General features: G+C 44.7%; 1 protein-coding gene across 1 annotated transcript; it reads right to left on the bottom strand.

Moving 5' to 3' along the window:
• Positions 1-3,072: 3,072 nt before the first annotated feature.
• LOC137373182 (calcium-activated chloride channel regulator 1-like) lies at positions 3,073-41,304 on the bottom strand. Its single transcript, XM_068038037.1, has 14 exons — positions 41,140-41,304; positions 40,795-40,938; positions 35,882-36,032; positions 33,119-33,224; positions 22,133-22,298; positions 21,136-21,357; positions 17,638-17,862; positions 17,365-17,542; positions 10,527-10,633; positions 10,209-10,430; positions 9,097-9,358; positions 7,991-8,158; positions 7,090-7,317; positions 3,073-3,485 (listed from the first exon to the last, which is right to left on the bottom strand). The coding sequence occupies exons 1-14, from the start codon at positions 41,302-41,304 to the stop codon at positions 3,073-3,075; spliced, it is 2,757 nt and encodes a 918-aa protein (XP_067894138.1).
• Between the last annotated feature and the right edge of the window lie 21,785 nt (positions 41,305-63,089).

The raw sequence follows: 63,089 nt of genomic DNA, 5'->3' as shown, positions 1-63,089 counted from the left end.
GGCCATTCGGCCCTTCAAGTCTGCTCCACCATTTATTATGATCATGGCTGATCATCCAACTCAGTCGCCTTTTCCCGCTTTCTCCCCATACCCTTTGATCCCTTTAGACCCAAGAGCTATATCTTAAGTCCTTCTTGAAAACATACAATGTTTTGGCCTCAGCTGCTTTCTGTGGTAGCGAATTCTATAGGCTCACCACTCTCTGGGTGAAGAAACTTCTCCTCATCTCAGTCCTGAAAGGTTTACCTCATATCCTTAGACTATGACCCCTGATTCTGGACTCCACCACCATCATTCCTGCATCTACCCTGTCAAGTCCTGTTAGAATTTTATAGGTTTCTATGAGATCCTCCCTCATTCTTCTGAACTCCAACGAATATAATCCTAACCGACTCAAACTCTCCTCATACGTCAGTCCCACCATCCCAGGAATCGGTCTGGTAAACCTTCACTGCACACCCTCTATAGCAAGAACATCCTTCCTCAGATAAGGAGACCAAAACTGAACACAATATTCCAGGTGTGACCTCCCCAAGACCCTGTATAATTGCAGCAAGACATCCCTGCTTCTGTACTCGAATCCTCTCGCTGTGAAAGCCAACATACCATTTGCCTTTTTTACCACCTGTTGCACCTGCATGCTTACCTTCAGCGACTGGTGTACGAAAACACCCAGGTCTCACTGAATATTCCCCTCTCTCAATTTATAGCCATTCAGATAATAATCTACCTTCCTGTTTTTGCTACCAAAGTGGATAACCTCACATTTATCCACATTATACTGCATCTGCCATGTATTTGCCTACTCACTCAACTTGTCCAAATCACCCTGAATTGTGAACAACTGTGATTAACCCTATTTGATGACTTTGAGTTAATCTTGCCTCAGCAATAAGCTAGCATAAGCAGTCCAGGTGACGCATTTGCAACCTCCCGATGAGTCCTTTGCAAGTGAGCATGGAATTTCAATCTTATAAACTTTCTGTGTGAGGGACCCACTCCAAATAGTAACATAGTCACAGCGACCTGCTTTACACACTTCTGAAAGATGGTATCAGCCATCCAAAGAAAACAATGCTATGATTGCAGAAAGCATTTTTTATTAGTTTATGGGCAGAAATCAACAATACAAAATTCTTCCCTGTAAAGACACACAAAAGCTTACCCGGATCCAACAAACTTGGATGTTGATTGGCAAGAGACAAAGTTTAGGTTCACTGGAGTGTGCCTGGGGTTTAACCAGCTAAAACCATGCAGCCTATGACACAGCATTAGGAAACTTCTCTTTGTTTGACCTGCCAGAAACTACAGCTTCTGTTGGGGCATTGGCTTGCAGAGTTATCCAGAACCGAGCAGAGATAATGCTAGCCTTTTGGTGACTGGTCCATCCCATCAGATTGTATTAAGTTGGCTGGTCAATCGTCAATGGTGCCTTTGTAGTACTATTGATCAGTCTGACTCATGGTCGGATTATCAAGACGTCTGCCTCACATTGACTTGGTTCTACACTTTCATTGCAAGTGAAAACTACCCAAAGAGACCCCATTTACTTCTCCATCAACTCCACATTCCGAGCTTGACTACACTTCAAAAGTACTTTATTGGCTGAAGAGTGTTTTGGGACATCCTGAGGTCATGAAAGGTATTATACAACAGCCAATTCTTCCTTCATCCCTTCCTACCTGCTGCAGAGGATAATCAAATAGTTAGGAGGTGGATCTGTGCTGGGGCCTCAAATTTTTACAATTTATGTAAATGACTTGGATGAAGGGACTGAAGGTATGGTTGCTAAATTTGCTGATGACACAAAGATAGGTAGGAAAGTAACTTGTGAAGAGGACATAAGGAGGCCATGAAAGGGTATAGATAGGTCAAATGAGTGGGCAAAGACCTGGCAGATGGAGTATAATGTGGGAAAGTGGGAAATTGTTCAATTTGGCAGGAAGAATAAAATGAAAGCATATTATCTAAATGGTAAGAGATTGCAGAGCTCTGTAATGCAGAGGGATCTGGGTGTCCTAGTGCACAAATCGCAAAAGGTTAGTATGCAGGTACAGCACGTATTTAGGAAAGCTAATAGAATGTTATTGATTATCACAAGGGGAATTCAATACAAAAGTAGGGAGGTTATGCCTCAGCTGTACAAGGCACTGGTGAGACCACATCTGGAGTACTGTGTACAGTACTGGTCTCCTTATTTAAGGAAGGATGTAAATGCGTTGGAAGCAGTATAGAGAAGGTTTACTAGATTACTACCTAGAATGGGAGAGTTGTCTCATGAGGAAAGGTTGGACCAGCTCAGCTTGTATCCACTGGAATTTAGAAGAGTAAGAGGTGAGCTGATTGAAACATATAAGATCCTGAGGGGTCTTGACAGGGTGGATGTGTAAAGAATGTTTCGCTTTGTGGGAGAATCTAGAACTAGGGGTCACTGTTTAAAAATAAGGGGCTGCCCCTTTAAGACAGAGTTGAGGCGAATTTTTTTCTCTCAGAGGGTTGTGACTCTTTAGAACTCTCTTCCTCAAAAGGCAGTGGAAACAGAGTCTTTGAAAATTTTTAAGGCAGAGGTAGATAGATTCTTGATAAGCAAGGGGGTGGAAGGTTATCAGGGGTAGGTGGAAATGTGGAGTAATTAGTTCAGCCATGAACTTATTGAATGGTGGAGCAGACTTGAAGGGCTGAGTGGCCTACTCCAGTTCCTAATCCGTATGTTTGTATTTTCATATGAATTCTCCTGAAATCCTGGAAGAATGGTGTAAATTTTGTGTACCTACACCCTAAGGATTGCAGCAGTTCAAGATGGCAGCTCACCACCACCTTCTCAAGGGCATTAGGGAGGGGCAATAAATGCTGGCCTAGCCAGCGAAGCCTGCATTCTCTGAAAGAATAAAAAAAAGAAAAAGTCTTTTTCTGGGGTTTCCATGAATCTCCTGCTTAAGCTACAGCAGATGATGGGGAGAAATATTGTGGAAGTTCGTGGAAGTCGACATCTGTATAAAGTGTAATTTGAATGTGTTTGGATTTTAAGCCTCATTCATGGCCTGCTGCACATTGATTTCTACTGTAAGGATATTAGACATCAGCTATTAATTCTTCTTCATCTACGAGCATTGTCTTTTGACTTATTTTGTCCACAACGCAATTGGTGATCCCAGCAATCAAGCATACAATAATTGCAACAACAGCTATAATTAAAACCATCTCTGATATATTAATGCCATTTGGGTACACAATCAATGGAACAAAGACAGAAACCTTAGCTATATTTGACACTTGAGAGGGCTGACTGTTTTTATCATGTGCACGGAGAGCGAAGTAGATCATTGTCCCATTTTGCAGTTCTATATTTTCGGGAACAATTGCAACTGTTTCCCTGGAGCCATAAGGTCGTGGATTCAAGTTGGCCAAGTTAACCAGTGTAGCTGCTGAGAAAATGTCTCGTAGCTGGAGGAGGTTGTCACTCATTCTCATCTCATAGCGAGATGCTAAGAAAAGAAACAGAAAACATTAAAAATAAATGAATTCATTTACATATGATTGAAAGTGGCTGATCCTTTTCCCACTGTAGTAAATCACTATAGATTACACAGACAGAGCACTCACAAATAGACAAAGATTGACTTTTGGTGGAGAGGGCATTGATAACAATTGTCAAGACTATATTGATCCTCATAAATCAATTAGATGGCCAATGTGTTTTTTTTTAAAGCGTCAGTACAATTCAATTTATAGTACAAATCCATCAGTATAACATTTTTGTGAAAAATTGTCATTTAACTTAATTGCTTGTTGGAACTTGTATCTGCTGCAATAGACCTCTCTGTCTCTGCCTCTAAGAAGCTCCATAGAACCTACCTCTCTGGCCAAGCTTTTGGTCACCTGTCCTAATATCTTACTATGTGCCCCGTGTCAAATTATGCCTGATTACGCTCTTGTGAACCATCTTGGGATATTTTACTACGTTAAAGGTGCTATATAAAACAAGTTGTTGTTGGTGTATGTCATGCTCAACATCAGATGTTAATTTCAAAACTATGTGCACTCATTTCATTTTCTTTTATTACTCTTCAGTTTTTTCTCAGTCACATCCCAATGATAAGTGATATCTCCTGTTTCGTGTGTGTGTGTGTGCGTGTGTGCGTGTGTGTGTGTGTTCGCATATGTATGTGATTAGACAGCAGCTGATTCCAAATCACTTTCTGACCATTTGGTCATGAGTAGAAAAATTTGTGTACTAATGTAGATGCAAATGCATTAGCATTCAACTGACAGGTTCTTGCTAGAAGCATGGCCCATAAAACATCACCAAGGAATCAAAGCATATTAAAGTGCATTCCACAATTTTTGCCCATAGTTTAATAGCTCTAAGAGTTAATCTGAAATTCTCTTTATTTGGTACTAAGTGAAGAATCTCATTAGTAAGTCTGCAACCATTCAAACTCCGTATACATCGAATGTCAAGCTTTTACAGACAAGAATCATCTTGCAGGTCCAATTTGTTTGGCATGGTTTGCCAAGCTAGCCTAGCAAACACAAGAGTAATCCCAATATTAACAAGTTCAAATCTGTCTGAACTAAGATCTGTTTTCACTGTGAACTGAGCAACTTGGAATATTTTGCGAAGCAGACTACTTGAAAGAAAAGCCCGGTTTACTGACTAAACAACATCATGACCCATTCATAGCATTCTCGCCTCCAGATCAGAAGGTTGAGAATTCAAACCTCTATCCCAAATTTTGAGCTTATAGTCCAGGCTGACACTTTGAACTGCTACATTGTCAGAGTGGCTATCTTTCAATTGAGACAATAAAATAATTTTATTCAAATGAATAAAAACTATGCAGTGGTACTATTTGATGAAGGGAAATGGAGTTCCCTAGGTGTATTGATCAACATTTATCCCTCCACCAACATCACCTGAAGCATATTGACTGGTCAATTATTTCATGACTTAAGTGCAGTAACAGTACAAGTCACGGCCAGAATAGAAATTATTGCAAACTGTGGTAAGTAGTTGGGACTGATTTTATGCACATAATTTGCATTATACAATACTTCTCCTTTTGCTGGAGGGTACTGCCTGTGTGGAGTTTGCAAGTTCTCCCTATGTCTGCGTGGGTTTCCTCCGGGTGTTCCGGTTTCCTCCCACAGCCAAAAGACTTGCAGGTTGATAGGTAAATTGGCCATTATAAATTGCCCCTAGTATAGTTAGGTGGTAGGGGAATATAGGGACAGGTGAGGATGTGGTAGGAATATGGGATTAGTGTAGGATTAGTATAAATGGGTGGTTAATGGTCGGCACAGACACTGTGGGCCGAAGGGCCTGTTTCAGTGCTGTATCTCTAAATCTAAATCTAAATCTAAAAAAATAATCAATTTAGTATGATGTAATTATCTTCTACTTATTATATTTTGCTGGAGAAATAATCCTGCCGTACACAAGAGACGCTGGGCTGAATTTTTCAAGCGGGTTAGAAGTTCCACTGCCAGGACAGAAAGCAGGACCCAACACCATGCTGAGGAGCAGTGGAACCCAGGGGCGGCATTACCAACAGCACCAATTAAGAAGCCACTGTCGGGACGGCCACCCAATTGAGAATGGCAGCCCACCTCCCAGAGCTGCCAGCCCTCTGATTGGCAGCCTCCGCAGCGCCACTGGTGGACATGGCCACTGCTGAGGCTCCAGGATGAAGGAGAGGGCATGTCCATGGCAAGACGCCCTTGAAGCCAAGGTAAGTTTTGTTTTTAAGTATGCCGGAGTCAGGCAGGCAGGCTCCAACAATCGGGAGAGGGGGAAACTTTCCATTTGTGGCTCCATAACCGTAGGGGTGGCCATTGCCGCTGGGAGGGAGAGGGACCATGGAGCAGCCATAAAGGAGGCCCCACCACCTCCACCCTCCCCTGGGAACCCGCTTGGAGGCTGCCAGGGTTTACCTGGCCATCTCCTTATGTGGCAGTGGCCCCTCTCAACTCTGGTAAAATGCGGCAGGGGCAAGAGGTGGGGCTTATTTGGGCACTCAATTGCCACAATTAGCCACCTGGTGGGTGGCTGTGCTGCTGAGGTGCCTGCCGCTGGTAATATGCTGTGGCAGCAGGAAGACGTCGGGTTCCCCTCCCGTGCCTTCCAACACCATTTTACCAGCCCTCCCGTCTCCCCAGCCATCTCCAAACAGCTGGTAAAATCCAACCCTCTGTCTGCTGTGGTTTTGATGATGAGTTTGGAGACTCTGTTTATGAGTAAATTAAAACCTCAAGTCGAGCCCCGCCACCAACACATTGGCTGACACAGCGATTGGAATATTCACTATTATTTCGCCGCTGTTTGACATGCCATGCTGGCTCACTTCAGCTGCTGTGTTTGCTTACGTAACAGCAGTGACTGCACTTCAAAAGTCATGGACTACCTGGAAGTTACAAAATGGAAATAGGTCATTTAGCCCGACTCATCCATTTCGGCCAGCGGAGATACCACACACAGAAGAAAAGCATTGGCCTGCAGGAAGCAAGGGACCAAGAAATATTGGAGGCCAAGTCAAGCCTTGGTGGTATAGTATGGTATGTGAACAAATAGTCCTAATCACATTTACTCACTCTGTTCCCATATTCCTTCACCCTCATTTACTTCATCCACCTATTCAATCTAATCTTGAGTCTGGAAGTGAATTGCACAGCCTCACAGCTCTGAGGAACTGATAAGGTGCTGTATAAATTTCATTTCTGTTTTAAACATTTTTACATCATTGTCTCTTCCCCTTGGGGTCTAAATTTTTAAAAATCCTTCCTGTTTGATTTATATTTGTTTACTTTTCATGCCTGTACGGCCCTCTCCTGTCTTGCCCTTCTTCTCACATCATACATCCCTGGAAACAGAACAACAGGCAGCCAATGGCACATTCTACGCCAATACCATCCCATAGCACTAAGCTTTGCCTGGTCTTCAATATTCCTTGGTCCCTCTCATCCAGTGTGTCGGTGTTTTTGTTCTGTATGTGATATCTCCATTGGTCAGCAGAATTCATCAACTATCCATTCAATTCACCCCTACAAAGAAAAATTCCTTACAGATAACTTGAATTCAGCAACAATTACCTGCTCCCTGATCATAGTCTTCTCCTGGTGCTGTCCATTCCAGCTCAACTTTATTTTTGACTATTATTGCTTGAAGGTCTGTGATTTTACATGGTGGAAAGTCAACAATGGGAGTTCCTGTCGGAACTGAAATTGATCCTCCTGATTTGACCCTGCTGAAGCTTCCTAACTGAGCCTGAAGATCTTCCTCATTGACTGGAGGTCTTGGTGGATTTGTATGAATATTGCCTATGTGAAAAGAAAGACGTGCATCATTTAGATCCAGACTACACAGACTTAACCAACACTATCCTTTAACAGAGACGTGCATTATGTCTTTACCTACAGGACATGCGTGCAATTTCCCACAAAATTGGTTAAACAGTGTGGGAGAGTTAGTAAGTAATAACTCATCACTTTCTCATAGAGGGAGGGATGCTGCCTCACCCCAGGATTCACTTGCAGCTGGGGGAGATGAGGCAGAAGGCCCAAATATCTGTTTTAGTTGAACTCTCTTAGTTGTTTTAACCTGATATTTGGTTTGATTTAATTCTGGAAAAGCCTCAAGAAATGCACCTTTGTTTTAAGATAACATGATCAGGAGGTGTATAATGCTGGTTGGCATCGGAGATGGAGAACTATCATAGATTCCCATCAATAAGAGAAATAACACAGATCAGAGCAATCATCCCCTATAAACCATTTACCCTCGGGCTTGATGCAAGTATGATCTAAACTCCTGTGCTTTACAATTATAAAGTAGAAGCATGGCCAGTTAACTTGCAGCTGTGGTAGGACCACAGACAGATAGCACTGAGTTTATATAGCAAACTTACAACTCAATAGTTCACCCTGACATAAAATCATACACCATGGTGATCGCATCTCTGCATATTCTTTGCCATTGCCAAATGTTTATTACCATTTACTGTGTATCCTGGTATATACATGGAATATCCCCATCTTCTGATTGCCATCCTTGTAGTCCCTTCCTTTCCCTGGACACGCACTTTAAGGTTGTATCTTCCGCCTCCATTAAAACTGAGGAAATACTTAGAGTAAACACCATCATGCCTGTTCAAATCAGCACCTGAAAGCAAGAGAAGGTAAACAACAGTGTACTCAGAGGATCATGGAATATTAGTATTATGGATAACGCTTGTTAAATCCTGCAAAATGAAGGATCTTACTGTCGCTACATGAGTATTCACTAATGACAAGGGTTGTGAGGTTGGATTGAAGGACTTGGGGGCAGTGCTTTAGAAAGTCAAATCAGGGCTCATCTAGAATTCTTCAGCCTGTTCCCGGGATCCATGCTGGCCACAGTACTTTATTCAGCAATGCTGCTCTGAGGCAGCCAGCTAGCCAATGAACTAGAGAATGAGGCAGGAGGCTGGGAACGCTCGCTCATGCCTCCTTCACCTTACTGTGGGGGCCTGTACTTTCTGCAGCCTCCACCTGCAGATGTTGCCTGACTGGGAATGGAGGTGTGGCGGGGCGGATATGAAATTCTGAGCACCCTGACCTTTCAGACAAAGGTCGGAGTCTGTGCCCACCAATCCTAAATCAAGGAGATTTCTGCGACATTTTGAAAAATATTCTTTTTACCTCATGATCAAATCTGACCTGGATCCTCAGGTGGGCCCCACTTCCTCCAGGTATCAGGTAGATATGCCTGGTGAGAGTAGATGTAGCTCTGCTGTTGCTCCACCAGGTCTAACTGAGAGCAGGGGCACAGAACTCCCTAATGAACGGAGCCTTAGTTACCAGCCCTTAATCCTGCCTCATTCCTTATTTTAATGCATTGGTAGAGTGAGGGGAGGCGCCATTCTCACAAGGCCAGATTATTGGATTGGCAACGAAAAATGCAAAGACCTGCCAAAGCTAACCCATGTCATAAAGACTTTCTGTACTTTCTTAGGAATACTTTCTATGGAAAAGAAGCTAATATTGGGGATATATCCACATTTCTGATACTTACAATGAAAGTATACATTCTATTTCACAGGGTCATGTTATGTATCCTACCTAGGCCGTCATCAGACAGATCCTGTTCAACTGGAGACCCAGTAGGACGTTCAATAATAGCTGTCACTTTCGCAAACAGGACCGGTAAAAATCCCTGACTGACTTCCGCATAGATTATCATCGGGCTAAATGAATCCTTTCTGCTGATATACGCATTGACAGTGACTGGGGGAACTTTCTCATCTGCTGCTCGGGATGTTACTGTGATGGTTATAACCTGTTCGGTTCCAGGATTCAGGATACTGTACATCCAAGGTCCTGTCTGGGAAACAAATATTCAATGTTAATTGTAGGACAGGTAGGAGCTCCCTCAATGACTTGTTCCATACAATTCAGGAAAGTCCCAAATTCGATTGCTGACTGAGCTGATCTCCACTGAGGATCTACATTTGGCTTCAGTGCCACATGGTGAGGAGGGAAGGAATGGTCAGGACATCTACTCCTAATTGTTATCCAGAAAACATCGCTAGAACCTTCCTGTGTGAAAGTAATGAACTGAGGATTAGACTTAATTGTGGTGCCTCCCATGTGTTAAGTCCCAAGGCTGTCATCCAAATTGAATGAATGTTTCTTCGTACCCAGCTTTCTCACCAATGCACTGGAAGCTGTACCATTCAGAAGTGATACATTTCACTATGTGGGAACAGCCAGGAAAAGAAACCATTTGCCTCATTCCATTTGGACTGTGTAATCAACTGGTTAATGACAGAGAACACACAAAAACTGTTGTATAGATTGGGACTTGTCTGAATAGAATTCTCTCAGAGGATCATTAGTGTTTGGAATTCACTTCCCCAGACAGCAGTGGAGGCTGGGTCATTGAATATATTCAAGGCTGAGTTAGACAGATTTTTGATCTACAAAGGGAGTCACTGGTTATGGGGGGCAGGTAGGAAAGTGGAGTTAAGACCACAATCAGATCAGCTATGATCTGATTGAATGGCAGAGCAGGCTTGAGGGGCCGAATGGCCTATTCCTGCTCCTATTTCTTATGTTCTTATGGATGGCAGTAAGAAGGCTGCACTTAGACAATAGTACCAGGAAAAAAGGTTCAATTGATAGGTAATAGACTGCAAAATATGAAGAATTGGAGGATGTATTTTGATGCATACCTTTGCAGTGCCAGGAATCTTAAGACGAGCTGTATGTACAGTTTTATCTATCTTAAAGTCACTGTTGCTGTACATCTTTCCACTGGGGTCATTTACAAATGCATCTGGTGTCTGTGTCTCCCACGTAATTACAAAAAACGTATCGTTCCCAACAGTTTTATCGATAAAAACTGTACCATTCAACCAACCGTTGGACATAATCCTCATTCCAGAACTTTCAAGCTGGGACCAAACAAATAGAATTGTTATACTTTACTGTAAAGCATGCGGTTGGCACAAGAATTATTGGAAAGTCATTTCTCTGAAGGGTAATCAAACCTGAATTGACTGTTGACTAATGTCTCCATTTCCTGATACTAATCCAGTGAAGGCGTCGATTAATCCATTTGTATCCAGGTTATCAGTGGCAGCAAACTGTAAACCCCCTTAAGAATGAAAAGGAAAATATCTTATAAACATAGATAAAACTCATGGCCAATGCCAGTTAAAACTTTAATTCAAAATGACACGCCACAATTTGACAAAAGTCTGCCCAAAGAGAAACACAGTTGGGAATAAATTTATTTAACATGAATGTTAACCCTGACCGTCCAGTGGGAATGGAGCAGGCAAGGAGTGTAAAATGGCAGCCAGACATTAGTCACTATGTCCTTGCCTCTCACCCTTCCCCGTAATTTTAACAGGAAGCTTGGGGTCTGAAATATACACGCGCATATGGTTTTATTGTTCTGTTATTTTTTATTCGTTCGTTGGATGTGGACGTCGCTGGCTGGGCCAGCATTTATTGCCCACCCTAATTGCCCTTGAAAAGGTGGTGGTGAGCCACCTTCTTGAACCGCTGTCGTCTTTGATTCTTCTGTGACATTGGTCTGGATTTTAGACCAGATGTGCTTTCAGTACAGGGCGCAGTTTGAAAGAATAGGTTTCTGAAATGTCCTGCAGCTTTTAACTGCAAGGCTCCTTTAATTGTTTTCTGTTGGTTTCCCACCCAAAGGCAGCCTGATTAACAGGTGGGTGGCCTGTCAGGCGGGTAAGCCTGCAACACAAGGCCACAGTCGAAGAGATCAGGTGTGCCCAATAGGGGAGTCCCAATTGAAGGAGGGGTGATCCAGTGCTGGTTGGTGGAGGAGGAGTGGATGGTAGGAGGAATCAAATGCTAGTTGGAGGGAGCAGGTGGTAGGAAAGTGCAGCATGTCTGATGCTGGTCAGGAAGAGCAGATGGTGATGGGGCGGGGGTGGGGGTCCACAGATGGTGGGAGAACACTTGTTGGTTGGGGGTTTTGATTGCAGTTGGGGGGAATCTGATAAAGGAGGGTCCAATGGTGGTCGGGTGAGTCCGATGCCGAGGGGATGGTTGGGGGTGGTCCGTTGGTGGAGTGATGGTTTACTGAGTAGCTTATTGAAGCTGGGGGATCACTGCTGCTCCTCCAGGTCCACAAGCAGTGCTGGAAAGCCACTTATCTCATGGAATCAGCCTTTCTTGTCGCCTTCCACCTGTTGGATTTCTCAAGGCCTGGGAAACCCAGCCGATGAGTTAAGAATAGAATGACTATTAACATAAAGCCAGGCAGCCTCATTATAAGATTTAAATAATTAACCCACCTACCGTGAGTGGATTGGTTGCATGCTCTTCATCCTGCTTACTGGAAGTGGCTGGTATTGAGGCAGGTTGAGCTCCTGATTCAGATTTATTTTAAATTTTTACCTAGGGCCTCTATTATTGACAGTTAATGACATAGTTAATATCGTGCTCTGCACTCCTTTGGACCCCACCAGAAAGGCCGAGAGGGGGGTTTTGACGATTGGGCAACTCTCAACCTCCATACATTCGCCCAGGCATGCGCCATGGAGAGGTCACTCCATAGTCGCCTCACAGCGACTGAAACAACACGGAAGGCAGCAGTTACAGGTTATGTCCAGCTCAATTGGCGTAGAGATTGGGCGCCACGGGTTGCCTTTGTCGGTGGGAGAGGTCATCGCACCTCACTGGACAGCTACCGCCCGCCTCAAACCGGGCAGCCCCCGGTCAATAAGGTTCTGTCCCGCCACAGTCCACCTGCTTCAATGGGTGCTTGGAGCTCAGGGTCATTGCCCGAAAGGTGGACTGCAACACCGCACCAAACAACATGAAAAAAGGAAAGAAGGAACCAGCCTTTCGCTTTGCAAGCTGGAACGTCAGAACTATGTGTCCTGGCCTGTCGGAAGGCCTTACACAAATCAATGATTCTCGGAAGACCGCCATCATTAACAATGAGCTCAGCAGACTCAATGTAGACATTGCAGCACTTCAGGAGATACGCCTCCCCGCGAGTGGATCTCTAGCAGAGCAAGACTACACCTTCTTCTGGCAGGGGAGGGATCCTGAAGGACCAAGACAGCATGGAGTGGGCTTCGCCATCAGAAACTCCTTGCTCAGCATGATAGAGCCTCCCTCAAATGGCTCGGAACGCATACTGTCCATCCAACTGCTCACCACCTCTGGTCCAGTACACCTACTCAGCATCTATGCACCAACACTGAAGCTAAAGACCAGTTCTACGAGGAACTCCATAATATCATTAGGAGCATCCCCAACACCGAACACCTGTTCCTGCTGGGGGACTTTAATGCCAGGGTTGGGGCCGACCATGACTCATGGCCCTCCTGCCTTGGGCGCTATGGCGTTGGAAGGATGAATGAGAATGGGCAGAGACTGCTTGAGTTGTGTACCTATCATAACCTCTGCATCACCAACTCGTTCTTTCACACTAAACCATGTCACCAGGTTTCATGGAGGCACCCAAGATCGGGTCATTGGCACCAGCTAGACCTCATCATCACAAGGCGAGCCTCCTTAAACAGTGTTCAAATCACACGCAGCTTCCACAGTGCGGACTGCGACACCGACCACTCCCTGGTGTGCAGCAAGGTTAGACTCAGACAAAAGAAGTTGCATCATTCTAAAAAGGGCCAACCGCGCATCAACACGAGCAGAATTTCGCATCCACAGCTGTTACAAAAATTTCTAAATTCACTCCCACAAAACACTCCCACAGAGGATTCTGAGACCAAGTGGGCCCACATCAGAGACGCCATCTATGAGTCAGCTTTGACCACCTACGGCAAACATGCGAAGAGAAATGCAGACTGGTTTCAATCTCATAATGAAGAGCTGGAACCTGTCATAGCTGCTAAGCGCATTGCACTATTGAACTACAAGAAAGCCCCCAGCGAGTTAACATCCGTAGCACTTAAAGCAGCCAGAAGCACTGCACAAAGAACAGCTAGGCGCTGCGCAATGACTACTGGCAACACCTATGCAGTCATATTCAGCTGGCCTCAGACACCGGAAACATCAGAGGAATGTATGTTGGCATTAAGAGAGCTTTTGGGCCAAGCATCAAGAAGATCACCCCCCTCAAATCTAAATCAGGGGAAATAATCACTGACCAACGCAAACAGATGGACCGCTGGGTTGAGCACTACCTAGAACTGTACTCCAGGGAGAATGTTGTCACTGAGACTACCCTCAATGCAGCTCAGCCTCTACCAGTCATGGATGAGCAGGACGTACAGCCAACAAAATCAGAACTCAGTGATGCCATTGATTCTCTAGCCAGCGGAAAAGCCCCTGGGAAGGACAGCATTACCCCTGAAATAATCAAGAGTGCCAAACCTGTTACACTCTCAGCACTACATGAACTACTTTGCCTGTGCTGGGACGAGGGAGCAGTACCTCAGGACATGCGCGATGCCAATATCATCACCCTCTATAAAAACAAAGGTGACCGCGGTGACTGCAACAACTACCGTGGAATCTCCCTGCTCAGCATAGTGGGGAAAGTCTTTGCTCGAGTCGCTTTAAACAGGCTCCAAAAGCCGGCCGAGCGCGTCTACCCTGAGGCACAGTGTGGCTTTCGAGAAGAGAGATCGACTGTTGACATGCTGTTCTCCTTTTGTCAGATACAGGAGAAATGCCGTGAACAACAGATGCCCCTCTACATTGCTTTCATTGATCTCACCAAAGCCTTTGACCTCGTCAGCAGACGTGGTCTCTTCAGACTACTAGAAAAGATTGGATGTCCACCAAAGCTACTAAGTATCATCACCTCATTCCATGACAATATGAAAGGCACAAGTCAACATAGCGGCACCTCATCAGACCCCTTTCCTATCCTGAGTGGCGTGAAACAGGGCTGTGTTCTCGCACCCACACTTTTTGGGATTTTTTTCTCCCTGCTGCTCTCACATGCGTTCAAGTCTTCAGAAGAAGGAATTTTCCTCCACACAAGATCAGGGGGCAGGTTGCTCAACCTTGCCCGTCTAAGAGCGAAGTCCAAAGCATGGAAAGTCCTCATCAGGGAACTCCTCTTTGCTGACGATGCTGCTTTAACATCTCACACTGAAGAGTGCCTGCAGAGTCTCATCGACAGGATTGCGGCTGCCTGCAACGAATTTGACCTAACCATCAGCCTCAAGAAAACAAACATCATGGGACAGGACGTCAGAAATGCTCCATCCATCAATATCGGCGACCACGCTCTGGAAGTGGTTCAAGAGTTCACCTACCTTGGCTCAACTATCACCAGTAACCTGTCTCTAGATGCAGAAATCAACAAGCACATGGGAAAGGCTTCCACTGCTATGTCCAGACTGGCCAAGACAGTGTGGGAAAATGGCGCACTGACACGGAACACAAAAGTCCGAGTGTATCAAGCCTGTGTCCTCAGTACCTTGCTCTATGGCAGCGAGGCCTGGACAACGAATGTCAGCCAAGAGCGACGTCTCAATTCATTCCATCTTCGCTGCCTCCAGACAATACTTGGCATCAGCTGGCAGGACCACCGTATCTCCAACACAGAAGTCCTCGAGGAGGCCAACATCCCCAGCTTATACACACTACTGAGTCAGCGGCGCTTGAGATGGCTTGGCCATGTGAGCCGCATGGAAGATGGCAGGATCCCCAAAGACACATTGTACAGCGAGCTCGCCACTGGTATCAGACCCATCGGCCGTCCATGTCTCCGCTTTAAAGACGTCTGCAAACACGACATGAAGTCCTGCGACATTGATCACAAGTCATGGGAGTCAGTTGCCAGCGTTCGCCAGAGCTGGCGGGCAGTCATAAAGGCGGGGCTAAAGTGTGGCGAGTCGAAGAGACTCAGCAGTTTGAAGGAAAAAAGACAGAAGCGCAAGGCGAGAGCCAACTGTGTAACAGCCCCGACAAACAAACTTTTCTGCAGCACCTGTGGAAGAGCCTGTCACTCTAGAATTGGCCTTTATAGCCACTCCAGGCGCTGCTCCACACACCACTGACCACCTCCAGGCGCTTACCCATTGTCTCTCGAGATAAGGAGGCCAAAAAATGACATAGATAAAAGATAGCCATATCCCCAAATTTATCAATGGCACAAGATTGATGGTATAGTAATTAATAAGCAATATAGAATTACAAAGAGACTGGTACAGATTACATGAGTGGGGGAAACTACAGCAGATGGATTGCAATGCAGGTAAATGTGAGGTCATTCATTTTGGACCAAAAAATCCAAATATTATTTAAATGGGAAAAAGCTAGGAACAGTGGAACTCCAATAAACCCATTTAAATGTAATAGCCTGGTACAAAAATGATTATAAAGGCGAATGGAATGTTAACCTTTATAACTAGAGGGTTAGAATATAAAGGGGAGGAAGTTTTGCTGCAACTACACAAAGCCCTGGAGTACTGTGTACTTTCTGGGCACTACATCTTATAAAGGATACATTGGCCTTGGAAGGAATGCAGATTCACCAAAATGTTACCAGGGCTCCGAGGATTAGATTATGAGTAGAGATAACATAAACTAGGCTCGTATTCCCTGGAATATGTGAAGTTAAGTGCTGATTTGGTTGACATTTATAGGATTCTGACAGGAATTGATAGAGTAGATAGATGGAAACTTTTTCTGAGTATAGAACAAGGGAACCTAACTTTAAACTCAGAACCAGGCCATTCAGGATAGCAGTTAGGAAACACTTCTTGACTCAAGAGATGATAGAAGTGAAGAACTCTCTCCCTCAAAAGTAGTGGAAGCTAGTTTAGATAATAATTTCAAATCTGAGATCCATAGATTTTTGTAAGGCAAGGATATAAAAGGATAGGGAGCCAAGGTAGGTAAACGGAGTTAGGATAGATCAGGGTTGTCCAACATATGGCCCGCGGGCCAGGATCCAGCCCGCCAAAGGTTTCCATTCGGCCCGCAGATGCAAACTGCACCCAGGGCTGTTCCTCATCCTTGCCAGGGCTGCGTGACTAGAGGTGGGAAATTTCCCTTTGTCTTCTTCTTGCAGACCAGGCGTTTTAAAAACATTGCACTGTCTGTTTCACAGTTTCAAAGCTTTTTCAACTTTGACAGATTCGGAGTTTTCCAACTTTTTATAAAATCCTGCTGGGAAACCCCGAATCTGACGCTACATCAAGTGTGTGGGCAGAGATTGACCACTTATGCAAGCAAAAACGATGCCAGCTATGTCACTAAATCAGTTTTCAATACAGTGACGAGAAAGTAAGTCAATAAATTAGTCTTCTCATTTAAAACCTCTTCACAAAAATGCACATATTTTGTTGTTTTTATCAGTAAGATAAATTCTTAATGCCTTTATCTTTTGAAATTTGCTCACCGGTCCTGTGGGCCGAGCAAAAATTGTAATGCGGCCCTCCACCCGAAAAGGTTAGACAAACCAAGCGTAGGTCAACCATGATCTCATTGAACAATGGAACAGGCTAGATGGCCATTCCTGTTCCTATGTGCTCCTGCCTACCTCCCTGGGCTCAGATTCCCCCTCCCTGGACTTTGCTTCCTCCCCCACTCATAGCCAGCTGCATCGGGGGCATTTTTGGTACTTAGCCTTGGCGTCCCCAGCCACACTTATAGTGAACGGCAGTGAGGAGGGCCCAGCACGGTCAGCATGGCCCAGGCAATGTGCACGCGTGGCAAGATCAGAGTGCCGCACATGCCCGTTAGCAAAAGAGGAAGTTCACATATCCAGTGCCAGCAGATCACATATCGTTATCTATTGTAAATCAGCTAAGACCTCTGTTACAATAGTGAAGCGGAATAGGCTTGAAGCAAAGACGTGAAGTTCTCATGGTGGTCTCTCAAGGTATAATTGCAGGGCCTTTCAGTGCTAATTACCTGTCATAATTGACAGCTGTTCCAATTCTGCAGCTGCACTTGGTCCAAATGCTATAGTATGGATAACAGCACCACTTTCTTCCACCTCTGTGAAGCAATTGCTTATTCCACTGTCCTCTCCATCAGTCAGCAAGACAATTTCATCACCACTCGTAGCACTGTCATCACCACGAAGTACCTGCAAAGCAATTAGTTATTGTCAGTGTGGGAAAAATATAATCATTATATTGAAGTAATGGATTATCAAAATTTCCTTAAGCTTTCAGGTCCTACCTCAAACCCAGCCAGAACCCCAGCACAGATATTTGTTCCCCCATTAGGTAATGTAGGTAGAAGTTGGACAAGTTCATTCCTCACATCATCATTTTCAATCAACTTCAAATTAGTTTCAATATTTGCAGAACTGTGGAAAGTAACAATTCCAACGTGTGATTGTACTTCAATGATCTGCAGTAAGAATATCTCAGCTGCCTGTCGGAGTCTGTTAATACGATTCTCCTATTAAACAAAGAGGGCATAAGTCGTATAAAATGCAACGTCTTACAAATAGTCATGGTTTTGTTTTCTTTATACACTGTATTTAAAATATGAATTTTAAAAAAAATTTAATTTGAATAAATAATCTCCTGAGGTCCCATTTTATTTTTAGTTTAATTCTTTCTTCTCCAGCACATCAACAACTTGCATTTATATAGCACCTTTAACATAGTAAAATGTCTCAAAGCACTTCACAGGAGCGTTATCAAACAAAATCTGACGCCGAGCCACATAAGGAGATATTAGAACAGATGACTAAAAGCTTGGCCGACGAGATTGGCCTTTAAGAAGTATCTTAAAGGAGGAGAGAGGACTAGAGAGGAAAAGAGGTTTAGAGAGGGAATTCCAGAGCTTCGGGCCTCAGCAACTGAAGGCACAGCTGCCAGTGGTGGAGTGGTGGAGATGCACAGGATGCCAGAGGAGTGCAGAGATCTCAGAGGATTATATGACTGGAAAAGTTCACAGAGATAGTGCGGAGCAGCAAGGCCATCGATAGATAAGGATGAGAATTTTAATACAGTAAAATATCCCAAGCCACTTCACAGGAGCATCATCAGAAAAGCCCTAATCCAGCTGTATCTGACCTCGTTGTGGGCAAATTACAGTAGTTCTATTGTATCTATCACGGTACCATACACTACCCATAAAATTGGTATCAGACTGTAAATGAGCAGAAATATAAAGGTGCATTTCTCATAGCACATAGACCTCGAATAAGTTGCCCCTGGCGACATGATAGAAGGATAAAAGGACTACTTTTAAATTAGTTAAAGCAAAATAATCAAGGCCCTGAAATTATCTTGTCGGCTGCTCGTGGGTGAAATTTTCTTTTTATTCTTTCAAGGGATGTGGGCGTCACTGGCCAGGCCAGCATTTATTTCCCATCCCTATTTTTCCTTGAGAAGCTGCCTTCTTGAACCACTGCAGTCCATGTGGGGTAGGTGCACCCACAGTGCTATTAGGAAGGGAGTTCCAGAATTTTGACCCAACGACAGTGAAGGAACAGCGATATAGTTCCAATTCAGGATGGTGTATGGTTTGGAGGGAAGCTTGCAGGTGGGTGGTGTTCCCATGCATCTGCTGCCCTTGCCCTTCTAGGTGGAAGAAGTCATGGGTTTGGAAGGTGCTGTTGTCAGCGGTGTACAGAGTAAATGTTGAAGGTGGTGGATGGGGTGCCCATCAAGCGGGGCTACTTTGTCCTGGATGATGTTGAGCATCTTGCATGTTGTTGGAGCTGCACTCATCCAGGCAAGTGGAGAGTATTCCATCACACTCCTGACTTGTGCCTTGTAGATGGCGGACAGGCTTTGGAGAGTCAGGAAGTGAGTTACTCGCTGCAGAATTCCCAGCCTCTGACTTGCTCTTGTTGCCACGGTATTTATATGACTGGTCCAGCTTAGTTTTTAGTCAGTGGTGACCCCCATTTAACACATTCATCTGAAATTCTTCTCATTACTGAAGGGACTCATCTATGTATTTGAAACAGGTTAATGCAGTCATTAAAGGAGGAGAGAGAGGAATTTGAGATGGTTGTGACAAACATTTGCCCAATAATATCTCAAGGAACTATCTTTGTCAGTTCAACATGTTACAAAAGGCACATGTGACGATGAAGGGGTGGAGGAGGAGGGAACAAGCGATAGGCGCAGAGTCTGATGTACTGACTTGTGTCACAGAGAGGCAGCTAATGTCCTGTAAGCAGGCTTTTTGAACAGGTGGCAACTGATAAATGACCTCACCAATAATACCCTGCAGTCTGCTCTGGTGCTTATCTCTAAAATGAGCAATATTCCTAATCCTATGTGCCTGCCCAATTCCATTAACCCTTTATTCCCCCTCCCCAGGTATGCCAAGCTGAGCAAGAGCCTGATTGGTTACACATGCCAAGTTGGCAACACATGTCTCTGCCGGCCCTAGGACCCCCATCAGTAAAAGATGGGTGGTGATCTGTTTTCTCAAGGCCTGAAGCTATGTACAGAATCTTGTCATCTGTTGTAAGGATCGATGCAGTATCGGGTTGGTCACGAGCAAGGACAGCAATAGTCCCTGAAACTTAGCTGAACCTCCTTGCAGAAATGCTGCAATTCTCTCTATGGGGAAGGCACCATGGAATGGAATAAGGGGAAAACGTCCTCCTGTCCTATTCACGAAGCTCCAACTCCACTACAGCAGCCTAACAATGGCTACCCGGTCACTTGTACACAGACTCACGTGTCGGTCTTTCTCTTCTTTTCTGGCTGCTACTTCTTAATCCATTGCTCCTTTGGCATGGGAAAAGGTTGCTAATGGGCTGAATTGTCTTCAGTGTCTGTCAGAATTTTGTCCACCTAATGTAGTGCACCTGTTCCCATTGGTGGAAGGGTCGAGAAGCAGAGGACACCGATTTAAAGGGATTGGCAAAAGAACCAAAGGCGACATGAGGAAAAAACCTTTTTTACTCAGCGAGTGGTGACAATCTGGAATGCACTGCCTGAAAGAGTAGTGGAGGCAGATTCAATCATGGCTTTCAGAACAAAACACAAAAGTTAAAGAGGAAGGCTAACCACCATCTTCTGAAGGGCAGTTAGAGATGGGCAATAGATGCCAACCTTGCCAGCGTTGCCCGCATCACAAAAATGAATGAAAAACACTGCGTGCGTTAAAGAATTTGGATAATAAGATCCAACTTTTCATTGAAGATCTTAATTTATAGTCAGCAGGAAATTATATGGCTGATCTGTGGTAATTGTCTCTTTCGTGGTGTAACTATCAACTATATACTGGCTAAAAGTAGTTGGCATTGTGTGCAATTATCTGCATAACAACAGGCCAAAGGTAATGTGTTGAATAAAGCAATTTGAGACATTTGATGAGGTTTTAACACGTTATAAATTATAAAGATTTCTTTCTGCCTTGTGAAGATTTTTAACACCTACAAGTTAGAAAATCACTCCAAGAGTTGTTGGAAGCAGCTTCTATCAAAATAAAAAAGGGAAGTTTTAAACTGCTAACGCTGCAATTTGTCTTTGTTTTCAACTTCTTAGGAAGTAAAATTCCTCCTGTCAATAATGCTAAGGAAAGTTCTGTATGAATATTAAACAGGGTTTGTTGATTTGTACCCACACTGTCTTTTTTGCTAAAATTACTGACAGGAGAAATTTGACTTCAGTTGGTTATTATTGTCTTGCCTGGGACAGTAAAGACTTGTATCCAAATCAATATGTGCAGTGAAATAAACTTTGCAAAAGTCCTTACCGAGCCCATGCTTCCAGAAACATCAAGGACTAAGCAGAGCACACGGTCTTTGGCCTGCAGAAATGTAAATGTTGGCACCAGTGAACCATCATGAGGTGGAAAATAGTTATTGAAATCTCCTGACTTGCTGATCACATCCCAAGTGCTCCTGTGGTCACACATTTTGTTTTGCATGTTTGGTGCTTCAGGATTGTGAGTCCGATCATCACAGAATTCAAACACCTGGATATTAAAACAAAAGATGCATCGGGTTAAAGGGGCTGTGACTAGAACTGGGAAAAAACAGCTCAGCTTAAAAATGCTAAGCAAAGTCTTGTAAGACATAACAATCTACAATGTATTAATTTTTAGTGAGGCTTCAATTTATGACCTTCTGACTTAGAATTACGAGTGCTGCCATTGAACCAAACTGACACATAATGGGGTCATTTGACACCTGGGGGTTAATCTGTCAGATGCATCACCCACCCCTTGTAGAACCCACTGGATTGGCATCTCATTGATTCCAATGGAGATCAGGTGGGTGCAAAGTTGAAAACTTACGCCATAATGTGTTGATAACATTATAATATGTATTTGTAAACAAGCAAAAGACAGATCAGCCAAATGCTTTTCATGAAATCCCTCATTATAGTGAATAACTTGCTCACAACAACATGTGCACACTGCCCTCCCCCAATCAATAGCATCTGTTAATGTAAAGGTGGCAAACTCTGTACTGTTAACATTCTCCAGGGCCTGACTCCACACGTCCGGAAAGAGGAAACTGGAGGCATGGAAAATGCAGGGTTTTTCTATTGGCCTTCCAATGGAGACCAGTCACTCCCAATCTGCAGTGAAAAAGGGAGAGTGATGCTCAGAGATTGCAGGTCTCCACTTAAGTGAAACTCTCCCAGAGCACTGACACCAATACAAAGGCCCCCTTTAAAGAAAATATATATTGAGGAACAAAACTGTTCACAGTGTTTGAATAAATCCTTCCAGTGACTCCACTTACATTTGGCAGTCCCTGCTGGTACATTATTGAAGATGATGAACTCTGACTCTTCTCTGGAAAGAATTTACAAGTGCCTTTCGGCAACCCTGTGTTGGGATCAATGTCACATGGTGAACAGGAGCTGCCAGTACAATCAGCAATGTTTCCTTTTATTTCTTTTGAACATCTGAAAGTCAAAATAATAATAAAACATATATTTGATTCTGAGTAACATTTCTAACTTCTCGGTGTCCTGTCAAACCCTTTAAGAACTTAATACGTTTCAATGAGATCACCTCTCCTTATCTTCAGAGAAGATAAGCCCATTCTACTGAATCACTCCTCATAGGACAACCCTCTCATCCCAGGAATCAATCAAGTGAACCTTCATTGCATCCCCTTGAAGGCAAGTATATTCTTGCTTAGGTAAGGAAGCCGAAACTTGACACAGTGCTCCAAGTACAGTCTCACAAAGCCCTATATAATTGCAGCAAGACCTCCTTACTCTTGTACCCCAATCCCCTTGCAATACAGGCCAACATACTTTTTTTATTTTTTCATGGTATGTGGGCGTCACTGGCTACGCCAGCATTTATTGCCCATTCCTATTTGCCATTGAGAAGGTGGTCAAGAGCTGCCTTATTGAGCTGCAGTCCATGTGGTGTAGGTACACACACAGTGCTGTTGGGAAGGGAGTTCCAGAATTTTGACCCATCAACACTGAAGGAACGGTAATATATTTCCAAATCAGTATGGTGTGTGACTTGGAGGCGAACTTTCAGGTGGTGGTGTTCCCATGCATCTGCTGCCCTTGTCCTTCTAGGTGGTCGAGGTGACGGGTTTGGAAGGAGCTGTTGAAGGAGCCTTAGTGAGTTGATGCAGTGCATCTTGTAGATGGTACACACTGCTGCCACTGTGCATCGGTGGTAGAGGGAGTAAATGTTGAAGATGGCGGATGGCGTGCCAATCAAGTGGGCTGCTTTGTCCTGGATGGTGTTGAGCTTCCTGAGTGTTGTTCGAGCTGCACTCATTCAGGCAAGTGGAGCGTATTCCATCACACTCCTGGCTTGTGCCTTGTAGATGGTGGACAGGCATTGGGGAGTCAGGAGGTGAGTTACGCGCTGCAGAATTCCCAGTCTCTGACCTGCTCTTATAGCCACAGTATTTAAATGGCTGGTCCAGTTCAGTTTCTAGTCAATGGTCACCCCCACGATGTTGTTAGTGGGGGATTTAGCACTGGTATTGCCATTGGATGTCAAGTGTTGACGGTTGGATTCTTTCTTGTTGGAGGTGGTCATTGCCTGGCAGTTGTTTTTTTTATTATTTGAAGGGATGTGGGCATCGTTGACAAGGCCAGAATTTGTTGCCCATCCCTAATTGCCCTTGAACGCAGTGGCTTGCTAGGCTATTTCAGAGGGCAGTTAAGAGTCAATCCCATTGCTGTGGGTTTGGAGTCACATGTAGGCCAGACCAGGTAAAGACTGCAGATTTCCTTCCCTATTAGTGACCCAGATGGATTTTTACAACAATCAATGATAGTTTCATAGCACCATTACTGAGACTAGCTTTTAATTCCAGAATTTTACTAATTAATTGAATTTAAATTCCACCAGCTGCTGTGGTAGGATTTGAACCCATGTCCTCAGGGCATTAGCCTGGGTTTCTGACTTACCAATCCAGTGACATTACGACTTTGCCAATGTGTGGCGCAAATGTTACTTGCCACTTTTCAGCCCAAGCCTGGATGATGTTCAGGTCTGGTTGCATACGGATACGGATTGCTTCAGTATCTGAGGAGACGCGAATGGTGCTGAACACTTTGTGCAATCATCGGCAAACATCCCCACTTCTGACCTTATGATGGAGGTAAGGTCATTGATGAAGCAGCTGAAGATGGTTGGGCCTGGGACTCTACCCTGAGGAACTCCTGCAGTGATGCCTTGGGACTGAGATGATTGACCTCCAACAACCACAACCATCTTCCTTTGTGCTAGGTATGACTCCAACCAGTAGAGAGTTTTCCCACTGATTCCCATTGACTCCAGTTTTGCTGGGGCTCCTTGATGCCATACTCGATCAAATGCTGCCTTGATGTCAAGGGCAGTCACTCTCACCTCACCTCTTGAGTTCAACTCTTTTGTCCATGTTTGGACCAAGACTGTAGTGAGGTCTGGAGCCTAGTGGCCCAGGTGGAACCCAAACTGAGTGTCAGTGAGCAGGTTATTGCGAAGGAAGTGTCGCTTGATAGCACTGTCAACGACACCTTCCATCACTTTGCTGATGATTGAGAGTAGACTGATAGGGTGATAATTGGCCAGGTTGGATTTGTCCTGCTTTTTGTGTACAGGACATAACTAGGCAATATTCCACACTGTCGGGTAGATGCCAATGTTGTAGCTGTACTGTAATAGCTTGGATAGGGGCACTGCCAATTCTGGTGTGCACAAGTCTTCAGTACTATTACCGGAATGTTGTCAGGGCCCCTGGCCTTTGCAGTATCCAGTGCCTTCAGCTATTTCTTGATATCACGTGGAGTGAATCAGATTGGCTGAAAGTGGCATCTGTGATGCTGGGGACCTCAGGAGGAGGCCGAGATGGATCATCAACGGCACTTCTGGCTGAAAATTGTTGCAAATGCTTCAGCCTTGTCTTTTGAACTGGGCTCCCCCATCATTGAGGATAGGAATATTTGTGGATCCTCCTCCTCCTGTTAGTTGTTTAATTGTCCACCAGCATTCACAACTGGATGTGGCAGGACTGCAGAACTTAGATCTGATCCATTGGTTATGGGATCATTTAGCTCTGTCTATTGCATGCTGCTTCTGCTGTTCAGCATGCATGCAGTCCTGTGTTGTAGCTTCACCTCATTTTTAGGTATGGCTGGTGCTGCTCCTGGCATGGCCTCCTACACTCTTCATTGAAACAAGGTTTTTAGAATTAGAATTAGAATTAGAATATTACAGCGCAGTACAGGCCCTTCGGCCCTCGATGTTGCGCCGATCATCTGACCTACACTATTCCATTTACATCCATATGTCTATCCAATGACCACTTAAATGCCCTTAAAGTTGGCGAGTCTACTACTGTTGCAGGCAGGGCGTTCCACGCCCCTACTACTCTCTGCGTAAAGAAACTACCTCTGACATCTGTCCTATATCTTTCACCCCTCAACTTAAAGCTATGTCCCCTCGTGTTTGCCATCATCATCCGAGGAAAAAGACTCTCACTATCCACCCTATCTAACCCTCTGATTATCTTGTATGTCTCTATTAAGTCACCTCTCCTCCTCCTTCTCTCTAACGAAAACAACCCCAAGTCCCTCAGCCTTTCCTCGTAAGACCTTCCTTCCATACCAGGCAACATCCTAGTAAATCTCCTCTGCACCCTTTCCAAAGCTTCCACATCCTTCCTATAATGCGGTGACCAGAACTGCACGCAATACTCAAGGTGCGGCCTCACCAGAGTTTTGTACAGCTGCATCATGACCTCGTGGCTCCGAAACTCGATCCCCCTACTAATAAAAGCTAACACACCATATGCCTTCTTAACAGCCCTATTAACCTGGGTAGCAACTTTCAGGGATTTATGTACCTGGATACCAAGATCTCTCTGCTCATCTACACTACCAAGAATCTTCCCATTAGCCCAGTACTCTGCATTGCTGTTACTCCTTCCAAAGTGAATCACCTCACACTTCTCCGCATTAAACTCCATTTGCCATCTCTCAGCCCAGCTCTGCAGCCTATCTATGTCCCTCTGTACCCTACAACACCCTTCGACACTATCCACAACTCCACCGACCTTCGTGTCATCCGCAAATTTACTAACCCACCCTTCTACACCCTCATCCAGGTCGTTTATAAAAATGACAAACAGCAGTGGCCCCAAAACAGAACCTTGCGGTACACCACTAGTAACTAAACTCCAGGATGAACATTTGCCATCAACCACCACCCTCTGTCTTCTTTCAGCTAGCCAATTTCTGATCCAAAGCTCTAAATCACCTTCAACCCCATACTTCCGTATTTTCTGCAATAGCCTACCGTGGGGAACCTTATCAAACGCCTTACTGAAATCCATATACACCACATCCACGGCTTTACCCTCATCCACCTGTTTGGTCACCTTCTCGAAAAACTCAATAAGGTTTGTGAGGCACGTCCTACCTTTCACAAAACCGTGCTGACTATCGCAAATGAACTTATTCTTTTCAAGATGATTATAAATCCTGTCTCTTATAACCTTTTCCAGCATTTTACCCACAACCGAAGTAAGGCTCACAGGTCTATAATTACCAGGGCTGTCACTACTCCCCTTCTTGAACAAGGGGACAACATTTGCTATCCTCCAGTCTTCCGGCACTACTCCTGTCGACAATGACGACATAAAGATCAACAACAACGGCTCTGCAACCTCCTCCCTGGCTTCCCAGAGAATCCTAGGATAAATCCCATCTGGCCCAGGGGACTTATCTATTTTCACTCTTTCCAAAATTGCTAACACCTCCTCCTTGTGAATCTCAATCCCATCTAGCCTAGTAGGCTGTATCTCAGTATTCTCCTCGACAACATTTTCTTTTTCTACTGTAAATACTGACGAAAAATATTCATTTAACACTTCCCCTATCTCCTCTGATTCCGCACACAACTTCCCACTACTATCCTTGATTGGCCCTGTTCTAACTCTTATCATTCGTTTATTCCTGATATACCTATAGAAAGCCTTAGGGTTTTCTTTGATCCTATCCGCCAATGACTTCTCGTGTCCTCTCCTTGCTCTTCTTAGCCCTCCCTTTAGATCCTTCCTGGCTAGCTTGTAACTCTCAAGCGCCCTAACTGAGCCTTCACGTCTCATCCTAACATAAGCCGCCCTCTTCCTCTTGACAAGCGCTTCAACTTCTTGAGTAAACCACGGCTCCCTCGCTCGACAACTTCCTCCCTGCCTGACAGGTACATACTTATCAAGGACACGCATTAGCTGCTCCTTGAATAAGCTCCACATTTCGTTTGTGCCCATCCCCTGCAGTTTCCTTCCCCATCCTACACATCCTAAATCTTGCCTAATCGCGTCATAATTTCCTTTCCCCCAGCTATAATTCTTGCCCTGCGGTATATACCTGTCCCTGCCCATCACTAAGGTAAACCTAACCGAATTGTGATCACTATCGCCAAAGTGCTCACCTACATCTAAATCGAACACCTGGCCGGGTTCATTACCCAGTACCAAATCCAATGTGGCATCGCCCCTGGTTGGCCTGTCCACATACTGTGTCAGAAAACCCTCCTGCACACACTGGACAAAAACAGACCCATCTAAAGTACTCGAACTATAGTATTTCCAGTCAATATTTGGAAAGTTAAAGTCCCCCATAACCACTACCCTGTTACTCTCACTTCTGTCGAGAATCATCTTCGCTATCCTTTCCTCTACATCTCTGGAACTATTCGGAGGTCTATAGAAAACTCCCAACAGGGTGACCTCTCCTCTCCTGTTTCTAACCTCGGCCCATACTACCTCAGTAGACGAGTCCTCAAACGTCCTTTCTGCCGCTGTAATACTTTCCTTGATTAACAATGCCACACCCCCCCCTCTTTTACCCTCTTCTCTGTTCTTACTGAAACATCTAAATCCCGGAACCTGCAACATCCATTCCTGCCCTTGCTCTACCCATGTCTCTGAAATGGCCACAACATCAGGATCCCAGGTACCAACCCATGCTGCAAGCTCACCCACCTTATTCCGGATGCTCCTGGCGTTGAAGTAGACACACTTTAAACCAAGTTCTTGCTTGCCAGTGCCCTCTTGCGTCCCTGTAACCTTATCCCCTACCTCACTACTCTCAACAGCCTGTACACTGGAACTACAATTTAGGTTCCCATTCCCCTGCTGATTTAGTTTAAACCCCCCCGAAGAGCACTTGCTTGGTGAAATGTTAGAGTGGGGGATGTGCCAGGCTATGAGGTTACAGATTGTGGCCGAATACAATTCTGCTGCAGTTGATGGCCCACAGCGCTTCATGGATGCCCAATTTTGAGTTGCTAGATCTGTTTGAAATCAATCCAATTTAGCACGGTGGTAGTGCCACACAACACGATGGAGAAACCTATAAAATTCTAACAGGACTAGACAGGCTTGATGCAGGGAGGATGTTCCCGATGACTGGGGAGACCAGAACCAGGGGTCACAGTCTTAGGATACGGGGTATGCCATTTCGAACCGAGATGAGGAGAAATTTCTTCACATTGAGGGTGGTGAACCTGTGGAATTCTCTGCCACAGAAGGCAGTGGAGGCCAAGTCAGTAAATATATTCACGAAGGAGATAGATATATTTCTTAATGCCAAAGGGATCAAGGGATATGGGGAAAAAGCGGGAACAGGGTACTGAATTAGACGATCAGCCATGATCTTTTTTGAATGGCGGAGCAGGCTCGAAGGGCCGAATGGCCTACTCCTGCTCCTATTTTCTATGTTTCTATGTATCCTCAATGTGAAGATGGAACTTCATCTCTTCCAGGATTGTACGATGGTCACTCCTACCAATACTGTCGTGGACAGATGCATCTGCGACAGATAGATTGGTGAGGACGAGGTCAAATAGGTTTTTCCCTCTTGTTCGCTCCCTCACCACCTGCCACAGACCTGGTCTCGCAGCTCTGTTCTTTAGGACTCAGCCAGCAGTGGTGCTACCGAGCCACTCTTGGTGATGGACATTGAAGTCCCCCACCCAGAGTACATTCTGTGCCCTTGCTACCCTTAGTGCTTCTTCCAAGTGGTGTTCAACATGGAGAAGCACTGATTCATCAGCTGAGGGAGGGCAGTAGGTGGTAATCAGCAGGAGGTTTCCAAGCCCAAATTTGACCTGATGCCATGAGACTTCATGAGGTCTGGAGTCAATGTTGAGGGCTCCCAGGGTGACTCCCTCCTGACTGTATACCACTGTGCCGCCACCTCTGTCGCTGGGACAGGACATAACCAGGGATGCTGATGGTTGCATCTGGGACATTGTCTGTAAAGTATGATTCTATGAGTATGACTATGTCAGGCTGTTGCTTGAGTCTGTGGGACAGCCCTCAGATGTTAGTAAGGAGGACTTTGCAGGGTCGACAGGGCTGGTTTTGCCATTGTTGTATCCGGTGCCTAGGTCAATGCCGGGTGGTCCATCTGGTTTCATTCCTTTTAGAATTTTCTCTAACAGTTTAGTACAACTGAATGGCTTGCTGGGCCATTTCAGAGGGCAGTTAAGAGTCAACCACATTGTTGTGGGACTGGAGTCACATGTAGGCCAGACCAGATAAGGACAGCAGAATTCCTTCCCTAAAGGACATTAGTGAACCAGATTTTTTTTTTACAACAATGCTTTCATAGGCACCATTACTGAGACTAGCTTGTTTTTAAAATTCCAGATTTATTAATTGAATTTGAACCTGTGTCCACAGAGCATTAGCCTGGTCCGCTGGATTGCTAGTCCAGTGACATTACCACTACGCCACTGTCTCCCCTTGCTTGTTGCACCTGCATGGTAACTTTCTGTGATTCGTGTACAAGGACCCCAAATCCCACTGAGTACCAACATTAAGTTTCTCACCTTTCAAAAATATGCTCCTTTTCCATTATTCCTACCAAAATGGATAATTTCACACTTCCCCATATTATACTCCATCTGTCACCGTCTTGCCAGATCATTTAACCAGTCTACATCCCTTTGCAGCCTTTTGTGCATCCTCCTCATTCAGTACTTTCCCACCTAGCTTTCTATTGTCAGCAAACTTGGATACATTACTCCCGGTCTCCTCATCTAAGTCATTGGCCGGGATTTAACTCTGGGCGGACGGGAGCTGATCACCGACTGAATCGTCGGTGGCGAACCCACTTCCGCCTCACCTGGGGATCCGACCCGTATTTTGACGGTCGCCGGGCTTTAATTGGTCTGAGGCAGGGCTTCCACCCACCTATCAGAGCTGCCGGCCAATCAACGAGCCGGCAGCTAACTGTCCTAGCAGTTCCACTGGCAGCAGTGACCACTGCTGGAACTACAGCCCAGCTTGAAGAGGATGTCTTGGAGCCCGAAACAAAAGTAAGTTTTGGTTGCCTCACCGGGGCTGATTGATTAGGGGCATGGGGGGGGTGGGGGGTGCATGTTGGGTGTTGGGTGTAGTTGTGGCAGCAGGGTCGACCCTCCATTGGGCACAGGGTCCCCGATCATGAGGGCCCCCCCCCCGGGCCATCAGAGAGCCATCTGCTTTTGTCAGGCTGCTTTTCTCGGGTCTAGGATGCCCGCTTGCCATGCGTAAAGTCCCCGTGTGGAGGTGGGCAAAGGCCCTTAAGTGGCTACTTAAGGGCCTTGATTGGCCTGGAGCGGGCAGGCCATTTTTCGCCACTGCCACTCTGCGTAAAGTGGCGTTGGAGGCAGGAGCGGGTCGAGAAGGGCTCCCAGAGCCTCTCACTCCATTTTACACCATCCCCCCGTCAGTATCCCACTCTTTGTGGGGGGGAGTAAAATTCAGCCCATTGATATAGATTGTACATAGCTGAGGTCTAAGTACTGATCCTTGCAGCACTCCACTAGTTACATCCTAGTCTATGTTTCTGCTTTTTAACCAATTTTAAATCCACATTATTATTTTACCCCAACCCCCATGAGCATTAATCTTGTTTGACAGCCACTTAAATGGCACCTTATTGAATGCTGTTTGCGAATCCAAATATACTACACCTACACCGAGGTGGGAAAGTTCATATGCACTCAATAAACTCTAATAGATTTGTCAAATACAATTTCCCTTTCATAAAACCTCGTTGACTCTGCCTAATCTTATTGTGATTTTACTAGTGCCCTGTTACCACGTCCTTAATAACGGCCAAGTTAAAGTTGGCCCTGTTGTTTAATCAGCATTCTGCCCAAATGTGAAGCACTTTCATCACATATAACCCACTCTGCTGTTTTGACACAATGCCCCCACCCTCCCTCACACCCCTCCAAAACGTTGAGCACCTCATTATCCGACACTTTCCAATTCCCAGCTGACTAGTCTTTGGCCATCCGTTCACCATGACATTTCTGCTCAATCATGTCCATGCCTCCATTTTCTTCTTACCAATTAAACCACTACTTTCTCTCACCCTGGCCACTCCCACCGCCGCCCCCCACCCCCCCCCACTCAAAAAGGTACGGCCTTCATCTCCACTCCCTTATATTCAAGGTATGCAGACTTGTACATTTATGCCAGACAACTGGGTTAGCCATTCATTGCCAGATCTGGATGAAGCACATAAAGCACTATTAGGTCTTGCTCTCCTCTGCCAAAACTGCTCACTATTCCAGGATCATGCTGAAAGATAGCTCCTGGCTTCTTTCACCTCATCTCCAAACTCCTTTTCCTCTCCAATGTCCATGACCATGCTGTTGACTCCCAAATTTGTGCCCACTTTTTCACCAAAAACATGTTACAACCCCTCCAATCAGGCTTCCACCCCTGTTACAGCACTGAAACAGCCACTATCAAAGTCACAAATGACATCCTATGTGACTGTGACCATGGTAAACTACCTCTTGTCATTCTTCTTGACCTATTTGCACCATTTGACACAGACACATCTTCCTCAAACGTCTCTCCACTGTCATCTGGCTGGGTGGACTGACCTAGCCGGGATTCCATTCTTATCTATCCAGTTGTAGCTTAGTCATCTGCAATGGCTTCTCTTCCCAATCCTGTCCCATGACCTCTGGTGTCCCCCAAGGACCCATCTTTGGCCCCCTCCTATTTCTCGTTTACCTGCTGCTGCTGGTTGACATCATCTGAAAGCATAATGCCAGGTTCCACATGCATGCTGACGACATCCAGCTCCACGTCACCATCACCTCTCTCAACCCTTCCACTGTTTCTAAATTAGCAGATTGCTGGTCTGACATCCAGTCTTCAGTGACCATAAATTTCTTCCAATGAAATATTGGGAAGCCATTGTCTTTGGTCCCTGCCATAAAATCTCTTCCCTCGTTACCAACTCCATCCCTCTCCCTGGCAACTGTCTGAAGTTGAAACGGACTGTTCATAACATTGCTGTCCTAACTGACCTTGAGATGAGCTTTCAACCCCATATCCACTCAACCAACAAAACCACCTACTTCCACCTCTGTAACATCATTCGTCTTCTTCCTTGTGTCAGCTCACTGTTGAAACTTTCGTCCATGTCTTTGTTACCTATCGATTCAACTATTCCAATTCTCCCCTGGCTGGACTTCCATCTTCTACCCTCCACAAATTTGAACTCATCCAAAACTCTGCTGCCAATGTCCTAACTTACACTAAGTCCTGATCACCCATGACCCTCATGCTTGCCGACTTACATTGGCTCCTGGTCTAGTAAAGCCTTGATCTTAAAATTCTCAACCTTGTTTTCAAATTCCTCCATGGCCTCACCCCCTCCTTATCTCCATAACCTCCTCCAGCCCTACAACCCTACTGCATCACTGAGCTCCTCAAATTCTGGCCTCTTGCACATTCCCAATTGTAATCACTCCACGATTACTGGCTGTATCTTCAGCTTCCTGGGCCCTGAGCTCTGGAATTCACTTCCTCTCCACCTCTCTACTTCTTTTTCCTCCTTTGAGATACTCCTTAAAACCTAACACTTTGACCAAGCTCTTGGTCACCTGTCCTAATAACTCCTCATATGGCTTAGTGTTAGATTTTGTTTTGTAACGTGCCCTTGAAGCGCCTTGGGATGTTTTATTACACTAAAAGGCACTGTCTAAATGTAAGCTGTTGTAGCTATGAAGAATGTCACCACCTTTGTTGACAGTTGTAAGCAGAAACATAAGTTCTTCCCATCCACAACAATGCGACACTTCTAAGCTACCTGAGCAATTTTCTGCCTTAACTGTGTCAGCACATCTACTGCAGCAGATTACAAGAATGGAGAGGTATTGCTTGGATATCATAGCTTTGTCTAGAAATCCAAAAAGACATTTTTCAGTGAATGAAATGATACAATTAGAATTGCCCTACCTTGTTGCTTCACGGAGTCCATTAGATATATAAAACGGCACCAGATCATTATATTCATCAAACACTCCCCACTGACGATGGGCCCATTCATGAACAAATACTCTACCTGTAAAAACAGATGTGCTTTTATCCAAAATAATGAAACCAATGCCTTCATCTTCAGTGAGATATAAATGGTACTTCTGCTTGACATTTCAGAAAGTTTAGATATTGGTATTATTCTCTCATTTATGCAAAATACACTCACTGGGTGCGAACCTATTTTGTGGTGTATTCTGTTCCCCTGTGTTAGTGATGGTACTGGTTTCTGCTGCAATTTGTCTCTGAGAATGATGTAGAATTAGTGTATCAAAGGTTTTAGCTGAAAGCTTTAGTGCTCTGCTGACTTGATGGGCGAGGAGCTTAGAAATGGATTGTTTCATTTGTAACATTGCTTAATCCGTTCTTTAACTTCCATTTTTGTCTTCACTATACCTCCCCCATGCGCTGTCATGGAACTCTCTGTTCATACTTTTATCACCTCCAGGCTTTATTTCTCCAATGGCTTCCTCACTGGCAACCTACTCTTCACTCTCCATGAGCTCTAACTTTTACTTGCCCATATTGCAAATGAAAATAAGGAAATGGCAGACTTGTTGAATAAAGACTTTGCAGCAGTCTTCACAGGAGAGTAAGAGGATGATATACCTGACATTTAAGGAAACTGCTAATGCATCAGCAAGAACGGCAAGAAAAAATGATCGGACAAAAATAATGTCAAGTGAAAAGTGCCCAGTCTTCCTCAAATTAGCCTGGAAGGGTAATGTATCCCAAGAATTTGAGCAACAGGTAAAGCTAGCTGTTTCAAGCTGCTACTATGCAGTAACAACATGTGTGGTGTTCGCCACTAACAGGATGCTGCCGTCAAGCCAAAAGGACTTCCTGCCTATCACACAAATGAGTAATGTGATATATGAATTTCAATGCTAGTGTGATGCTAGGTATATAGGCTGTACATCCCAAAGACTGGCGGATCGTATCAAACAACATGTCCCTTCTGCTGCTCGCAATAGGCAAGGTACAGACTGTATCCAACCAGCTCGTGCTTGCAAAACTCAAAACACAGTGTCCAACATTAGATGTGATTCTGTGATTGGACAACACTTGCTTAATAATCCACAGTGTGCTAAGTGTGCTAAGTGTGCTACACTGACAACCAATTTAAGATTGTCAGTAGGGCTCGCAGTGTGGCTCATTTGCATGTACTGGAAGCTACATATATTAATACACAGGGCCGTGTTCTTTGCAGAAAGAAAGAATATGTACAAACATTGTGCCTGTTTCAGATGAACAAAATAAGTGACAACCATTCTCTGGTTCATTCCTCAAGGCAATGCCTTGACCAATAGCAGTCAAGTAGCCTGGTTTAAATTTCAAACAAAGCTTGGCAGTTAACTGTCAGTCACTGTAAAGTGGTGCATTTGCCATGGCAACGCCTCTACCAATCAGAGTTCACTTGCCAACCAATCAGCACTCTCTTCTCATGCAGTATAAGTAGTTTTTTTTTTCTTACATTGGTTATTCTTGCAATTGTCCTGATGAGTGCAAGACGAAAAGCTTCGACAACATGTCTCTATTTTCAGCAGCAGTAAAGGCAAATTATTGACCTGGTTAGGAGATTGGTTAGACGGTAGGAATAATGAGGATGTACGCGAATTGGAAGGAAGTGACTAGTGCTGTCCCATAAGGATCTGTGCTGGGGCCTCAGCTACGCACTACATTTATTAATAACGTAGATAACACAATGAAGAGCTGTGTATCCAATATTACTGAAGGCACAAGGACTGTGCACATAGTAAGTAGTTTATGTAATCTCACTTCATAAAGAGAGCATAAAATTACTAAAGGACATTGATCAATTAAGTGAGTGGACAAAACTGTGGCAGATGAATTTCACCACAGGTAAGATCATCCATTTTAGACTAATAAAAGACAGATCTGAGTATTTTTTAAATGGTGACCATCTAGGAACAGTGGAGGTCCAAAGAAATTTAGAGGTCCATCTATACAGATCCATAAAATGGAGTGGACAGGTACCAAAAAATAATCACAAAAACAATTAGAATGTTATCCCTTACATTGAAAAGGCTAGAATATAAAGGGGTGCAGGTTTTCCCACAGCTATACAAAGCCTGGATTTGAGCACATCGGCAGTACCGTGTGCAGTTCTGGTCTCTGCACCTTGGAAAGGATATTATGGCCTTGGAAAGACTACAGTGTAAATTATCAGAGAATGTTACCAGGCTCCAAGGGTTACATAGTGATGGGAAATTACATAAACTAGGTTTCTAATCCCTGGAGTATAGAAGGCGATGTAATTCAAGTTTTTGGAATTTTGCAAGGAATTGATAGGGTAGATAGAGAGAAAATGTTCTGCTGGAGGAGGAGTTAGAACAAGGGGACATAACCTTAAAACCAGTTCTGACCATTCAAGAGAGAAGTTAGGAAACACTTCTTCACGCAAAATGTGGTAGAAGTGTAGAACTCTCTCTCACAAAAAGAAAAGATGCTAGCTCAACTAATAATTTTAAATCAGATCGATAGATATTTTTGCTAGCCAAGTGCATTAACTGATATGGAGCCAAGGTGGGTGAATCGGTTTAGGGGACAGATCAGCAATGATCTAATTGAATGGCAGAAAAGGTTTGAGGAGCTAAATGGGCTACTCATGTCCCCACATAATTCAATGTTCAAAGCACATGCTACAATGGTGTTAACTTTTACCTTTTGAGCCATAAACAGCAATCAGACTGTTGTTTAGTATAAAGTTAGGGGTGAAATGAATATACCGCCCCTTCTCACCACATCCACCATACTGCAGAGTGTACGGGTCATCTCCATATTTAAGGTATGGGTCAGCAATGATCACATCAGCCTAGGAAAAGACAATTGATGTTTCCATGTGAGAATCTCAGCAATAAACACACACAACAAAGGAGTTCACTGCCTACAGCAGCAATGCAGTAATTGGGGTTGAATTTTGATGGGAATTCTCCCAATCTGTTGCCATAACTTTGGCCTGTCATGTCCAAATGTAAATATTCCAATGAATTATAGCTGTGTTATTTATGGAATAAGTGCACAGTCAGCAGCTATAATGTTAAAGTGCCTTCTGCGCTCAAAGCTGGGCATTAATCATAGTCTGAGAACTTTGTACGGGAGTGCCTGGTGGCCTGGAACAGTCCAGGATCAATCTAGATCATCTGGGTCCCTCCTCTCCCTCAACACTAACTGACTCAAGCTCCCCTCTCCAATGGTGTTAGATCCCAACTTCTTAATATTCCCGGATCCTTGGACAGGCCCCCACCCCTTCATGCTCCTGGACACAAGTATTTTTTTGTCAATGCCCCTGGGGCCCAATAGTTCATCCTCTGAGTCCTTCCCCATGTTTTCTGATGTCAGATCTCCCCCCAGGTCTCTGATATTCCCTCTGTTCTAAGATCCTGTGTAAACCCCCATTCAATGCTCCTAGTACCTCCCTCAACTCCAATGCTCCCCTATGCCATATTCTCCATTTTTATTGCTCCCAGACACTACACACTTCCCCAGTATTACTGGAACTGAGACGCTTTGCCGAGAACAAAGAACAAAGAACAGTACAGCACAGAAACAGGCCATTCAGCCCTCCAAGCCTGCGCCGATCTTGACGCCTGCCAAAACTAAAACCTTCTGCACTTCCGGATTCCGTATCCCTCTATTCCCTTCCTATTCATGTGTTTGTCAAGATGCCTCTTAAACGTCGCGATCGTATCTGCTTCCACCACCTCCCCCGGCAGCAGGTTCCAGGCACTCACCACCCTCTGTGTAAAGAACTTGCCTCACACATCCCCTCTAAACTTTGCCCCTCTCACCTTAAACCTATGTCCCCTCGTAACTGACTCTTCCACCCTGGGAAAAAGCTTCTGACTATCCACTCTGTCCATGCCGCTCATAACTTTGTAAACCTCTATCATGTCGCCCCTCCACCTCTGTTGTTCCAGTGAAAACAATCCAAGTTTTTCCAACCTCTCCTCATAGCTAATGTCCTCCAGACCAGGCAACATCCTGGTAAACCTCTTCTGTACCCTCTCCAAAGCCTCCACGTCCTTCTGGTAGTGTGGCGACCAGAATTGCACACAATATTCTAAGTGTGGCCTAACTAAAATTCTGTACAGCTGCAGCATGACTTGCCAATTTTTATACTCTATGCCCCGACTCATGAAGGCAAGCATGCCGTATGCTTTCTTGACTACCTTATCCACCTGCGTTGCCATTTTCAGTGACCTGTGGACCTGTACGCCCAGATCTCTCTGCCTGTCAATATTCCTAAGGGTTCTGCCATTTACTGTATACTTCCCACCTGCATTAGACCTTCCAAAATGCATTACCTCACATTTGTCCGGATTAAACTCCATCTGCCATTTCTCCGCCCAAGTCTCCAACCGATCTATATTCTGCTGTATCCTCTGACAATCCTCATCACAATCTGCAACTCCACCAACCTTTGTGTCGTCCGCAAACTTACGAATCAGACCAGCTACATTTTCCTCCAAATCATTTATATATACTACAAACAGCAAAGGTCCCAGCACTGATCCCTGCGGAACACCACTAGTCACATCCCTCCATTCAGAAAAACACCCTTCCACTGCTACCCTCTGTCTTCTATGACCGAGCCAGTTCTGCATCCATCTTGCCAGCTCCCCTCTGATCCCGTGTGACTTCACCTTTTGCACCAGTCTGCCATGGGAGACCTTGTCAAAGACTAGTAATAATGATTCCCAGGACACCGTGCCTGCAAATGGACAGATCCTGGTATCTCCCACACTCAATGCTGCCAGAGCCTGACACCTGCTCCAAATACTGCCAACTTTCAAAACCTCCTCCAATACTGCCATTCCCCCCAGTGCTGCCATCAGCTGAAACCCCCGCTCCTCCCACTATTGCCAAACATCATATACCTTCCTTCCACCATTACTGCCAACCTAACATTCCATCCCCCAATCTCACCAAACCATAGATACACCTTCTACAGTACTGGAAAACCCCAGAACTACTTCCCAATGCTACTAAAACCCAACTAACCGTAACTTCTCCAGGATCCCACGACCCAGTCCCCAGTGCTGGTGAGGCTATGTATGCTAGACTTTCAAAACAGTAAGAAAGATCTAACACACCGATAAAGGAAATGTAACGATCTTCAAACTCACTGAGCTACACTTCATGATAAAATAGACAGGGTTGTGGAACTCAATCCTGAAAGCAGCACAAATTCTACAATATCATGTAATAAAAATGGAACTATTTTATTCTGACTCCAGTGACTCTGGCAATGTAATTGTTTATCAAGAAATTTAACCTGTGAGGCAGGGAGGAAGTTGTCGAGCGAGGGAGCCATGGTTTACTAAAGAAGTTGAAGCGCTTGTCAAGAAGAAGAAGAAGGCTTATGTTAGGATGAGACGTGAAGGCTCAGTTAGGGCGCTTGAGAGTTACAAGCTAGCCAGGAAGGATCTAAAGGGAGAGCTAAGAAGAGCAAGGAGAGGACATGAGAAGTCATTGGCGGATAGGATCAGGGAAAACCCTAAGGCTTTCTATAGGTATATCAGGAATAAAAGAATGACTAGAGTTAGATTAGGGCCAATCAAGGATAGTAGTGGGAAGTTGTGTGTGGAATCAGAGGAGATAGGGGAAGTGTTAAATGAATATTTTGCGTCAGTATTTACAGTAGAGAAAGAAAATGTTGTCGAGGAGAATACTGAGATTCAGGCTACGAGGCTAGATGGGATTGAGGTTCACAAGGAGGAGGTGTTATCAACTTTGGAAAGTGTGAAAATAGATAAGTCCCCTGGGCCAGATGGGATTTATCCTAGGATTCTCTGGGAAGCCAGGGAGGAGATTGCAGAGCCTTTGTCCTTGATCTTTCTGTCGTCATTGTTGACAGGAATAGTGCCGGAAGACTGGAGGATAGCAAATGTTGTCCCCTTGTTCAAGAAGGGGAGTAGAGACAGCCCTGGTAATTATAGACCTGTGAGCCTTACTTCGGTTGTGGGTAAAATGTTGGAAAAGGTTATAAGAGACAGGATTTATAATCATCTTGAAAAGAATAAGTTCATTAGCGATAGTCAGCACGGTTTTGTGACGGGTTGGTCGTGCCTCACAAACCTGATTGACTTTTTCGAGAAGGTGACCAAACAGGTGGATGAGGGTAAAGCAGTGGATGTGGTGTATATGGATTTCAGTAAGGCGTTTGATAAGGTTCCCCATGGTAGGCTATTGCAGAAAATACGGAAGTATGGGGTTGAAGGTGACTTAGAGCTTTGGATCAGAAATTGGCTAGCTGAAAGAAGACAGAGGGTGGTGGTTGATGGCAAATGTTCATCCTGGAGTTTAGTTACTAGTGGTGTACCGCAAGGATCTGTTTTGGGGCCACTGCTGTTTGTCATTTTTATAAATGACCTGGAAGAGGGTGTAGAAGGGTGGGTTAGTAAATTTGCGGATGGCACTAAGGTCGGTGGAGTTGTGGATAGTGCCGAAGGATGTTGTAGGGTACAGAGAGACATAGATAGGCTGCAGAGCTGGGCTGAGAGATGGCAAATGGAGTTTAATGCGGAAAAGTGCGAGGTGATTCACTTTGGAAGGAGTAACAGCAATGCAGAGTACTGGGCTAATGGGAAGATTCTTGGTAGTGTAGATGAACAGAGAGATTTTGGTGTCCAGGTGCATAAATCCCTGAAGGTTGCTACCCAGGTTAATAGGGCTGTTAAGAAGGCATATGGTGTGTTAGCTTTTATTAGTAGGGGATCGAGTTTCGGAGCCACGAGGTCATGCTGCAGCTGTACAAAACTCTGGTGAGACCGCACCTGGAGTATTGCGTGCAGTTCTGGTCACCGCATTTTGGAAGGATGTGGAAGCTATGGAAAGGGTGCAGAGGAGATTTACTAGGATGTTGCCTGGTATGGAGGGAAGGTCTTACGAGGAAAGGCTGAAGGACTTGAGGTTGTTTTCGTTGGAGAGAAGGAGGAGGAGAGGTGACTTAATAGAGACATATAAGATAATCAGAGGGTTAGATAGGGTGGATAGTGAGAGTCTTTTTCCTCGGATGGTGATGGCAAACACGAGGGGACATAGCTTTAAGTTGAGGGGTGATAAATATAGGACAGATGTCAGAGGTAGTTTCTTTACTCAGAGAGTAGTAGGGGCGTGGAACGCCCTGCCTGCAACAGTAGTAGACTCGCCAACTTTAAGGGCATTTAAGTGGTCATTGAATAGACATATGGATGAAAATGGAATAGTGTAGGTCAGATGATTTCACAGGTCGGCGCAACATCGAGGGCCGAAGGGCCTGTACTGCGCTGTAATGTTCTAATTCTAATTCCCTCTTTTGTTGTCAAATAGGTTTTCCCAGTCTCTCTGTGGGAGAGCTGTTAAGTAATAGATCATCTTTCGGGTAAAATGCACATTTAAATAAATCTTTACAAAGTGTCAGATTCCACTCGGAATTTCCTCCGAGCTGCTCCTGTTCCACCACTGAAACTTTGATATAAGTTCGGTGCAAGAACCTACAAGAACCCATGTGAACGGGGTTTTCGGGAGGAGTTACAGAGGCTGAACAGGAGCAGACTCGAGAAGATTGTCAGTCTTCACCGTTCAATTCTTACCTTCTCATAGGATTGAGTAGTGGGTCTCTGAACTGAGCTGGAACTAACCGGCCATGTAACAGGCAGCAGGATTTTTACATCTGAAAAATAAACTTGCTGTTTGGTAGCTCGGTACAGGTAGGAGGAGGCTTCAGTCACCATTTCCTGTAAGGCAAACACAGGTTTAATATCAATATCTCATTGCATTAATCAAATGTGAGGGGGAAAATGGTATAACATATTCCTTTAACTCTCCCTCCTCTCACCAAATCCTGAATTCTAAACAATAAAATGCAACTTGAAGAACATACCATGTCACAAAGCAACAGATATTAGATCTGTTCAGACAGCAGGTCAATATCTCACCTTAATATTTTCAATAAGGTCGCTACTCTGTACAATTCCAGGATTAATAGCGATAACTATGTCTCTATATCCATTGTTTTCCAACTTTACTCCAGAACAGTTTATAATACAAGCAGAGAGGAGACAGCTGAACACGAAGCCAAAAGGTTTTTGGAACAGCATCATTGCATTCAGCCTTTGGTCTGCTCAAGAAAGCTGTTTGCATGTCACATAACACATCCAGGCTGTAATTTATTAATTTTCATAAAGCTGGCAATGTTAGCTTCTAAATGTTGGCATCAGGGTCCAAAGAGTATTTGGGAGAAGTGTTTAAATTGTCTATGAACATTCATGCTGATAACACTATTGTTAAGTCATTAACTGTCTGAGAATTGCTTTTGAAGGGTTTGCGAAACATGGGGCATTGGAATGTAAGACTTTCAGGAAGATTAGAAAATAGAGCATGAAATGCAGCAAGAGTTCAATCTGATGAAATGCGTCATGGAGGAATAATCTAGGGAATAAGGAAAGGTTTTTCAACAGTGCAGGAAAAATGGTCCCTACACTGTGCTGCATTCAGTGCACCACACATCTCGAATCATTCTTCTTCCGCATGCTTACGCTAAGCACTATTACATGGCCATACATCGGGAAATGCTTGGTGCACTGCACAGTCTGCTAAAGAGCTTGCCTACAATATCGCACAGTATGGAGGACTCCAGCTCCAATTTGTCTCAAGCCTTTGCACAGAGGGTGGAGACCATTCTGAATGGAGCAGCCAGGTCCACCAGTGGAACCCATCAGGATGGGGATCTTCTGACAACTCTGACAGGAACATAGGAAATAGGAGGAGTAGCCCATTCGGCCCCTTAAGCCTGCTTTGCCATTCAACTAGATCATTGCTGATCTTCTACCTCAATGCCATTTTCCTGCTCTATCCCCATATCCCTTGATATCTTTACTATCTAGAAAAAAAAGTCAACAGTGACATCACGGGAAAACTGCAAGGTGATTTGTTGGTGAGCCATTGCTATTAGGGAATAGCTCTAAATAGCTGGGTAAGTATCTCAGGTAAGAAAGATTTACAGTTTTTTTAAAAATATATAGTAAGCAGCGTTTTTTTAGGGAGTTCTGTAAGTAACGAGGACCAGGGAAAAAGGGTCTTAGAGTAAGTGATGTTATTTGACATTCTTCTTCTTTGGCCTCCTTATCTCGAGAGACAATGGATAAGTGCCTGGAGGTGGTCAGTGGTTTGTGAAGCAGCGCCTGGAGTGGCTATAAAGGCCAATTCTAGAGTGACAGGCTCTTCCACAGGTGCTGCAGAGAAATTTGTTTGTCGGGGCTGTTACACAGTTGGCTCTCCCCTTGCGCCTCTGTCTTTTTTCCTGCCAACTACTAAGTCTCTTCGACTCGCCACACTTTAACCCCGTCTTTATGGCTGCCCGCCAGCTCTGGCAAATGCTGGCAACTGACTCCCACCACTTGTGATCAATGTCACAGGATTTCATGTCGCGTTTGCAGACGTCTTTAAAGCGGAGACATGGACGGCCGGTGGGTCTGATACCAGTGGCGAGCTCGCTGTACAATGTGTCTTTGGAGATCCTGCCATCTTCCATGCGGCTCACATGGCCAAGCCATCTCAAGCGCCGCTGACTCAGTAGTGTGTATAAGCTGGGGATGTTGGCCGCCTCGAGGACCTCTGTGTTGGAGACACGGTCCTGCCACCTGATGCCAAGTATTCTCCGGAGGCAGCGAAGATGGAATGTATTGAGATGTTGCTCTTGGCTGACATACGTTGTCCAGGCCTCGCTGCCATAGAGCAAGGTACTGAGGACACAGGCTTGATACACTCGGACTTTTGTGTTCCGTGTCAGTGCGCCATTTTCCCACACTCTCTTGGCCAGTCTGGACATAGCAGTGGAAGCCTTTCCCATGTGCTTGTTGATTTCTGCATCTAGAGACAGGTTACTGGTGATAGTTGAGCCTAGGTAGGTGAACTCTTGAACCACTTCCAGAGCGTGGTCGCCAATATTGATGGATGGAGCATTTCTGACGTCCTGTCCCATGATGTTCGTTTTCTTGAGGCTGATGGTTAGGCCAAATTCATTGCAGGCAGCCGCAAACCTGTCGATGAGACTCTGCAGGCACTCTTCAGTGTGAGATGTTAAAGCAGCATCGTCAGCAAAGAGGAGTTCCCTGATGAGGACTTTCCGTACTTTGGACTTCGCTCTTAGACATTAAGATCTTCCAAAAGGTTAATTTAAAGGGTTATGTCATGGCAGAAGAACTCAAGGCCGTGGTGTGTTCCTTGTGCTCCATGTCGGAAGCCGGGAACATTTCCAGTGCCCGGGACCGGCATGTGTGCAGGAAATGTATCCAGCAGCAGCTCCTGGAAGCCCAGGTTTCGGAGCTGGAGTGGCAGCTGGGAACACTGTGGAGCATCCACAAGGCAGAGACTTTATATAATTGTAAATAAAAGGTTACAACTTAATGATTATTAAAGTGTGGAACAGTAGAAACATGATTTAAAAGAAGGGCTCATCTGAGATTTAAACCCTGAACCTCTTGTACCCAAAGTGAGAATCAGACCCTTAGACTAATGAGCCACTTATGCTGCTGACTTGTAAGCTCAGAGAGCTGCCACCTTGGCTTTGGGGACCACTGTTGAAAGGGGTTTCCAGGGCATCACATCACTCCTTTCCTCTCCAGCAGTGCCGTATGAGTGCTAAGGAACAGCCCCAGGAGAGTGGCATTGGTTTCATGGGAAAGGCACTTACTGTCCTCTCTCAGGATGATAGCATGCCTGCTCCCTTGCCAGCCACTCCGCCAGTGCCCTTGCTGGTGCCACTCAACCAGGAAGGCCAGATTGCCTCAGACCACCCCCAGGTGCTGCAGGCTGCTGATAGACCTTCTAGGCCCAGTGCTGCTTGAAGTTATCCCCCAAGGCCATCTGAAGTGTCCTCCATGGGAGCTGAGCAGCCTTCCACCACCCAAGCGGTAGGCACCTCGTAGAAGCACCAGAATAGGAAAATGAGCAAACAAAAGAGACATTAAAAGATTGCAAAAGGGTGATTAGACATTTATTTTTGTCAATGCTGACCTGATTCATTTCATAAACTTTTTTTGGCATTTCTCTTTGTAGTGAAGTGTGGGCAAGACAAGTAAGTGTGGAGTGAAGGAAAGCAGATGGTGGTTGTAAGAATAGTGTCTGGGATTAGTGGGACTGTTGGTGAATGGAGAATGGGTCAGCTAACTCAGCTGAAGTGCTTCTTCATGAGATGATCTCTTGAGAGTTTGGGCAGCTGCAAGTTCCTTTTTTCACTGCTATTAGTCTTCATCCCCCTCACTGAATTAGTAATCCAGAGGCCCGGGCTAATGCCCCAGGGACGTGGGTTCAAATCCCACCATGGCAGCTGGTGGAATTTAAATTCAATTAATTAATATAAATCTGAAATTGAAAGCTACTCTCAGTAATGGTACTGTGAACCTATCATCGATTGTCCTTAATACCCTTAATAAGGGCGGCACAGTGGCGCAGTGGTTAGCACCGCAGCCTCACAGCTCCAGCGAACCGGGTTCAATTCTGGGTACTGTCTGTGTGGAGTTTGCAAGTTCTCCCTGTGTCTGCGTGGGTTTCCTCCGGGTGCTCCGGTTTCCTCCCACATGCCAAAGACTTGCAGGTTGATAGGTAAATTGGCCATCATAAATTGCCCCCAGTATAGGTAGGTGGTAGGGAAATATAGGGACAGGTGGGGATGTGGTAGGAATATGGAATTAGTGTAGGATTAGTATAAATGGGTGGTTGATGGTCGGCACAGACTCGGTGGGCCGAAGGGCCTGTTTCAGTGCTGTATTTCTAAACTAAACTAAACTAAACCCATCTGGTTCACTAATCTTCTTTAGGGAAGGAAATCTGCCGTCCTTCCCCAGTCTGTCCTACATGTGAGTTCAGACCTACAGCAATGTGGTTGACTCCTAACTGCCCTCTGAAATGGCCTAACAAACCATTCAGTTGTCAAGAGCAATTATCAATCAGCAACAAATACTGGCCTCGCCACCGATGCCCACATCCCATGAAAGAATAAAAAAACTCCTTCTGTACTTGCTGCTGCCCTAGTGGTGGTAGGGGCTGCTCTGTCAGGATAGTGAAGTTGTGGGGCATGCAACAGATGCCTAACAATCAGCATAATTGGTCAGGCAAATATTGCAAAGCTTCTCCAGAATGGTTCGGGCTAGCAAGTGTTACCTGAGCACACATTGTTTACTCAAAGAAAATCCTGGCGGCAGCATGGCATGTTCTGTAGCTGTGTGTGGATTCCTGCATGGAATCCAAAGAGGATAACCCTTTTTGCCTAATAGCCAACCTACACATTGATGGCCTGGCTGCAATAAAGGCACAGGTGGAAAAACTTGTGACTGCTGGCGCAATAATGGACATACGATGTGCTGCCTGTGGTTACAAACAAGTTGTAAGCTGAGGGAACGGAATCCCTTTTAATTGATAAGCATTTCAGTGTTGCATGTCGTCAATGGCACCTTACGCCATGGGGAAGCCTGCCATGTGGGTGCAGTGTTGTGCTTTCCCATCAATAGGGAAGGAGACATATGTCACTTTTCAAGTATAAAGAGGGTTGGAGACCTCCCTGGTACAGCAGTGGGCTACAAACTGTGAGATATTGCAGCCTGTGATATAAATATTGAGGGTGATGGTGATGTTGACAGCCACAGGCAGTGCTATCTGTGCCCTGTTTTGAAGTTGGAATTGTGGCTGCATAACTCAGTGACATCTTCCTTTGTGAAGAGAGGGCATCTCATACAATGCTCTTCAGTGAAGGTAGGAGATGTGCTCCCTGAATACCCCGTTGTGGATATGGCCTCCTATTCAGTGTTCTCCTCCTACCTCTTCTGGCAGCTTCTCCTGCTCTGATGTCTTCCTTGCTGCTTTCCCTCATTCTCAATTCACCAATGGCAGCCCTAGCTGACCACTCACATCTACAGCCATATTATATTGAAGACAAAGAGCAGCAGTAGTGCAACAGCCTCCTTGTGCAGACAATGTGAATTTTGCAGAGTAACTGAACACAGCAACAAACACCTAGAAGTCAACCAGTAGCAACAAATACTAAACCAGTAACTAATCTCTATGTAATGCATGATCCTTTTGAACAGTGCTGGTGAGGGGGCTTTCAAGCTGGCTAGTGTCGCGCTGAGCAGGGTAAGCATGCAATGTCTACAAGAACACAAGAAATAAGAGCAAGAGTGGACCATATGGCCCATTGAGCCTGCTCCACCATTCAATACAATCATGGCTGTTCTTAGGATTCAACTCCGCTTTCCCACTTGTTCACCATACCCCTGATTCCCTGAGAGACCAAAAATCTGTCTACAAGAACACAAGAGTAAGATTAGATTAGATTAGATTAGAGATACAGCACTGAAACAGGCCCTTCGGCCCACCGAGTCTGTGCCGACCATCAACCACCCATTTATACTAATCCTACACTAATCCCATATTCCTACCAAACATCCCCACCTGTCCCTATATTTCCCTACCACCTACCTACACTAGTGACAATTTATAACGGCCAATTTACCTACCAACCTGCAAGTCTTTTGGCTTGTGGGAGGAAACCGGAGCACCCGGAGAAAACCCACGCAGACACAGGGAGAACTTGCAAACTCCACACAGGCAGTACCCAGAATCGAACCCGGGTCCCTGGAGCTGTGAGGCTGCAGTGCTAACCACTGCGCCACTGTGCCGGCCAAAAGTTCAAAATGGAAAATGAGTCCTGCAGGCAACACAGGATCCTCATCTACAAAATATTAACCACAACTTAGAATGCTGCTGGCATGCACTCCTGATGTTAGCATTAACACCTCTACCAGTATGGTGGGTGGCACATTTCCAGCTGCAAATATGTGTGTTGTTGTTGTCTGCCACTTTGCAGACTTGGTCGGCCCTTTAGCACTTGAAAGGTGGGCGTTACGCAGACAAGTTTCTAGGCCAATGTCTTGGTTGGTGGTACATTTTCTCCTCAATGTAATATAATTTATTACGTGCTGTTTATTAAAGTGTTATAAAATCCTTTTTTTCATTTCTTCCTGCTGGCCTCCATAACTGTTACAGTTCAATAAAATTGTCCAATGTGAACTATGACCATTGTGAGTTATGATGTACAATTACTCCATTGTGAAACACAGGCAGGTGTAAATGACCTGGCTCTGGTTACTTATCTCTATTATAAACCTCTGGCTGTGATTTTCCTGAAGTCTTGCTTGAAATAATGGCATAAGTACAGCATAGTGATGAATTTCAGTGCAAAATTTGAGGAAATTTGTTACTCCCAAGTTTCCTCGATCTTTCGCATCTCCTCACTGCAACCTACACAATATTTTCCTTATCTTTGAATGATACTTTGTCATGGCATCAAAATAAGTTATATTACGAATTGAAAATGTTCTCCAATATATTTTCTTAAACATGCTGCACCAAACTTGCACATATGATGGTTTGATGGCTTCAAACTTTCACTTTGATACTTAAAGAGGGACTTAGAAATGGAATATAGCGCAAGCATCACGCCTTCATAGGAACATAGCAACAGGTGTAGACTGTTAATTGTATATTAATCGTGTTTTATTGTAGGTATGTGGTAGGCATTAACTGGCGATTCACTTGTGTCCCTATAAATAGATAAAGACTGCAACTGTGTTTGTTGGGATTAAGAGGTGCATGCTTGTAATCCGTAACTGTGTAAATAAATACTTATAAAAGTGTACAAAGATTGGCTTCAGTTATATCCTTCAGCAACTGGCTTTCTGGAATATAACATCGACCATTCAGTTTTGTGAGTCTCAGGAGCTTTTGCCTTAAATTTGGCCTAATTGCATTTGCAGAATATTTGGGCCTTTTTCTTTGTTACTGTTACCTACTGAGAGTTGTAAAAGGTGACATAATCTTGGTAGCCCTTCCAATAGATGTGTTCTCAATATCTACTCGTGAAGCACGAACATCAAAAATAGGCCCGTAGAATATCTAATGTGCAAATAACTAAATGTTTGGCTGGACATACATCATCATACTTCTCTTGCAGATGTGGCACTAGAGACAAATTTCACATTGGTCTCAGCCGCCTCCGGATAATACAATGACATGATCTAGATAAATGTCAAGCCCTGACTATTTCCAACAAGAGAGAGCATAACCACCTCCTCTGAACATTCAGTGGCATTACCATCACCGAATCCCCCATCATCAAATCCCTGGAAGTCACCACTGACCAGAAGTGGAATTGGCCCAGCCACATGAACCTGATCACTGCTGTTCAGTTTGAGTTCTGTGAGGACCACTCGGTTCAAACCTCATTACAGCCTTGGTCTAAATATGGACAAAAGAGGTGAAGTGAGAGTGATTGTCCTTAACATCAAGGCAGTATTTGACTGAGTGTGACATCAAGGAGCCCTAGCAAAATTGAAGTCAATGGAAATCAGAGGGAAAAGTCTGCACTGGCTGGAGTCACACCGACCACAAAGGGAGATGACTCCCCAAAGCCTGTCCACCATTTACAAGGCACAAGTCAAGAGTGTGATGGAATACTCTCCACTTACCTAGATGAGTGCAGCTCCAACAACAGACAAGAAATTCATCATCATCTAGGACAAGGCAGCCTATTTGATTAGCACCCCATCTACAACCTTAAACATTCACTGCCTCCATCACTGGTGGACAGTGGCAACAGAGTGTACCATCTACAAGATGTACTGCAGCACCTCATAAACCAGTGACCTCTACCATCTAGAAGGACAAGGACAGCAGGTGCATGGGAACACCACTCGGTGAACATACGACTTAGGAGCAGGAGTAGGCCACTCGGCCCCTTAAGCCTGCTCTGCCATTCAATAAGATCATGGCTGATCTCATTGTAACCTCAACTCCACATTCCCGCCTACTCCTGATAACCTTTCACCCCCTTGCTTATCAAGAATCTATCTACCTCTGCCTTAAAAATATTTAGAGACTCTGCTTCCACTGCCTTTTGAGAAAGAGAATTCCAAAGACTTATGACCCTCTGAGAGAAAAAATTTCTCCTCATCGCTGTATTAAATGGGCGCCCCCTTATTTTTAAATAGTGACCCCTAGTTCTAGATTCTCCCACAAGGGGAAACATCCTTTCCACACTCACCCTGTCAAGACCCCTCAGGATCTTATATGTTTCAATCAACTCACCTCTTACTCTTCTAAACTCCAGCGCATACAAGCCTAGCCTGTCCAACCTTTCCTCATAAGACAACCCACTTATTCCAGGTATTAATCTAGTAAACCTTCTCTGAACTACTTTCAATGCATTTATATCCTTCCTTAAATAAGGAGACCAATACTGTACAAAGTACTCCAGATGTGGTCTCCCCAGTGCCCTGTATAACTGAAGCATACGCTCCCTACTTTTGTATTCAATTCCCCTCGCAATAATGGATAACATTCTATTAGCTTTCCTAATTACCTGCTGAACCTGCATATTAACCTTTTGTGATTCATTGCACTGAGACCCAGATCCCTCTGTATCTCAGAGCTCTGCAATCTCTCACCATTTAGATAATATGCTTCTTGTTTATTCTTCCTGCCAAAATAGACAGTTTCATATTTTCCCACATTATACTCCATTTGCCAGATCTTTGCCCACTCACTTAAACTATCTATATTCTTTGTAGCCTCCTTATGTTCCCTTTATAACTTACTTCCCTACCTATCTTTATGTCATCAGAAAATTTAGCAACCATACCTTCGGTCCCTTCATTCTCCTTCTTTGGCCTCCTTGTCTCGAGAGACAATGGGTAAGCGCCTGCAGGTGGTCAGTGGTTTGTGGAGCAGCGCCTGGAGTGGCTATAAAGGCCAATTCTAGAGTGACAGGCTCTTCCACAGGTGCTGCAGATAAAATTGGCTGTCAGGACTGTTACACAGTTGGCTCTCGCCTTGCGCTTCTGTCTTTTTTCCTGCCAACTGCTAAGTCTCTTCTACTCGCCACACTTAAGCTCCTCCTTTATGGCTGCCCGACGGCTCTGGCGATCACTGGCAACTGACTCCCACGACTTGTGATCAATGTCACAGGACTTCATGTCGTGTTTGCAGACGTCTTTAAAGCGGAGACATGGACGGCCGGTGGGTCTGATACCAGTGACAAACTCGCTGTACAATGTGTCCTTGGGGATCCTGCCATCTTCCAAGCGGCTCACATGGCCAAGCCATCTCAAGCACCGCTGGCTCAGTAGCGTGTATAAGCTGGGGATGTTGGCCGCCTCGAGGACTTCTGCATTGGAGATACGGTTCTGCCACCTGATGCCAAGGATTCTCTGGAGACAGCGAAGGTGGAATGAATTGAGACGTCATTCTTGGCTGACATACGTCGTCCAGGCCTCGCTGCTGCAGAGCAAGGTATTGAGGACACAGGCTTGATACACTCGGACTTTTGTGTTCCGTGTCAGTGCGCCATTTTCCCACACTCTCTTGGCCAGTCTGGACATAGCAGTGGAAGCCTTTCCATGCACTTGTTGATTTCTGCATCGAAAGACAGGTTACTGGTGGTATTTGAGCCTAGGTAGGTGAACTCTTGAACCACTTCCAGAGCGTGGTCACCGATATTGATGGATGGAGCATTTCTGACGTCCTGTCCCATGATGTTCATTTTCTTGAGGCTGATGGTTAGGCCAGGTTCATTGCAGGCAGCCGCAAACCTGTTGCTGAGTCTCTGCAGACACTCTTCAGTGTGAGATGTTAATGCAGCATCGTTAGCAAAGAGGAGTTCCCTGATGAGGACTTTCTGTACTTTGGACTTAGCTCTTAGACAGGCAAGGTTGAACAACCTGCCACCTGATCTTGTGTGGAGGAAAATTCCTTCTTCTGAAGACTTGAACGCATGTGAGAGCAGCAGGGAGAAGAAGATCCCAAACAGTGTAGGTGCGAGAACACAGCCCTGTTTCACGCCACTCAGGATAGGAAAGGGGTCTGATGAGGCGCTGCTATGTTGAATTGTGCCTTTCATATTGTCATGGAATGAGGTGATGATACTTAGTAGCTTTGGTGGACATCCAATCTTTTCTAGTAGTCTGAAGAGACCACGTCAGCTGACGAGGTCAAAGGCTTTGGTCAGATCAATGAAAGCAACGTAGAGGGGCATCTGTTGTTCGCGGCATTTCTCCTGTATCTGACGAAGGGAGAACAGCATGTCAATGGTGGATCTCTCTTCTCGAAAGCCACACTGTGCCTCAGGGTAGACACGCTCAGCCAGCTTCTGGAGCCTGTTTAAAGCGATTCAAACAAAGACTTTCCCCACTATGCTGAGTATAGTCCCTTCATCCAAGTCATTTATGTAAATTGTAAAAAGTTGAGGCCCCAGCACTGATCCCTGCGACACACCACTCGTTACATCTTGCCAACCAGAACACGACCCATTTATGCCTACGCTCTGTTTGCTATTAGCTAGCTAATCATCAAAATGTTACCCCCTACACCATGAGCTTTTATTCTCTTCAATAACCTTTAATGTGACACATTATCAAATGCCTTCAGGAAATCTAAGTACAGTACATCCACCAGTTCCCCTTTATCCACAGCACATGTTACTTCTTCAAAGAACTCCAATAAATTGGTTAAACATGACTTCCCTTTCGCAAAACCATGTTGACGCTACCTGATTACTTTGGAATTTTTCTAAGTGGCCTACTATAACATCTTTAATAATAGCTTCTAACATTTCCCTAAGACAGATGTTAAGGTAACTGGCATATAGTTTCCTGATTTCTGTCTCCTTCCCTTTTTGAATAAAGAAGTTACATTCACTATTTTCCAATCTAATGGAACCTTCCCCGAATTTAGGGAATTTTGGAAAATGAAGTAAATGCATCAACTATCTCACTAGCCACTTCTTTTAGGATCGTAGGATGAAGTCCATCAGGACCCAGGCACTTGTCAGTCCGTGGCTCCAACAATTTGCTCAGTACCACTTCCCTGGTGATTATAATTTTTTTGAGTTCCTCCGTCCCTTCCATCGCGCATGTCCTGATGTACTGCTCCCTCGTCCCAGCACAGGCAAAGTAGTTCATGTAGTGCTGAGAATATAGCAGGCTTGGCACTCTTGATTATTTCAGGGGTAATGCCGTCCTTCCCAGGGGCTTTTCCGCTGACTAGAGAATCAATGGCATCACTGAGTTCTGATTTTGTTGGCTGTACGTCCAGCTCATCCATGACTGGTAGAGACTGGGCTGCATTGAGGGCAGTCTCGGTGACAACATTCTCCCTGGAGTGCAGTTCTTGGTAGTGCTTAACACAGCAGTCCATTTGCTTGCGTTGGTCAGTGATTATGTCCCCGATTTAGATTTGAGGGGGGCGATCTTCTTGATGGTTGGCCCAAAAGCTCTCTTAATGCCATCATACATTCCTCTGATGTTTCCAGTGTCGGAGGCCAGCTGAATATGACTGCATAGGTGTTGCCAGTAGTCATTTGCACAGCGCCTGGCTGTTCTTTGTGCAGTGTTTCTGGCTGCTTAAAGTGCTATAGATGTTAACTCGCTGGGGGCTTTCTTGTAGTTCAACAGTGCAATGCGCTTAGCGGCTATGACAGGTTCCAACTCTTCAATATGAGATTGAAACCAGTCTGTATTCCTTTTCGCACATTTGCTGTAGGTGGTCAAAGCTGACTCATAGAATAAAAATGAATGTATGATATTGTTTATGACGCATCTGTGAATATTTATGTTCAACGGTTGCCAGTGACTTAGTCTGACTTTGCAAATCACCATCAGTTGCACAATTTGATAACATAAATTCCTCACAGGTGATATTGTACACGTAGTGGCAGCTGGAACATTTTTCAGGTTGTACACTTCCTTGTGTCAGAGTTACTTCGACTTTCTTCTCAGCACGCACATTACATTCTCCAACTCTGGATTATTACTGATTCCCAAACCCTCTCCACTTCCCTGTTGAAGGCAAACCCTTCAGCCAATATGGTCTGCACTCTGCAGTTCTCTGGCAAAACCAATATTCTCAGTTACCTGGTGCAACACCCGCCCTTTTACCACCTCTCTCCTCACCATCCAACTCCTTCCAGGTAAAGAGCGATTTACTTGTACTTCTTTCAATTTAGTATACTGTATTCGCTGCTCACAATGTGGTCTCCTCTACACTGGGGAGACCAAACGGAGACAAAGAACAAAGAACGGTACAGCACAGGAACAGGCCATTCGGCCCTCCAATCTTGATGCCTGCCTAAACTAAGACCTTCTGCACTTCTGGGGCCCATATCCCTCTATTCCCTTCCTATTCACGTATTTGTCAAGATGCCTCTTAAACGTCGCAATCGTATCTGCTTCCACCACCTCCCCCGGCAGCAAGTTCCAGGCACTCACCACCCTCTGTGTAAAGAACTTGCCTCGCACATCCCCTCTAAACTTTGCCCCTCGCACCTTAAACCTATGTCCCCTAGTAACTGACTCTTCCACCCTGGGAAAAAGCTTCTGACTATCCACTCTGTCCATGCCGCTCATAACTTTGTAAACCTCTATCATGTCGCCCCTCCACCTCTGTCGTTCCAGTGAAAACGATCCGAGTTTTTCCAACCTCTCCTCATAGCTAATGTCCTCCAGACCAGGCAACATCCTGGTAAACCTCTTCTGTACCCTCTCCAAAGCCTCCACGTCCTTCTGGTAGTGTGGCGACCAGAATTGCACGCAATATTCTAAGTGTGGCCTAACTAAAGTTCTGTACAGCTGCAGCATGACTTGCCAATTTTTATACTCTCTGCCCCGACCGATGAAGGCAAGCATGCCGTATGCCTTCTTGACTACCTTATCCACCTGCGTTGCCACTTTCAGTGACCTGTGGACCTGTACGCCCAGATCTCTCTGCCTGTCAATACTCCGAAGGGTTCTGCCATTTACTGTATACTTCCCACCTGCATTAGACCTTCCAAAATGCATTACCTCACGTTTGTCCGGATTCAACTCCATCTGCCATTTCTCTGCCCAAGTCTCCTACTGATCTATATCCTGCTGTATCCTCTGACAATCCTCATCATTATCCGCAACTCCACCAACCTTTGTGTCGTCCGCAAACTTACTAATCAGACCAGCTACATTTTCCTCCAAATCATTTATATATACTACAAACAGCAAAGGACCCAGCACTGATCCCTGCGGAACACCACTAGTCACATCCCTCCATTCAGACTGTATGAGTGTTTTGCGGAACACCTCCGCTCAGTCCGCAAGCATGATCCCGAGCTTCCAGCTGCTTGCCATTTCAGTTCACCACCCTGCCTTCGTGCCCACATTTCTGTCCTCAGCCTGCTACAGTGTTCCAGTGAACATCCACGCAAGCTCATGGAACAGCACCTCATCTTCCAATTAGGCACTCTGCAGCTTGCGGACTCAACATTGAGTCCAATAATTTCAGACCATGAGATCCATTATTTTTTATTTATTTTTCATATTTTTAATTTTTGTTTTTTTTATTTATTGTTCAACCACATGCCAGTCTTAAACTTATTTTTCATGTTTTTCCTTTCAGACAGAACTGTTCATTATTCTGCCAGTAACACTCTCTCTGGGCAAATACTTTGTCTTTTACTACAACTATTCAGCACTTCATTTGCCTTTTATTCCATAACATCTCTGTCATTTAATCTATCCTGCCCTCAATCCTATCACAGACCTTCCATTTTGTTCTTCTACCCCACCACCACCCACCTCTTCACTTGCTTAAAACCTATTATATTTCTAACCGTTGCCAATTCTGATGAAAGGTCACAGTCCTGAAACGTTTACTCTGTTTCTCTCTCCACAGACGCTGCCAGAACTACTGAGTATTTCCGGCACTTTCTGTTCTCATTTCAGAGTTTCCGCTGTATTTTGCTCTTATGCTCAGTTTATTCTCTGACTCCTTTGAAAGCCTGCTAAAACATTTACCTCTTCCACTGTACATTTGTTCAGCTTTCACATTCTATCACTAAAAATGAAATAGAACAAGGAGAACAGGAGGGAAAACACACACACACACACACACTTGGGGGGACGGGGGGCGGTGAGCAAAATTGGTCCTCATCATGTCCATTTTTTGGGATGAAAAATTAGCTTTGGTGGGCAGTGGGGAAACAATTTTTGGTACGGTGCCTCATGCCTAATCTTCCTCAGATGTTTGACGGCTGCAAAATTGGAAGCCAACAATTTCCACTTATCCCATGGTTCCTGCTTGAAATAGGTGTTAGCCCTGCGTGATTTTTTTTTTCATTCATGAGATGTGGGCGTCATTGGCTAGGCCAGCATTTGTTGACCATCCCTAATTGCCTTTGAGAGGTGATGGTGCCTTCTTGAACTGCTGCAGTGCATCAGGTGTAGGTACACCCACAGTGCTGAAGGGAGGAAGTTCCAAGTTTTTGACATGGCGACGGTGAAGGAACAGCAATATAGTTCCAAGTCAGGATAGTGTATGGCTTGGAGGGGAACTTGAGGTGAAGGTGTTCACAGAATCATTGAATCAGAACTGTTACAGCACAGAAGGAGGCCATTTGGCCCATCGTGTCTGCACCAGTTCTCCGAATGAACAATTCACTTAATGTTATTCCACCACCTTCTCCCCGTTACCCGGCACATTATTCCTTTTCAGGTAACTATCTAATTGCCTTTTGAATGCCTTGATTGACTGTGTCTTCACCACGCTCCCAGGCAGTGCATTCCAGATCCTAACCACTCGCTGCGTGAAAAAGTTTTTCTTCAGGTCGCCATTGCTTCTTTTGCCAATTACTTTAAATCTATGCCCTCTCGTTCTTGATCCTTTCACAAATGGGAACCGTTTCTCCCTATCTACTCTGTCCAGACCCCTCATAATTTTGAACACCTCTATCAAATCTCCTCTCAGCCTTCTTTTCTCCAAGGAAAATAGTCCCAACTTCTCCAATCTATCTTCATAAATGAAGTTCTTCATTTTTGGAACCATTATCGTGAATCTTTCCTGCCAGCTTCAATGCCTTCTGTACATATACCCCCGATTCCTCTGTTCCTGCATCCCCTTTAGAATTGTACCCCTCATTTTATATTGTCTCTACCAAAATGAATTACTTCACAATTCTCTGCATTGAAGTTTATCTGCCACTTGACCGCCCATTCCACCAGCTTGTCTATGTCCTTTTGAAGTTCTACACTATCCTCCTCACAGTTCACAATGTTTCCAAGTTTCGTATCATCCGCCAATTTTGAAATTGTGCCCTGTAAACCAAAGTCTAAGTCATTAATATATATCAGCTAAAGCAAGGGTCCCAACACTGACCCCTGGGAAACTCCACTACAAATCGTCCTCCAGCCCGAAGAACATCCATTAACCACTACTGTCTGTTTCCTGTCACTCAGATGATTTTGTACCCAAGTTGTTACCATCCTTTTTATTCCATGAGCTAAAACTTTACTCACAAGTCTGTTGTGTGGCACTGCATCAAATGCCTTTTGGAAATCCATGTACACCACACCAACAGCATTGTACTCATCAACCCTCTTGGTTTCCCCTTCAAAAAACTCCAGCAAGTTAGATAAACACGATTTTTCTTTAGTAAACCCATGCTGGCTTTCCTTAATTAACCTGCATTTATCGATGTGACTATTAACTTTGTCCTGTATTATTGTTTCTAGAAGTTTCCTCACCACCAAAGTTAAACTGGTCCGTAGTTACTGGGCTTGTCTTTACATTCTTTTTTGAACAAGAGTGTAACATTTGCAATTCTTCCGTCCTTTGGCACCAACCATGCATCTCAGGAAGACTGAAAAATAATGGCTAGTGCCACTGCAATTTCCACTCTCACTTCCCTCAGTATTCTTGGATGCATTTCATCCAGTCATGGTGCTTTATCAATTTTAGGTATTGACAACCTATCTAATACCCCCTCCTTATCAATTTTAAATCCTTCTAGTGCATTAATTACCTCCTCTTTCACTGCAGCTTGGGTTGCATATTGTCAGGGCCCATAGCCTTTGCAGTATCCAGTGCCTTCAGTCGGTTCTTGATATCACGTGGAGTGAATCGAATGGGCTGAAGAATGGCATCTGTGATATTGGGGACATCAGGAGGAGGCTGAAATGGATCATCCACTCAGCACTTCTGGCTGAAGGTAGTTGCAAATGCTTCAGCCTTGTCTTTTGCACTGATGTGCTGGACTTCCCCATCATTGAGGATGGGGATATTTGTGGAGCATCCTCCTCTGGTTAGTTGTTTAATTGTCCACCACCATTCATGACTGGATGTAGCAGCACTGCAGAACTTTGATCTGATCTGTTGCTTGTAGCATTGCTTATCTCTGCCTATTACGTGCTGCCTTTTTACCTCCTTCCTTCTCATCATCCAAGGCCGCAAATACTCCTTCCAAGTGAAACAGAGGTTTACTTGTACTTCTTTCAAGTTAGAATAATGTTTTCACTGTTCATTGTGTGATCTGCTCTACACTGGGGAGATTAAGTGCAGACTGAATGACCACTTTGCAGAACGCCACCATTCAGTTCGCAAGTGTGACCCTGAGCTTCCTGTCGCCTGCCATTTTAATTCTCCACCATGCTGCTACTCTGACCTGTCTGTCCTTGGCCTGCTAGACTGTTTCAATGAAGCTCAATGCAAGCTCGAGGAACAGCACCTCATCTTTCAACTGGGCAGTTTGCAGCTTTCTAGACTCAACATTGAGTTCAACAAGTTGTTATGGCCAAGGCGGGAGAAATGCACTGTTAATTCAGTCCCACAGGTCACAGCATATCAATAAAGTTTCCCACCTACCAAAGAATAGCCAAATTAGATACTCTATTTGTCCCCAGAATAAAGCACACCAAATCAGGTTTCTTTAAACAACAATATTAACTATTTATTAGAAAAGAAATAAGTCTTAACTACTAATGAGATAAATTTATATATACATGAAAAGCTCCTAAGTTCCTTAACCCTCATGCACACATACATGTATTTAAAAAAAACTGGCTAACCGGGGGAAAAGGATTTTAGTTTACAGCTGTTCTTTTAGGATTAAAAGGAATAATTAAAAAACAGCAGTTTGTCACATTCTGGTAGGAAATTCTTTAGTTGGGTGAGGTGCCCCAGAGTCGAATAGTCGGATGCCACTTGCAGTCTCTCCAGGTGAGGTTTATAAACAGTCTTTGATGGGTAGGCATTCAAGGCAATTTGACTACACATGTCTTACAGCAGGAGTGCAGCAACCAGTCTGCTCAGGACTCACAGCAGCAACATAGCAGTAGAAGCTTTGTTCAGGTTCCAGGATTTCCCAAAACACAGGAAGCAACAGGAACCACACTGGATGCAGGTATTCTTCAGAAACAGGAGAAACTAGGAATCTGCCCCCTTTCAAATGCAGGATTTCTTTTCAAGAGAAGCCAGCCTCCTTTGCAGAGAGAGGTCTTTTTTCTCGAGTCTCCAGGCAGGTCAGGTCTAAATTTCAAAATGCCTGCTCTTTGTCAAACTCAACGGTTTTTAAAAGTCCAAAGTGAATGCAAAAAAGCCTTCCTGAGCCAATCATGTGACCAAACAGAGAGTCTCCACTGTCATTCAAAGTGTTGTTATGAGGAGGTCAAACCCCTGACGGGCTTCCTTGAAACTGCTGGCTTTCCTATTATTGTATCGAAAGTCAACATCCAAAAATTCCAGCTATTTGCAGGTGTTCAAGTCCACGGAAAATCATTTTTTCAGTTTTTAAAACGGAAAATACAAATACAAAAATAAAACCTTGTAACAAATTTTAGATCGTAACCTCTGCCTCCATTTCGTTTTGTGTTTTTTGCAGGTTTGTTTTTTTCTCTTCTTTCTTAATTACTTTGGATGTCTGCTATTCTGCCATTCAAACCTCATCTGGACACATCTTTTGTTTCTTTGCTTATCCCATTACCACTCCCTTCACCTTTGCACCATTAAACCTATTGTCATTTAACCTCTCCGGCCCTCGACCCTATCACAGACATACCCTTTTGTTCTCTCCCTCCCCCTTTCACTTGCTCAAAACCTATTACATTTCTGACTTTCCTCAGTTCTGATGAAAGATCACACAGGCCTAAAACTTTAACTCCATTTCTATCTCCACAGATGTTGCCAGACCGACTGAGTATCTCCAGCATTTTCTGTTTTTATTTCTTTTTTATTTCTTGAGTTTAGAACATTGAGGGTGATGTACCTGAGGTGTTAAAATGATAAATGGATTTGATAGGCTAGCTACAGAAAAATTATTTCTCTGGAGGGGAAACCCAGAACAAGAGGGCATGATCTCTAAATTAGAACTAAGCTGGATAGATGTGAATCTGGTGGCATTTTTCCAAACAAAGGGTAGTGGAAATCTAGAAAAGGTTGTGGGTGAATTGAAAATTTCAAGATTGTGATTTATCAGTTGTTAAGTGAGTGCATCAAGGGACGCAGAGCAAAGGCCAGTAAATAAAGGTAAGGTCAGATCAGCCATGATCTAATTGAATGGTTAAACAGGCTTGAGGAGCTGATCCTATGTACTGTAAACTTGGACATCACTCGAACACTATGGTCTGAGGGATGGATGGCAGGCAGAAATAGCAGCAACATGGACTCAGAAATTGGAGCATTCACAATGAGAGAAGTTTCATATGTCAACTGTCTTTACCAATGTTTTTTCTTCCTACCATTATCTCAGCGGCTCCCCAAGGATCCATCCTTGACCCTCATTCCATCCTTATCCCCGTTCTCTTCCTAATCTGCATGCTATTCTTGGTGACATCATCTGCAAAAATGGGGTGAGCTTCCACATGCACGCTGATGGCAACTACCTTTATCTCTCCACCACTTTTCTCAACTCCTGACTCTTCACAACTTCATAGTCCTATTCAACCTTAAATCAAGCCTCTGAGCCTTAACCCCTCCATCACAAAGACCACTTACTTTCACCTCATTAACATCACCCCCTTTCATCTCTAGCTCAGCCCAATTTCTGATGAAAATTTCATTCATGCCTTTGTCACCTCCTGACTAGAACATTCCAATGTTATCCTGGCCGACCTCCCATCTTTCATTCTCCACAAAGTCCACCTCATCCAAAACTCTGTATCCTATCCCAGTCCAGGTCCTGCTCTCCCATTACCCTTGTCTTCACTGGAAAAGTCACACACCATTCCGACTTGGAAAGATATCGCTGTTTCTTCACTGTCGCTGGGTCAAAAAATCTGAAAAATCTGGGGCGGCACAGTGGCGCAGTGGTTAGCACCGCAGCCTCACAGCTCCAGTGACCCGGGTTCAATTCTGGGTACTGCCTGTGTGGAGTTTGCAAGTTCTCCCTGTGTCTGCGTGGGTTTTCTCCGGGTGCTCCAGTTTCCTCCCACATGCCAAAGACTTGCAGGTTGATAGGTTAGATTAGATTAGAGATACAGCACTGAAACAGGCCCTTCGGCCCACCGAGTCTGTGCCGAACATCAACCACCCATTTATACTAATCCTACACTAATCCCATATTCCTACCAAACATCCCCACCTGTCCCTATATTTCCCTACCACCTACCTATACTAGTGACAATTTATAATGGCCAATTTACCTATCAACCTGCAAGTCTTTTGGCTTGTGGGAGGAAACCGGAGCACCCGGAGAAAACCCACGCAGACACAGGGAGAACTTGCAAACTCCACACAGGCAGTACCCGGAATCGAACCCGGGTCCCTGGAGCTGTGAGGCTGCGGTGCTAACCACTGCGCCACTGTGCCGCCCCAGATTTTTCAGATTTTTTGACCCAGCGACAGTGAAGAAACAGCGATATCTTTCCAAGTCGGAATGGTGTGTGACTTTTCCAGTGAAGACAAGGGTAATGGGAGAGCAGGACCTGGACTGGGATAGGATACAGAGTTTTGGATGAGGTGGACTTTGTGGAGAATGAAAGATGGGAGGTCGGCCAGGATAACATTGGAATGTTCTAGTCAGGAGGTGACAAAGGCATGAATGAAATTTTCATTGGCCATTAGAATTTGTCCCTAGTATAGGTAGGTGGTAGGGAAATATAGGGACAGATAGGGATATGGAATTAGTGTAGGATTAGTATAAATGGGTGGTTGATGGCCGGCACAGACTCGGAGGGCCGAAGGGCCTGTTTCAGTGCTGTATCTCTAAACTAAACTAAAAAAACTAAACTAAACTCCCTCCCTAACAGCACTGTGGGTGTACTGATACCACATGGATTGCAGCGGTTTAGCAAAGAGGCTCATCACCCCCTTCTCAAGGGCAATTAGGGATGAACAATAAATACGGCCTAGCTGGAGACACTCACATACCAAGAATGAGATAAACAAAACACCCAATGCCTCAAATTTGAAGCTCTCACCCTTGTGTTTAAAATGCTCCATGGCTTTACCCTTCCTTAGCTCTGTAATCTTCTCCAGTGCTACAACTACCCACTCTTAAACATTCAATTCCTCTGACTCTGTCCTTTTGTTCCCTCTCTTAGCTCCACCATTTCTGGCCATGCCTTTAGCTCCCACCCTAAACCCTTCGGTCTCTCCTTAAATTTACATTTTTGGCCCAGCTTTTGGTAACCCCATATCATATCCTTTTCCTATCAGCACCCATTATCTTTCTTATGCCTTTTTTGAAGTGGTTTGGAACATATTTCTAAGTTAAAAATGTTTATATAAATACAGGTCATTGTCATCATCTTGACTCCTTCCTTCTTTATCGGACCTCCTGTAGTAATCTGTCTAAACCTGTAATAAGGAATATGGGATTAATGTAGGATTAGTATAAATGAGTGGTTGATGGTCGGCACAGACTTGGTGGGCCGATGGGCCTGTTTCAGTGCTGTATCTCTAAATAAATAAAGACTGGCAAGTCATCAGCTGCCTGGCTATTTAATCTGTACAGCCCAGGCTATGTTGGTTGCAACTGGAAACTTTACAAAACTCAGCTTGGCAGAAATATCTATTAAACCCACGATGGCGAATCTATTTATCCCTGCTTGAATTTGGACTACAAAACAATCTGGTTATGGAAAATGGTAGCAGATATTTGTGCTGTTGAGTTTGAAGACTTTGCTTCTCCCTTTCTTCAGAGAAACCTCACATAGGTTTGCTTTTTGGCAAAATATTGACTTTGCAGTATCTTGCACATTTCAACTGACCAAAAATTTGACCTGGGAGGGTCTTTTAGATCTTTGAACTCCTCTAATTGGAATAGCTGACAAATGTCCGAATTGTTTTTAGAACTGCAGAGAGGTATAGATCACAAAGGACTATATTACTCTATCCTCCAAACAGAAATTGCTGTGCAATTGGATTGTGTATTCCTAGTAAGATTATTTGAGATTATTCTTAAACTGACGTAAGTGGAAGAGCAGTGTGTAGAATATAATGATTTTCCACAGACAGTGTTTGAGGCGCAGACTACTACATCTTTAAAGGGAATAAAAGGGAACATTAAATCAGGAGAAGATACAGAGCTAGTGCTTTAGAGTAGGGTAGTGCACTCAGCTTGGGATTGTTCTATCAAAGAGCTAGTACAGTCTCGATTGGTAGAATGGTCTGCTTCCCTGCTGTAAACGACCATGGTCATGGAGTCAGGGAGTCATAGAGTCACAGGGCTGGATTTTATCAGCCGTCCGATGTCGGGGGTCATGGCGGGGGGGAAGCCTGCCTTGACCCCCGATGCCAAGAAGGGCCCGCCCCATTTTACCAGCAGTGGTGAGGCCTTGCTGCAGCACTCACCTGCTGCACGGGGGCGGAGCCTTCATTTGCGCAGTGGAATTAATTCAAATAAATGTAGATGAACTTACCTGGACTGGGTGGCTGTCCAACGCCGATGTTCTGGTTGGTGGCCGGAACTCCCACACCTTCTGATCCCCATTTGGGGAACCAAGGTGAGACACTGGTAGGGAAGGGGGAGGAGTGCGGTTCTCAGGACGGGGGGTAGGTGGGGTGGGAGCGGGGAAAACTCTTGATTGGTGGGAGG

The sequence above is a fragment of the Heterodontus francisci genome, chromosome 8, assembly GCF_036365525.1.
Source record: "Heterodontus francisci isolate sHetFra1 chromosome 8, sHetFra1.hap1, whole genome shotgun sequence".
NCBI classification, from domain to species: domain Eukaryota; kingdom Metazoa; phylum Chordata; class Chondrichthyes; order Heterodontiformes; family Heterodontidae; genus Heterodontus; species Heterodontus francisci.
This window is presented reverse-complemented; position numbering and strand designations above follow the sequence as displayed.

Coding starts and splice junctions, on each gene's coding strand:
- LOC137373182 (XM_068038037.1), bottom strand. CDS start 41,304: ATGATGCTGTTCCAAAAACCTTTTGGCTTCGTGTTCAGCTGTCTCCTC. Junction 33,225..35,881: donor TGCTGTTTATGGCTCAAAAG/GTAAAAGTTAAC, acceptor CTGTTTTTACAG/GTAGAGTATTTGTTCATGAA. Junction 10,431..10,526: donor TTAGTCAACAGTCAATTCAG/GTTTGATTACCC, acceptor GTTTGGTCCCAG/CTTGAAAGTTCTGGAATGAG.